At 50.1% G+C, this 71,562-nt stretch overlaps 1 protein-coding gene across 1 annotated transcript; it reads left to right on the top strand.

Annotated features, from left to right (window-relative positions):
* The first annotated feature begins 21,491 nt into the window (after positions 1-21,491).
* Positions 21,492-71,058, top strand: LOC141271988 (uncharacterized). Its single transcript, XM_073682250.1, has 7 exons — positions 21,492-21,567; positions 26,846-26,994; positions 27,124-27,303; positions 27,387-27,510; positions 27,594-27,691; positions 42,252-42,342; positions 68,483-71,058. The coding sequence occupies exons 2-7, from the start codon at positions 26,917-26,919 to the stop codon at positions 69,688-69,690; spliced, it is 1,779 nt and encodes a 592-aa protein (XP_073538351.1). The 5' UTR covers positions 21,492-21,567; positions 26,846-26,916; the 3' UTR covers positions 69,691-71,058.
* The last annotated feature ends 504 nt before the right edge of the window (positions 71,059-71,562 follow it).

The raw sequence follows: 71,562 nt of genomic DNA, 5'->3' as shown, positions 1-71,562 counted from the left end.
TCTCTGATTTCATTATGTTGGTGGTTGTAAGTTGTGATGAACTTTAAGTCATGTTCAAAAGCCTCATTGTCTTTTTTAGCAGTGCCTATAAGAAGAGAGCTCTGATTGCTGCTCTCTTTGACACTCAAAAGTGATTTATGTACCAAACAACCTGGGTATTTTTGTTTTAAAAACCTCTGTTTCAGAATGTTAGCTTGTTCTATAAAATCTGTTTTCGTAGTACAATTTCTTCTGATTCTCTGGAACTGATTATGAGGAATATTATTAAGCCATTTTCTATAATGACCACGGCTATAGTGAATATAACTATTAGCATCCACCTCCTTGAAGAAGGTCTTAGTATAAATTTGTTCATCTTTTACTAACAGAGTTAGGTTCCAAAAAGTACATTTTCTCTTCGTTGATATCTGAATTAAAAGTTATGCCCCAATTGTTGGTGTTTAAAAATCTGATAAAAGATGTAGGGTCAACGATGTCCCTATCTATAATAAAAAAAAATAGGTCATCAATATATCGGTTATAAAAAATGATGCCCCTATTAAAAGCCCAATCTTGTATAAATATTTTTTCAAACACCCCCATAAAAATATTTGCAAACATAGGTGCTACCTACGAGCCCATTGCTGTGCCCTAAACCTGACGGTACGTTTTATTTATAAAATTAAAAATTTTTTTTTTGAAAACAAAGGATAACCCAGCTAAAACAAAAGATTTATGTTTGGAAGACAAACGTTCGTCCCTGGATATAACATACTCAATGCACAGCAAGCCAATGTCCAGTTCTATATTAGTATAGAGAGAAGTCACATCTAAACTTAAGAAAACATACTGTTTTTTTCCATTTAATGTTATATATTAGCTTAATAAGATGGCTGGAGTCACGAAGGTAACTACTAAGATTTTTCACATGTGGTTGCAAGAGTACGTCCAAGTATTCCGCTAAATTGCTGGTGAGAGAACCGATCCCTGATATTATTGGTCTCCCTGGAGGATTTAGGGGATCTTTATGAATTTTCGGCAAATGATAAAAAAAATGGCATACTAGGACTATGTGTAGTAAGAAACTTCTTTTCATGCTCATTTAGTACATTATCTTCTACTCCCTGTGTAATAAGTTTCTTGTATGCAATTTTTAGTTCTGGAAGAGGATTGAAAAAGATCTCCCTGTAGTAGTTGACATCACTTAATATTCGGTAGGCTTCACCCACATAGTCACAATAATTCTGAATGACTATGCCCCCTCCTTTGTCAGCCGACCTAATAACGATGTTTCTGTTCTTTTTAAGATTATTTAGTGCTAAACTTTCTTTTTTACTCAAATTCTTATTTTTATGGAGTATGAATCTACACAATTTTTTTCAGATCCTGCAGTGTGATGTCACAGAATGTCTCGATCTGGTGACTCTTACTCTCGATCAGATAGAAGTTTGACTTTCTCCTCAGGTCTAAATGTAGTGTTGGGTCGGAAGACGTTGTGTATCTTCCACAACGGGACATTTATCAGATTTTAACAAAAAATGTCTTTTTAAAGTTAATTTTCTGATATAGGACAGTAGGTCCAAAAAAAATGTCAAAATCATTACTCTTATATGTTGGGCAAAAAGACAAACCCTTTGAGAGTAATTTTGTTTCATCATCACTCAAAGAATATGATGAGAGATTGAACACATTGGTCCTCTCATCATTTCTATTGTCTAAACGTCTAATAGCCTTCTTTAGCTTGCTTCCTCCCCTACATCCTCTGTGTGTTTTTTTCTTTTTCCGAATTTGTGAAAATAGCGGTCTAGAGACTCCTGCCCCGGAATCTTGGCTTGGGGTAAAAAATTAGTGATACAGGTAGCATTGCTGGTCCCCATATTTGCAATTACAATTTTTTGATTTACATTCAGACCAGGATTGCCCTTACTTTCTGGTGGTGAGGATGTTATATTTTCAGGAGTTTGTTATCCCTTAATATCTGGAGCACCTGCTTAACATGCCCCCGATGAGACTCAAAATCAGGTGAGTAAACCAAAATATCGTCCAGATAGACCACCACAAACCTCCCCACCAAATGATGGAAAATATCATTTATGAAATGCTGCAATACCGCAGGTGCATTGGTCAAACCAAAAAACTATAACCAGACTCTCAGAATGTCCTTCGGGGCTATTGAATGCTGTTTTCCATTTGTCCCCTTCTCTTATTCTAACCAGGTTGTAGGCTTCCCTTAAATCCAACTTGAAGAATACTTTAGCTCCCACAACCCTCCTGAACAAATCAGAAATCAGAGGAAGAGGGTATGGATCACGGATGGTAATTTGATTTAATTCCCAGAAATCTAGAGGGACGTAGACCGCCATCTTTTTTCTTCACAAAGAAGAACCCTGTCGCCATTTTGAAGTGTGTGGCAAAGTCCTCAGCAGCGATGAGGGAGGTCGGAGGGGGCACTGGAGGGCGGAGCAGGGAGTTAAAAGTGTTGAATATTTGTTTGGGGTTGTAGGATAAGGAGGATATGAGGGTTGTGAAGTAGGCCTGTTTAACGGAGGTGAGGACTGATTTGAATGCGAGTGTTGCTTGTTTGAATGCAGTGAAATGATCTTGCAAATGTATTTTCTTCCAACGATGCTCTGCAACCCTGGATGCTTGCCGAAGCTTTTTAGTGAGGTTATTGTGCCAGGGTTGCCTATTGATTCGTCACACTCTGCCATGCACAAGAGGGGCGACTGAGTCAATAGCTGATGTGAGAGTGGCATTATAGAAAGCAGTGGCACTGTCTGTGTCCTAGAGTGACGATATGGATGTCAGTGGTAGAATAGAGTCAGATAGCTTGTGAGTGTCTAGATGTGCAAGGTTTCTACGGGGGTGTGCTAGTTGCTGAACACGGGTGACAGGTGAGGAAGACAAGGAAGTGAAAGTGAGTAGATGATGGTCAGATAGGATGAGAGGGGAGATCAAGAGGTTAGATAGGGAGCAGAGTCGGGTAAAGATAAGGTCCAGTGTATGTCCGTCTGTGTGGGAGGCTGAGGAGGACCACTGAGTAAGTCCAAAAGATGAAATGAGCGACAGAAATTTGGAGGCTGCTGACTGTTGTGTTTCAGTGGGGATGTTGAAATCGCCCATGATGATAATGGGAATGTAAGCAGACAGAAAGTGGAGAAGCCAGGTGGAGAATTGGTCAATAAAGGGAGTGACCGGGCCCGGAGGTCTGTATATGACAGCCACTTGGAGGTTGGAGGGAGAGCAGATGCGGACAGAGTGGACTTCAAAAGAAGGGAGGATGAGGGAAGGTAGAGGTGGGATTGGGTTAAAGGTGCAGTTGGCAGAAAGGAGAAGACTCACTCCTCCACCATGTCTGTTACCAGGTAGAGGAGTGTGGGTGAGGTGCAAGCCACCATAACACAGCGCAGCAGGGGAGGCAGTGCCGGAGGGTGTCAGCCATGTTTCGGTGATGTCCAGGAAGGAGAGATTACGAGAGGTAAAGAGGTTGTGAATAAAATGTACTTTATTGCAGACAGAGCGGGCGTTCCAGAGTGCCCCAGAGAGAGTGAGCAGGGGGGTGGGCATCAAGGGCACAGGTTTAACGTAGGAGTAGTTTGTATTTGGTTGGGAGCGATAGGAGAGAGAGTTAGTGGAGGTCCTAAGCTGTGGGGGTCCAGGATTGGTAGATATGTCGCCAGCAGTAAGAAGAAGCAAAGAGAGGGAGAGCAGGTGGGAGGAGAATGGCCAGCTTGTTTTACATTCTCTATGGAGCATTATATAGGGTCCATTCTATATGAATTATTATATGGGGCCCATTTTTTATGGAACATAATATGGGGCCCATTCTGTATGGAAAATTATATGGGGCCCATTCTATATAGAGCATTATATGGGGCCCATTCTATATGGAGCATTATATGGGGTCCAATATTCTATATGGAGGATTATGTGGGGTCCATTATTCTGTATGTAGATTTATATAGGGGCCATTATTCTGTGTGGAGCGCTATATGGGGCTTATTATTCTGTATGGAGCAATATATGGGGCCCATTATTATGTCTGGAGCAACATATGGGGTCCATTATTCTATATGGAGCATTATATGGGATACATTCTGTATGGAGCGCTATATGGGGCCATTTATTCTGTATGGAGCAATATACAGTGGGTACGGAAAGTATTCAGACCCCTTTAAATTTTTCACTCTTTGTTTCATTGCAGCCATTTGGTAAATTCTAAAAAGTTCATTTTTTTTCTCGTTAAAGTACACTCTGCACCCCATCTTGACTGAAAAAAAACAGAAATATAGAAATTTTTGCAAATTTATTAAAAAAGAAAAACTGAAATATGGTCATAAGTATTCAGACCCTTTGCTCAGTATTGAGTTGAAGCACCCTTTTGAGCTAGCACATTTAATGAAGTGAACCTGTCATATGGGGAATCGCTATTACCTGCAGATTTGGGGTTAATCTGCAGGTTAATAGTGTTCTGAACCTACACTAAGAGCCCCACTGCCAGGAGAAAATTAACTTTATGCCTCCCGGCAGTGTACGACTTCCAGTCACGGGACAGCACCGGTTCAGTCACTGCTCTGTGTATAGAGAATGGCGGCTGTAACTGAGCCCCCCGCACTGACTGACAGCCAGATCTCGTGCAGGTTAAGAGTGGTTTTTTACGTGACAGGTTCCCTTTCATGTGAGTAAAATAAATAAATAAATAATGGGAGTGCTTCATTAAATATCTAATCATTCCCCTACCATCTACATATATTCCAAGTCACAAAAGGAATAAACATCATTAATAATTTCTATGTTCCCAGAACCTTCTATTAAAAAACGACCCATAAATAACCCCCATACGACGACATCAGAGGGAAATAACAGAAGTTCTGGCTCCAGAGAAAGAGAAGAAACGTCTGTCAGTAAGTTATATGGGAACGAGAATAGAAATGCCACCAGCACTCAGGGGGTTAATAGTAATGGGGGATCTCCACATACCTCCACCTGCAGAGCCGCCACCACATATATGGCTGTTCTGTGCGCACAGGAGCTGTGATGAGGTCATATATGTACGGCGCGGAGCCATATGCGCTTACGACGTGTGTAAAGAGCTGAGCCATATGTGCGTATGACGTGTGCAGAGCTGAGCTGTGCGGATAATGTGCATGTTCAGACCTGTAATCTTGTAATACACTTGTGATGCGCCCCCTGGGCCGTGGGGTACCCGGTGCCGGGCCAGTGGATGCTGGGGAATGTCACAGTGACGGTGACCCGGTCCGTGACCCAGGGCGGTCAATAAAAGGGGTTATGGATAGGGGATTTATAGTGTTTTTATAGAGTTCGTGACGCCACCTGTGGAATGCGGCTAAAGGGAGCCGCCGCTGAGGAGCAGTCCTCTGAAGCTGATGCTACTGCAGCAGGGATGGTGTGGCTCTCCACAGGAAGAGCTAGCTCCAGGGCAGTGTAGATGTCGCAGGTTGTGCTGGGCATTGTAGTGCAGGGGTTGATGGCGCAGCAAGGAACACAGAGACAAGGAAGTGCAGTCCCAGGGTCTTTACTGGTGCTGATTAAACAAGCCGGGACAAGAGTACTGGCTAGAAGTGGAAGTCCGGGCAGCCTGGAAGCAAGTAAAGAATCCTGCTTGCCAGGTGAAGTTGGAGGCCTTCCCTTTCCACTAAACTCTTTGGCCCTGCTGCTTGTAGCTGTGCGGTGGCCCTCGTCCCTGAGTGCGGCTTTTCTGTGCTCACCCGTATGGCAGGCAGCTCGGGCCTTGCTGGCGTGTCGCTCCCTCGTGGCGGTGCTGGACCCTGCGGTGCTGCTGAGCCTCCGGGCGTCTGATGTGGCCAGGAGACCTGCAATCTCCTGCCCTCTGGTTTCTGCGGCTGGGCCTTCAGTGCCCCACAGCCTCGGACTCCGGTGTCCGGTTCTCCTGTGTTTGCTCCTTCTGATTTGAGCTGCCGCGCAGCTCCAGTCCCCAGCTCCTCTCTCCTCGACGTCCTCTCTTCAACTCTTCACACTAAGTCTCACTAACCCCGCTCCCAGATCCCAGTTGCTAAGGGGAGGGTGCTCCCCTTGCTGGTCTGGAGACAGGAAAGTGTTGCATGTTTAGTATAACCTGATTAGGGGACCCCTGCTTGCTTCCAGGCATGGCATTACCTCTTTTGAGGGAGGCAATGCCACTGTGGCAACCGGACCCCTGGGGTGCCACATTCTCCCCTAGCTAATTTCAGTACTCCCGGACTGAGGATACTTTTCAAAATTAACAAATAACAATAACAATTTGACATTACAAGATTATAAATATAACATTCTGCAACAGGTTACAGCATGATCTGCAACCAGGTGTCCATTTTCTTTAGTTAGGTGCTATCCAGTGAACATGAGGGACCCGCCCGAAAACCCTCAACATAGGCCCTGGGCGTGGCTGCAGGGCATAGATGATCCAGGTGTTGGACCACGTCTTTGGCCACGCCAAACGGGTTTTTGTTCTGAGGTCATTTGCTGTAATCATAAAACTAATAGGGGGCACTCTAATAAGTGCAGCTATTTACAATGGAAAGTTCTTTGGTTATTCACTGTCCATAAACTACAAGTCTTTATACCCTTACCAGGTAACTTAATGCACACATGACCAACTTTTGCAATTCACTTTGAAAACACAACTTTTCTGCTTTACCCTTACGGGTAATTATATACAGCATACATTTTAGTTCTCTTATACTTTAATTCTTTACATTTTAGTTTCTCCAACGGGCAGGGAGCTGACCTTTTGTACTCCTGGTCGATCTACGTAGTACATTGGTAGTCACTGCTCTACCCTGGTCCCTTGTGTCTACCCCTGGTCTGGTGGGTTCAGTGAGAACTACTCTACGGGTAGTCTGAGGTAACACTGGTAGGCTGGGTAATCTCCAACGAATTCTTTGGCTCACCATGGGTATGACAGGTTCACCGCTAGCAGAGGGTAGATTCTCATGGTCTGCTGATGATGAAACCTCTGTCTCTGGGGCCGACTTGTCTTCCAGCTGTTCTGGGACTTCTGCAGCTTCCGGTGAGGCCGCTTGGAGAAAGGTTAGGACAGGGGCTTTGTTCACCTGCGTCCAAGACCGGGGAAATTCTCCGAGTACTGTTTGGACCACTTCCTCCACTCCTTCTGTGGGCTGAGAGTTGTCTTGATCTTCTTCTGTGTGTTTCAACTGTTCAGGACAGATCTTCAAGTGGTCTCTTGAGACTGCCGCTGAAGTATCCCCTCCATCTTTGCTGATGAGGCACACTTTGGTGTTGTCGTAATTCGAGGGTAGGACGGTGTATGGCTCAACCTCCCACTGGTCATCTAATTTGTGGAGTTGTCTCTTTCACTTAAGGACCTGTTCTCCAGCTGACAAGGGAACGGCAGGTGCGTGCTGATTATAAGTTTTCTCTTGCTTCTGTCTTGCCTGGGACAAACTTCTTTCAACACACTCTTGCACCTTGCGGTATTGTTGCTGCCGCTCGGTATCCCAATCCGCATCTGGTGAAGTTGTCTCTGGTGTTAGGACTCCCATGTCCAAGTCAATGGGTAGCTTACCAAGTCTTGCTCTCATCAGGTAAGTGGGTGTACAGTTGGTGGAGTTCACCGGGATATGGTTATACAGGTCCACCAAATCTGGTAACTTCTCTGGTCTCAGGCTACGTTCTTCAAGGGGCAACATGTGGCGCCCCTGAGGGTTCAGTCGCCACAGGGGTACTGCACCTCAGACCGAGGTGTGGTATCTCCTCTCCGAGGTAAGGGTGGAGCACCTCTCAGGACTCAGCCATCCATTCAACACTACACCACTCCTGTCCTGAGGGGGGCTTTAAGGTACCATAGTGCTGCCCCAGCCGGGATAGAGGAGATGGGGGGAACCAAAAGATAGGGGGAACCATGTAGTGGGTGAGGGTGGAGGACACACTTTAGGTTACACTCATTATATCATATTTCATCAACGGCCATCTTAGGTTCAAGGTCCTTTGATTGTGGTCTTCATCACTGAACGTGGCTTTCCGGTGGAACCTGCAGCTGATTGAAGATACACGTTCTTCGTTCTCTGGCCTTGAGGCGAGGAGCGGGCTAAGAGTTAACGGCAGTCTCTACCGGGTCAAGGTCCCTACCTAAGAAGGCCTGGAGGGGAGCAGAGGAGACAAGCTCCACAGGCAAAAGGATCCCAGGGGGATGCAGATGGAGCGGCATACGCCACCTGTCCTCACTATTCTGGCCTAGTCAGAGGGACTCCTGCTGCAAAAGGGGTACCGGCCCCCGATATCTGGCTTTGCTACTTTATGTCCTAGTCAGAAAAGCCTGGAGGCTTAGAGGATCCCACCGGGTAACGGACGGAGCGGAGTCGCCACCCATACCCTTGTTCTGTGTATAGCCAGAGGGAGACCCAGCCTTGTAACACGCACCACATACGGACAGGAGAGGACCTAGTGGGAAAGTCTAGGAACACTCTGGTGCAGGGGGTCCTGATTGATGCACCCGAACTACCCGGAGTGTGTTGAACCCCTTCCTGGTGGCCGCAGCACACCGTGAGGAGCAAGGAGAAGCCTTGCAGCTGACACCTAACAACGTGAGTAAAGCTTGGAAGACTGCATCCATTGCCTCCGGTTCCTCATTTCAGCGCGACACCACACCACACCACCCACTACGACCCCCCTGATCCATCTTCTCTGCCCTGAGGCCCTGCTCCGCCTGTGGGGAGTAGTACCATCTTCTGCTGCCACGTCATCCCGCCTCAGAGGACTGCCGCAGCGCTGGTGGCGAATCACCAGGCACCACAGGTGGCGTAGTCATTACATCCACTCGATTACCACCGTCCCTCCTGGCCCTTATTTTTACTGTGACGACCCTGGGCACGGGCCGGGCCTAGGCCACGACTGCATCCACCGTACACCAGGAGGCCTGGTTCCGAGTACCCCCATCTCTCAGGGTAGGGCCAGCGAGCGGGAGCGAGGTGTCACAAACGTCTTCAACAGGTCTATCACCACCTGGTTCATCTTTTCACACAACCCGTTGGTCTGGGGATGATACGGCGTCATCCTGATTTTCTTGTAGCCATACAAGTTACAGAATTCCTGGAACATCTCTGCTTCAAAGGCTGGACCTTGGTCGGTAAGCACCCATTCAGGGTAACCGTGCGGGCGACAAAAGTGCTGTTGGAACGCTTTGGCTGCCGTCTGAGCTGTCTGGTCTTTTACTGGCACTACTACCAGGAACCAGGAGTAGTTGTCTACTATAGTTAGAGCGTAGATATAGCCTGACCTGCTTGGGGCTACCTTCACGTGGTCCAAGGCTACCAGTTCTAGTGGCTGTTTGGTGATGATGGGCTGCAGGGGAGCCCTCTGGCTGCCACGGTTTTTTCGTCTCAGGTTGCATGGACCACATTCTCGACACCATCTCTCGATTGCTTTCCTCATGCCAGCCCAGTAGAATCGCTCACATTGCAGGACTTCCAATTTCTTCCACCCGAAGTGTCCTGCTCCATCGTGGTACGCTTCTAAGACCATGGACGCATCCCGCCTCGGGACTACCACCTGCCAGACCAGTTCGTGTGTCCAGGAGTTGATGCTTCTTCGACACAGCTTTCCTTCGTAGATGAACAGTTTGCCCTTCTCCTTCCACAACTGTTGGGTCTCCTGTGGAGCATCTGGATCAGGGTGCGAGTCAGCTTGCATCAGCAACTCCTTGACTAGGCGGACAGCTGGGTCACTATCCTGCGTCTCTGCTCATCCATGGTGGGGCAATGGGTTGAACGTGGCCTCTCTGTTGGCGGAGCGCTAGTCCCTCACAAAGTGGGAGCATTGGGTCACCCCATGACGATGGAAAGCGGGTATCTCTATCTCCTCCAGCTCTTCCTTCTCCCCCATCTGGCAAGTTGGGCATCCTGGACAGCGCATCAGCATTTGCATTTTTATGCCCCGCCCGATACTTGATGGTGAACTCGTAGTTAGACAGTCGGGCCATCCATCGTTGCTCTAGGGCACCAAGCTTTGCAGTCTCCAGGTGCGTCAGCGGGTTGTTATCTGTGAAGACTGTAAATTTGGAGGAGGCGAGATAGTGCTTGAAGCGCTCTGTTACAGCCCAGACTATGGCGAGAAACTCCAACTTGAAGGAACTGTAGTTGTCGGGGTTCCTTTCCGTAGGCCGGATCTTCCTGCTGGCATAGGCAATCTCTCTCTCTCTGCCTTGCTGTACTTGGGACAGCACCGCTCCCAATCCCACGTTGCTGGCATCTGTATGAAGTATAAAGGGTTGGCCATAGTCGGGGTAGGCCAGGACTTCGTCTCCGGTGAGAGCCATTTTCAGTCGGGTGAAGGATTCGTCTTCTGGTTTACCCCATTTGAACGGAGGTTTCGGGTTCTTTGCCTTCTTGGACTGGCCTACCAAGATGTCCTGCATGGGTGCTGCTATCTTGGTGAAACCCTTGATAAATCTCCTGTAGTAGCCTACCAGCCCGAGGAACTGCCGCACTTCCTTGATAGTGGAGGGTCTTGGCCAGTTCTTGATCACGGTGACTTTTCCAGGGTCTGGCGCTACACCTTCGGCGCTTACCACATGACCTAGGTACTGCACCTTGGGCTTCAACAGGTGGCATTTGGACGGCTTTACCTTCAGGCCAAAACCGGATAGGGCTTCGAACACCTCGGCCAGGTGCTCCAGGTGGTCTTCATATGTCTTCGAGTAGACAATTACGTCGTCCAGGTACAGCAGGACAGTTTCGAAGTTCTTGTGTCCTATGCTGCACTCCATTAACCGTTGGAAGGTTCCTGGGACGTTGCAGAGCCCGAATGGCATGCAGTTGAACTCGCTGAGGCCCATTGGTGTTGTAAACGCGGTCTTTTCTTTCTCCGCCTCTGCCACAGGAACCTGCCAATACCCACTGGTGAGATCCAAAGTGGAGAAATAATTAGCAGATCTTAATGCAGCTAGTGACTCCTCAATCCTGGGTAATAGGTAGGCATCCTTATGTGTAATTTGGTTAATCTGCCTGTAGTCAACACACATCCTCATTGTACCATCCTTCTTTCTCACGAGAACTAATGGAGCTGCCCAGGGGCTACAACTATCTCTGATCACCCCAGCCTCCTTCATCTCCCGTAACATTCCTTTGGCACATTGATAGTGAGCTGGAGGTACAGGCCGGTACCTCTCTTTAATGGGTAGATGATCTCCCGTGGGGATATGATGTTGGATCCCTTTTACCGGCACAAAGTCTAATGGGTGTTTACTGAAGACCCGTTGATACTCTTTCACCACCCGGTATACTCCATGCTTTTGGTGCAAAGGGGTGGAGTCAGTGCCTACTTGTAGCTTCTGACACTAATCCTCCATCTGCCCCTTGGAGCCATTATCCTCCGCCGGTTTGGATGGAGGCAAGGGTTCCACTGTCTTTATTGAGTTGTTACTGACAGTAAATAACTTAGCAAAGGTAGCATACCGGGGTAAATGGACCTCTTTCTCCCTACAATTCAGGATGCGGATCGACACTCTCCCATTGCGGTCATCGACTACCCCCCTGGCTGTCAAGATGGTGGGCCTACTGTCAGAGTATACAGGTTCTACCAGGGCCTGATAATCTTGACCCCTGAGACCAATTGCTGCCCGACACCATATTAACATTTCTCTCCTAGGGGGCATTGCAATGGGGAATGGATCACTCATCCTGACACAACCAATTTCTCCACCAGACAGTTCTACCTGTTGTCTTTTCATCAGGGCTCTGATTTCTTTCTGTAGAACCCGCTGCTGACTGGAACTGGCAGTCTCTGCGACCTGTTGTAACAAAACAATAATTTCTCCAAGACAATTTTCTATCACATTAGTGCCTAAGGTTATCATGGGATGACTTTCTCGGCGATCAATATCAACAATAATCATTCCTTGTGATAGCAATTCTACTTTGCCAACTTTTATGGTCACCTCTTTATACCCCACCTGAGGCAAGGGCTGACCATTGCTGGCATAGATGTTAAGATGTTCATCTGGACTGTGGGTAATGTCTGAATCAGTCCAGTATTGTTTATAAAGGATATATGGCATCGTGGTCACCTGGGACCCAGTGTCCAGCAACGCGTTCATTGGGATGCCATCAAGCATGACAGGAAGGACCGGGCATCCTCCCACGTACTTGTCTCGCCAGCTTTGTGGGCCTGGTCGTCTTACTCCTGGGGGTTGGCCCTCTGCCCCAGGGGTTGCTTGTTTTAAACCGCAGAATCTTGCAAAGTGCCCCGCCTTTTAACAGCGGCGGCAGATGGGTTGTCCGTCCTGGTAGCGATCGCTGTTCCTCCCTCTGATCGGTGGAATTCTCTTCTGTCGTCGCCACGGGACGTCATCTGGACTGGAAGCCAGCTGGATCTTTTCCTTGGGGGACACTTGAATGGCCTGCACGGTTTTGGTTAACGCAGCCACACTTTTGGTCAGCTCCTGGACCTGAAGGCGTAGGTCGGCAGACGGGTCGTTGTCTAGAGTCTGCACGTCAGCCTCCACAGGTTCTGGGGAAAAGGATGCCATATGGTATATATGGCATTGATAACGGCATCACAGTGGCAGCGGCCGCGCCTACGGCTGAACCCTCCATGTTGAGCATCTTCCTCCCCCCTAGTGAACCTCAGCCAGGTCCTGGGCGCCTCCTGACGTACCAGTATGCTGCTCTGCAGGCGGAAGGATCTCTTACCTGGTGTCACGCTGTCTCTGTATACTGGAGGTAGGGGGCCTAAGCTGACCCTAAGCTGGGGCCCTGACTAATCCCTCAACCTGGAGGTACTGTTAAAGGTACAGAGGTCCAGGCCGCCAGCGTAACCCCTACCTCCTGAGGATCCCTGCACCTAAGTAATCTAGTCCTGAGAAGGACCCCGATCACAACAAAAGAGGACAAGTAATAATATGCCCACACACAGTACTTAGACGAACGAGACAGTACAAGGGAAAAACCAAAACCACCTTGCATACAAAAACTACACAACTACAACAGAGGGAACACCAACAGGAAAGGAGATAAATGATAAAGCGAGGAAGGGAAAAAGACTCCAAATACACTTATCTCAGAAACTCCAAATACCATGATCCGCTCTGTAAGTCTGTATGAAATGCTTTCACCGACACTTCCCAAACAGACCAGCAGGCATTTGAAGGAGACTCACTACAGCAGCACTGATTGCAGCTGGGCGAGGCTGGACCTCGTCTAGCACAGAGAGAGAGAGAATTAACTCCCTCACTGCCGAAAACACAAAGCACCAAAAAGTCAGCTGCGAGAAGTCAGGCTGTGTAATCGTGACGATCTTCGTGGCGACACACCCGTGACAGTACCCCCCCTTCTACGAGGGGCCTCCGGACCCTCAGGGCCAGGTTTATCCGGGTGAGTCGTGTGGAAGGCCCGAACTAATCGGTCTGCGTTAGTATCCGACGCAGGAACCCACATCCTCTCCTCAGGACCATACCCTTTCCAATGAACCAGGTACTGAAGGGACCGGCGATTAAAACGTGAATCGATGACCCTTGATACCTGGAACTCCAAGTTACCATTGACCACCACTGGAGGGGGAGGTAAAGGTGACGGTACCACCGGCGCCACATACCTCTTAAGCAACGATCTGTGGAACACGTTGTGAATTTTAAACGTAGGGGGGAGGTCAAGACGGAATGCCACCGGATTAATAATAGAACTGATTCTGTACGGCCCGATGAACCTGGGACCCAGTTTCCAGGAGGGAACCTTAAGTTTAATATTCCTGGTAGACAACCATACCCGATCGTTCACACTTAGGTCCGGACCAGACACTCTCCTCCTATCAGCCATACGTTTGTATCGGTTCCCCATAGTATTCAGATTCTTCAGCACCCCTCTCCATACTGAAGCGAGTGATGAGGAAAATCGTTCCTCCTCAGGAACCCCCGAAGAGCCCCCCCTACTGAAAGTACAAAACTGGGGGTGAAAACCATATGCCCCAAAAAACGGGGACTTACCAGTGGACTCGCTCCGCCTATTATTAAGAGCAAACTCTGCCAGAGGTAAGAAAGAAGCCCAGTCCTCCTGGTTCTCTGACACAAAACACCGGAGATATGTCTCCAAGCTCTGGTTCATACGTTCCGTCTGACCATTGGTCTGAGGATGAAAAGCCGATGAGAATGACAAATGCATCCCCCGCCGTGCACAAAACGCCTTCCAGAACTTGGACACAAACTGAGACCCCCGATCAGACACCACATCGGAGGGTACCCCGTGAAGCCTCACAATCTCCCCAATGAACACCTGCGCAAGAGTTTTAGCATTAGGGAGAGCCGGAAGAGCGATAAAATGTGCCATCTTGCTGAACCTGTCCACTACAACGAGTATGACCGTTTTACCCGAAGAGGGAGGGAGGTCCGTAATAAAGTCCATAGACAGATGAGTCCAAGGACGCTCCGGGATCTTCAAAGGTAAGAGGGCCCCAGACGGACGGGTATGTGAGGTCTTAGAGCGTGCACAAACCCCACAGGACGCGACAAAAGTTACCACCTCCTTATGTAAGTTAGGCCACCAAAACCGACGCGAGAGGAGATCCACAGTTGCTTTACTCCCCGGGTGTCCTGCCAAAACTGAGTTATGGTGTGCCTCGATCACCTTTTGTCGCAACTGATCTGGAACAAACAGTCTCCCCGGAGGTCCAACAGGGGCGTCCCCCTGAGCCTCCAATACCTCCTCCTCCAGCTCAGAGCATACTGCCGAAACCACCACCCCCTCCTGAAGGATAGGAATCGGGTCGTCCGTATTCCCGGCCCCAGGGAAACTGCGAGATAAGGCATCCGCCTTTACATTTTTTGACCCAGGACGATATGTAACGACAAAATTAAACCTGGTAAAAAACAATGACCACCTAGCTTGTCTGGGATTCAGACGTTTCGCGGACTCCAGATATAGCAGGTTCTTGTGATCAGTGATGACGGTGACCGGATGGACTGCCCCCTCCAAAAAATGGCGCCACTCCTCAAAAGCTAACTTAATGGCCAAGAGTTCCCTATTGCCGACATCGTAATTCCTCTCAGCGGACGACAATTTTTTAGAGAAAAAGGCGCACGGATGCCACTTACCAGGGGACGAACCTTGTGACAATACTGCTCCCACCCCTACCTCGGAAGCGTCTACCTCTACAATGAATGGCTGTGACGCATCAGGTTGAATGAGTATGGGTGCCGAGGCAAAACATTTTTTCAAGCAGGAGAATGCTTGACAAGCCTTGTCAGACCACCTAGAAAAATCCGTCCCCTTTTTAGTCATGTCTGTGAGAGGCTTAACCATGGACGAGAAATTACGAATGAACTTCCGGTAATAATTAGCAAACCCCAGGAAACGTTGTAGTGCCTTAAGATTCTCTGGCCGATCCCACTCAAGAACTGCCCGCACTTTCCCAGGGTCCATACGAAAACCGGACGCTGAAACCAGGAAGCCTAAAAACTGGAGTTCCTGTACGGCGAACACACACTTTTCCCATTTGGCATACAGTTTATTATCCCGCAAGATCTGTAACACCTGCCTAACGTGCTCCTGATGAGACACCAGATCCGGCGAGTAAATTAAGATATCATCCAGATATATGACAACAAACTGTCCCACCAGGCGGCGAAAAATGTCATTAACAAAGTGTTGGAACACCGCCAGGGCATTAGTCAGACCGAATGGCATGACAAGGTTCTCATAATGCCCCTCCGGAGTGTTAAACGCCGTCTTCCACTCATCCCCCTCCTTCATCCTAATCAGATTGTACGCCCCCCTGAGATCCAACTTAGAGAACCATTTGGCGCCCACGATCTGATTAAAGAGATCGGGAATAAGTGGGAGTGGATACGAATCTCGGACCGTAATCCGATTAAGTTCACGGAAATCCAGGCAAGGGCGTAGGCCTCCATCTTTCTTCTTAACAAAGAAGAACCCCGCAGCCACCGGTGAAGATGAAGGTCTAATATGCCCCTTAGCCAGACTTTCTGAAATATAATCCTTCATGGCCTGCCTCTCAGGACCAGAAAGGTTATACAACCTAGCTTTAGGTAACTTGGCCTCAGGGAGCAATTTTACAGAACAGTCATACTCGCGATGAGGAGGTAGTTCCTGACACCCTTTCTCCGAGAATACATCCTCAAAGTCCGCCAGAAATGGAGGTAAGACCCAAGGAGTAACCGCACCGATGACCGTGTTCATGCAGTTTTTATTACAGAATTTACTCCATTGGCTTATCTCTCTGGTTTGCCAATTGATAACCGGGTTATGCTTAGTTAACCAAGGAAGGCCCAACACTATAGGAGTGGGAAGACCCTCCAACACGTAGCAAGACAACAGTTCTTTATGTATCGCCCCCACTTGAAGTTTTACGTCATGCACAGCTTGCAAAAAACTTCCCTGACCGAGAGGCCTGGCATCGATCGAGAATATGGGGATGGGTTTAGCCAACTCACTCAATCGCATACCTTGAACCCGGGCAAACCGAGCATCAACCAGATTAGCCCCGGCCCCACTATCCAGAAGAACAGATATCCTCTCAGTTCTCGTACCCACCACCACCTCCGCCGGTACGAGAAACTGAGACGAACCTAGGGACGAAATACCTACTCCCAGATTGCCGTCCACCACACAACCTGGGATCAACAGTTTTCCGACGACTCTTCACTCTGCAAGGGACGGGATGGACACCCCCCAATAAAATGTCCCTTTCTCCCGCAGAAGAAACACCTTCCTGTCTTATGGCGCACCACCGGTCCCCTCCCCCGAAATGATGTCCCTCCTAATTGCATAGGCTCCTCTGGACTGACCAGGGGAACCACCATATGAGGGGACCTTGTAGGAGGTGGAGTCATCACAGGGGGTCGAGTTATCCCGCACCTCTCCCGAAGCCGTCTGTCAACGCGAATAGCCAGGGCCATAGCGGCTTCCAGTGACGCGGGAGAGTCATACTGTGCCAACACATCCTGTAATTTGTCGGATAAACCTTGACAAAACTGGCTCCTAAGAGCCGGGTCATTCCACTGGGTGTCCGTGGCCCACCTACGGAACTCCGAACAGAATTCCTCCGCCGGACGATCTCCCTGCTGGATCCTACGTAACTTAGACTCAGCAAGGGAGATCCGATCTGGGTCATCATATACGAATCCCAGAGCAGCGAAAAACCTATCCACTGACTGGAGAGCCGGGGAGCCCGGGGGAAGAGAGAACGCCCAAGATTGTGGGTCCCCTTGTAGGAGCGAGATGACAATTCCCACCCTTTGTTCTTCACTCCCCGATGACCGAGGCCGCAGCCGAAAGTACAATTTGCATGCCTCCCGGAAAACAAAAAACTTGTCCCGCCCCCCAGTGAACCTGTCAGGGAGAGCTACTTTAGGTTCTGGTCCGGCTTGCTCCTGAGGATGCAAAACCTTGGACCTAACGTCCGCCAGCTCCATGGACAAACTCTGCAACTGCCGAGCTAGACCGGCTACTGGATCCATGGTAGCTGGAGAAAAACTAAGTGGGTCGGTGAAAATGTCACGCTGTCTCTGTATACTGGAGGTAGGGGGCCTAAGCTGACCCTAAGCTGGGGCCCTGACTAATCCCTCAACCTGGAGGTACTGTTAAAGGTACAGAGGTCCAGGCCGCCAGCGTAACCCCTACCTCCTGAGGATCCCTGCACCTAAGTAATCTAGTCCTGAGAAGGACCCCGATCACAACAAAAGAGGACAAGTAATAATATGCCCACACACAGTACTTAGACGAACGAGACAGTACAAGGGAAAAACCAAAACCACCTTGCATACAAAAACTACACAACTACAACAGAGGGAACACCAACAGGAAAGGAGATAAATGATAAAGCGAGGAAGGGAAAAAGACTCCAAATACACTTATCTCAGAAACTCCAAATACCATGATCCGCTCTGTAAGTCTGTATGAAATGCTTTCACCGACACTTCCCAAACAGACCAGCAGGCATTTGAAGGAGACTCACTACAGCAGCATTGATTGCAGCTGGGCGAGGCTGGACCTCGTCTAGCACAGAGAGAGAGAGAATTAACTCCCTCACTGCCGAAAACACAAAGCACCAAAAAGTCAGCTGCGAGAAGTCAGGCTGTGTAATCGTGACGATCTTCGTGGCGACACACCCGTGACACCCGGTGGTTCCGGATCGGGGCTTCTTTCTTCCCCTCGGCGGGCGGCAAACCACGTGATAACACAGTTCAATAAAGTCTATGGCACACAGGACCCGGTTATACCGGGCTTCGTAAATCCTGTTCGTGACGCCAAGTTGACGCGCCCCCTGGGCCGTGGGGTACCCGGTGCCGGGCCGGTGGATGCTGGGGAATGTCACAGTGGCGGTGACCCGGTCCGTGAGCCAGGGTGGTCAATAAAAGGGGTTATGGATAGGGGATCTATAGTGTTTTTATAGAGTTCGTGACACCACCTGTGGAATGCAACTAAAGGGAGCCGCCGCTGCGGAGCAGTCCTATGGAGCTGATGTTACTGCAGCAGGGATGATGTGGCTCTCCACAGGAAGAGCTAGCTCCAGGGCAGTGTAGATGATGTTGCAGGTTGTGCTGGGCGTTGTAGTGCAGGGGTTGATGGCGCAGCAAGGAACACAGAGACAAGGAAGTGCAGTCCCGTTGGTCTTTACTGGTGCTGATTAGACAAGCCGGGACTAGGGTACTGGCTAGAAATGGAAGTCAGGGCAGCCTAGAAGCATGTAAAGAATCCTCCTTGCCAGGTGAAGTTGGAGGCCTTCACTTTCCACTAAACTCTTTGGCCCTGCTACTTGTAGCTGTGCGGTGGCCCTCGTCCCTGAGTGCGACGTTTCTGTGCTCACCCGTATGGCAGGCAGCTCGGGCCTTACTGGCGTGTCGCTCCCTCGTGGCGGTGCTGGACCCTGCGGTGCTGCTGAGCCTCCGGGCGTCTGATGGGGCCAGGAGACCTGCAATCTCCTGCCCTCTGGTTTCTGCGGCTGGGCCTTCAGTGCCCCACAGCCTCGGACTCCGGTGTCCGGTTCTCCTGTGTTTGCTCCTTCTGATTTGAGCTGCCGCGCAGCTCCAGTCCCCAGCTCCTCTCTCCTCGACGTCCTCTCTTCAACTCTTCACACCAAGTCTCACTAACCCCGCCCCCAGATCCCAGTTGCTAAGGGGAGGGGGCTCCCCTTGCTGGTCTGGAGACAGGAAAGTGTTTCATGTTTAGTATAACCTGCTTAGGGGACCCCTGCTTGCTTCCAGGCATGGCATTACCTCTTTTGAGGGAGGCAATGCCACTGTGGCAACCGGACCCCTGGGGTGCCACACTTGTATCCAGACTGTGTATGTAACAGAATTGTGTGTGACTTGCTGTGTGATCCAGTCAGTAGAGATGAGAGAATCTTCTGAAATTCGAATTCATCAGCTTTGCTGAATTTAGCCAGTGACAACAATAAGCAGAGAATTGATTCGCCAGGATCTGAAACTTCTTCAATCCTCCAATTGCCCTGAAAAGTTTAGTACGACACTGTCAGGTTTCCTAGGATGGAATCCAAACCCTTTAAGCATAAAGATACTGTTAGTAATGTTACAGTGACATCAACTTACATGGCTATAGGCCACACATGTCAAACTCTGGTCCGTGGGCTAAATCTGGCCCTCAGGATGATTAGATTTGGCCCACAATGCCAGGGACTATGTGGGGCCATTATACTTTATAGAGGACCATGTAGGACTCATTGTACTGTATGGAGGACTATGAGGTCGCTTATTATTATATATGGAGGACTTTATTCTAAGATCTAGTATGAGCGACATTGCTGAGATCTAGTAACTAAAATGTACTTTGTTTGTGGCACAACCCCTTTAAGTTTGTTTGCAAATGAAAAGAGTCATTCTTATATTTGATGAGGAAAAACTTCCTCAATTGTAGACTTTTTTAAATAAATATCAAGGTTGGTCCATGAATTTGTCTAAGCTTTTAATTTTGGCCCTTTGTGCATTTGAGTTTGATATCTCTGCTATAGGTGAACAGATAAGGAACTGGTGGTAATAAATAGTTTGATTGTCCCTAAATCAACCATTTATCAGATCACCAAGAACTTCAAATAAAGAGGTTCAATTTCAGGGTTTGCAATAAAATCCAGCAAGTGTCAGGGCCATCATTTTCTACAGAGGATTCAGCTACAGAATTGGTTGAACACCAGTGCAGAGCTTGCTCAGTAATGGCAGCAGGCAGGTATCAACGCATCTGCACACAGTGAGATGAAGGCTTTTAGGCGATGGACTGGTGTCAAGAAGGGCAGTAAAGAAGCCACTTCTCTACAAGAAAAACAAAAGAGACTAACTAAAAATTTGCAGTACAGGGATTGGCATACAGAGGACTGGGATGAAGTAATTTTCTTTCATTTAGCTCATTTCAGACTGTTTAGGTCATCCAGAAGAATGTTTGGCCAGAGAAGGAAAGGTGACCGCTGCCATGAGTCCTATATCATGCCAACAGATAAAATAACAGGGCTTTACACCCATGACTGAAAAAAGATAATTAGCTCATATCACCTGATACTCACAGGAATCCCAGGCTCACGGATTAGTGTCCAGCATACAATAGCAAGGATATATAAGGAAGGTAAAGTCCGGTGCCACATGCGATAAATCCTTTTATTCCAAAATTAAAAATCACAACATGTCCCTAGGAGGGGAAAAACTGGACACGTTTCGAGGACACAGCCCCTTATTCGTCAGTATACAAATGAATTAAAAAACAACACATTTATGATAAAAACTGTGACCACCCCTAAACATGCGTGATAGATTAATATACAAATTAGGATATTAACTCCTACTTAGACAAGATTTGTGTGCAACGAATTCTCATAGAATATTAAGATGTAAACTTAGGAGAAAAAAAAATTTTTCTTTACATCCATGGAGGGGGCTCACTCAGAATTTTGCCATGAATAAAGAATTGGATCTAAACATCCTACAAGAACAAATTCTCCCAACCATGCAGGAGCAATGTGGTGATGAACGATGCTTTTTCCAGCATGATGGAGACCAGGTCTCCATCCAAAAGTAATAACCAAGTGGATCAGTTAAAAAAAACATCTGTAAAAAGCAGGTGGACAAACAAAAACATGGAAATTATGATCAACATCAAGCACTGATTAGGCAAGAACGGGACATCAGCCAGGATTTGGCCCAGAAGCCGATATCCAGCTGCCGATGATTTTATTTCTTATTGTTTTCTAATTTTTTTTTTTCAACTAAACTGAAAATTCAACAAATAACGTGGTTGTTTGGACTGTATTCTCGGAGAGCCTGAAGCGTCTATCTGTCCCAGGAGGCGGCGATCCTATAAGATAATCCCTTACCCTGTAACACATGTATGGCGACACAGACGGGAACACGTTCTGTCTCCTGGAATGTGACCGCAGCACTGAGGGGGTTAATAGTAACGGGGTCTCCCCACATACCTCCACCTGCAGAGCCGCCACCACATATATGGCTGTTCTGTGCGCACAGGACCTGTGATGATGTCACAGTCTGAGACCCCTGACTCCTCCCCTCTATGTGACTGATCACATGACTGTGACATCACCACAGGTCCTGTGCGCACAGAACACCCATATATCCAGTGTGCAGCTCTGCAGGTGGAGGTATGTGGAGATCCCCCATTACTATTAACCCCCTCAGTGCTACGGTCACATTCCAGGAGACAGAACGTGTTCCCGTCTGTGTCTCTATATCAGGGTCTCTGTCTGTATTGGATTAGATTGGGTCACTTCCCTCCTGACGTCGCTCGCTGCTCTGTTACTGTACAGTCTCCATTATGGCCGTCGCCCGCTCCATGTTGTCACTATCAGGAGATATTAATGTTCTATCATTATCTGTTACTGACGTCCCCGGTTCTGCCGTCCTCATCTCTGTGGATGTTCCCGGCACTTTATAACTTTGTGTCTTGTTTTTATGGAATATTAATGACGCGCCCGCTGGGCCGTGGTGTACTCAGTAGCCGGGCCTGTCGGTCCTGGGGGATGTCACACTGGCGGTGACCCGGTCCGTGACCCAGGGCGGTCAATTAAAGGGGAAGTAAAAGGGGAATGAAGTTTTTATAGAAATAATGTTCGTGACGCCACCTGTGGTATGCGGCTATATGGAGCCGCCGCTGCAGTGCAGATCCACTGGAGCTGATGGTGACGCAGCTGAGTTGGTTCAGCTCTACACAGGCAGAGCTTAGCTCCAGGGTAGGATGTAGTGATGTTGTGAGGTAGATGTTGTCGGCTGGTTCAGTGTAGTGCAGGGCTGGTGATGGCGCAGCAATTATTCACAGACACAGTGGGGTGCAGTCTTCAAGGTTTACTCACAGTTGTTCAAGACTCCAGGTTACCAGCGCCAGTGTATAACCTCCCACGTCGTCCTGTGTCCTCCGGGGTAGGGGTTCAGCAATCTCTCAAGTATCTCAGGAGTATTTAAACGGGACCCCGTTCTATGTGCCTTCCTCGGTCGTCTTCCTGTGCTGGCTCTCACCCTCCTGCGCCTCACAATCAGTGTCCCAAGCCGATAGTCTCGGATCTTGTCGGGCGACCTGCAGTTCCCTGGACCCTATGCGGCCACCTTTTCGGCGATATAATTGTGGTAGTGAGCAGCTGCACCTTGAAAGTACAGTAGCCTCCGGTTTGCTAGCTGAGCCTTGTTGTTCTCCACTAGTTAGGGGCCAGTCCCCTCTGCGGCCTGATCCCTCCACGTCTGTGTAGATTCGGGCGCACGGGTGGCTTCCTGCACTTCCCGTGCCCCTGGGATCCCCTCTGTCTCTCTGGAGCCTTCCCTCTGCTCCCGTCCTCTCTTAGTCTGTCCTCCTGTGCCACTCAGTCTAGGCCCGCTCCTTCCTCCTCTCCTCCTGAGCAGAGCTCCTACAGAGCTCCTGCTCCCAACACTCTCTCTCTCTTCTGACTCTCTCCTCAGACTGACCTAATTCCTTCAAGATGGTTCCCTTCTTATACTCCTACTGAAGGTGCTCCCCTGATATACTTCCTCCACCCACACCCACTACATGGTTCCCCCTCTCTCGGTTCCCTCCACTTCCAACCAGGGACAAGGCTCAGCATTGTACCCTTGCATCTTGCCCCTGCCTGCTGGTCTGGAATGGTGTAGTGTTGGATGCAGGTGGGTGAGTCCCGGCAGTACTCTTTCCTTACCTGAGAGTGGGGTATCACACCTCTGGGTGAGATGCAGTACCTCTGTGGCAACTGAACCCGCAGGGGCGCCACATTAAGATTAATCTATAATATAACCGGGGATTAGTTTCTCTGTCTGAAGCGTCTATAGACTGCTCATGCGCGATGCGCAGTCTGGCTCCAGACAGAAGAACGCATGGAGCCATTACAGGTAAGAGGAGTGTATGGCACTGGAGATCGCGGTATGCGTAGACACTGAACGCATACCACGATCTCCAGCGCCATACTTACATACTTACCTGACCGGGAGGAGCATTGCCACGGCGCCTCTCTACTGGCCGGAGACCGGGGGCGGAGTGAAGGTGTCAGAATCGGCGCATGCGCATAGCGCTATCTGGCGTCATTTTACTGAAGACATATTTGCAGAACAGGACACAGCAGCGTTGGAGCACAGGGAAGAAAGGTGAGTATAAGTGTTTATTTTTTTGTATGTGTGCAGAGGAGTACCATGCATACCAGGATTGGGGGGTGAGGGGGGCACACATACCAGGATTCTGGGATGAGGGGTACCATGCATACCAGGATTGGGGGATGATGGGGCCACACATACCATGATTGGGAGATGAGGAGACCACACATACCAGGATTGGGAGATGAGGGGGCCACACATACCAGGATTGGGGGATGAGGGGTACCATACATACCAGGATTGAGGGATGAGGGGGCCACACATACCAGGATTGGGGGGATGAGGAGACCATGCATACCAGGATTGGGGGATGTGGGGACCATGCATACCAGGATTGGGGGTGAGTGGACCATGCATACCAGGATTGAGGGATGAGGGAGCCACGCATACCAGGATTGGGGGATGAGGGGTACCATACATACCAGGATTGGGGGTGAGGGGTGCTATGCATACCAGGATTGGGGGTGAGGGGTGCCATGCATACCAGGATAGGGATGAAGCGTGCCATGCATACCAGGATAGGGATGAGGGGTGCCATGCATACCAGGATTAGTGGTGAGAGGTGCCATGCATACCAGGATTGAGGGTGAGGGGTGCCATGCGTACCAGGATTGAGGGTGAGGGGTGCCATGCATACCAGGATTGGGGGTGAGGGGTGACCTGCGTACCAGGATAGGGATAAGGCGTGCCATGCATACCAGGATAGGGATGAGGGCAGCACATAACAGGATGGGGGAGCAGGATTGGGGAGCACAAATACCAGGATGGGTGCAGCACAAATACCAGGATGGGGGCAGCACAAATACCAGGATGGGGGCAGCACAAATACCAGGATGGGGGCAGCACATACCAGCATGGGACACCATATACCAATAAAAATGCTCGCCACCCGGGCGTAGAACGGGCTCAATAGCTAGTAATTAATAATCTTAATAAAGATTCAGATATTTTAGATTTTTCTGTTAGATTTGTTCTGTGTTTTGGTTCTGGATTGGAGATAATCTGTGATAAATCTCTGTATGTGACTATAATGTGACTAGATGGTGGCCCGATTCTAACGCATTGGGTTTTCTGGAATATGTATGCGTCCGACCGGGCGCGACTAATCAGCGAAGCAGTGTTTAAATGGGTTGTGCACTACTTTAAATTAACCCCCCAATATAACCCCCCGGGGCCACTAATGAATTTTGTAGGACCGGGGAGCGAGGCCGCCGGTCGGGGTACTTCTGCTGCGAGCAGCCGGGAGATGACCGGCTAGCAAAGGGTGAGTGTGTGAGGGAGATGACCGGCTAGCACAGGGTGAGTGTGTGAGGGTGAGCGTGGGAGCGAGTGAGCGTGGGAGGGTGAGAATGTGAGGGTGAGCGTGGGAGCGGGTGAGCGTGGGAGCGGGTGTGAGGGTGAGCGTGGGAGCGTGTGAGGGTGAGCGTGGGAGCGTGAGAAAGTGAGCGTGAGAATGTGAGTGTGTGAGGGTGAGCGTGTGAGGGTGAGCATGTGAGGGTGAGCGTGTGAGGGTGAGCATGTGAGGGTGAGCGTGTGAAGGTGAGCATGTGAGGGTGAGCGTCTGAGGGTGAGCGTCTGAGGGTGAGCGTCTGAGGGTGAGCGTCTGAGGGTGAGCGTCTGAGGGTGAGCGTCAGAGCGTGAGCGTGTGAGCGTCCGAGCGTGAGCATCCGAGCGTGAGCGTCAGAGCGTGAGCGTCCGAGCGTGAGCGTGAGAGTCTGAGCGTGAGAGTCTGAGCGTGAGAGTCTGAGCGTGAGAGTCTGAGCGTGAGAGTCTGAGCGTGAGAGTCTGAGCGTGAGTGTGAGCTTCAGAGCGTGAGCGTCAGAACGTGAGCGTGAGCGTCCGAGCGTTAGCGTCCGAGCGTGAGCGTCAGAGAGTGAGCGTCCGAGCGTGAGCGTCCGAGCGTGAGCGTCCGAGTGTGAGCGTCCGAGTGTGAGCGTCCGAGCGTGAGCGTCAGAGCGTGAGGGTGAGCGTCCGAGCGTGAGCGTCCGAGCGTGAGCGTCTGAGCGTGAGTATCAGAGCGTGAGCGTGAGTGTCCGAGCGTGAGCGTCAGAGCGTGTGAGCGTCTGAGCATGAGCGTCTGAGCGTGAGTGTCCGAGCGTGAGCGTTAGAGCGTGACCGTGAGCGTCAGAGCGTGAGCGTCAGAGCGTGAGCATCAGAGCGTGAGCGTCCGAGCGTGAGCGTAAGAGCGTGAGCGTCCGAGCGTGAGCATCAGAGCGTGAGCGTCAGAGCGTGAGCGTCAGAGCATGAGCTTCCGAGCGAGAGCATGAGCATCAGTGCGTGAGCGTCAGAGCGTGAGCGTCAGTGCGTGAGCGTGAGCGTCAGAGCGTGAGCTTCTGAGCGTGAGCCTCAGAGCGTGAGTGTCCGAGCGTGAGCGTCAGAGCGTGAGCGTGAGTGTCTGAGCATGAGCGTCCGAGCGTGAGCGTCCGAGCGAGAGCATGAGCATCAGTGCGTGAGCGTCTGAGCATGAGCCTCAGAGCGTGAGTGTCCGAGCGTGAGTGTCTGAGCGTGAGCGTCAGAGCGTGAGCGTCTGAGCGTAAGCATGAGCATCAGAGCGTGAGCGTGAGTGTCTGAGCGTGAGCGCCCGAGCGTGAGTGCCCGAGCGTGAGCGTCAGAGTGTGAGCGTCAGAGCGTGAGCGTCTGAGCGTAAGCATGAGCATCAGAGCGTGAGCGTGAGTGTCTGAGCGTGAGCGCCCGAGCGTGAGTGCCCGAGCGTGAGCGTCAGAGCGTGAGCGTCAGAGCGTGAGCGTGAGCATCCGAGTGTGAGCATCAGAGCGTGAGTGTGAGCGTCAGAGCGTGAGCGTCCGAGCGTCAGAGCGTGAGCGTGAGCATCTGAGCGTGAGCATCAGAGCGTGAGTGTGAGCGTCAGAGCGTGAGCGTCTGAGCGTAAGCATGAGCAACCGAGCGTGAGCGTCCGAGCATGAGAGTGTGAGCGTCAGAGCGTGAGCGTCAGAGCGTGAGCGTGAGCATCTGAGCGTGAGCGTCTGAGGGTGAGCATCTGTGAGGGTGAGTGTGTGAGCGTGTGAGGGTGAGCCGCTAGCGGCCGCCATCTTTTTCTGAAATCCCGCGTCGCTGATTGGCCGCGGCCTGACCAATCAGCGATGTGGGATTTCCTGGACAGACAGAAAGACAGACAGACAGGATAAGACAATTATATATATTAGATTGTGTGTTATACCGGGGGCAGGACGGGGCCATGACTGGATGTAGTGATCATGTGAAGCCGGTAACAGCTCCGGAGATTTCTCACATGGGATCTTTATGATGTTACATCGTCATCTTCTCCCCATTCAGGTCCCTACAATATCGGATCCTCTCAGTGGAGATCTTCTATATAAGAGAATTCTCCTGATTGACCATCAAGGATGGATAGAGACAGGGACAAGATGGTGGAGAGGATATTACACCTCACCCTAGAGATCCTCTTCCGGCTTACTGGAGAGGTGAGAGATTCTGATGACGTCACATTACATCATTCTTATCTATGGGAATAACAGATGGACAGAACTGGAGAGGTGAGGACTCTGGAAATGTCTGTAGTGAGATTTATTAATGTGTCTCTCCATAACCAGGATTACACAGTAGTGAAGAAGACCTCTAGTGAACGCTGTCAGGACCCTGTGTCTGAGGGATGGGGAAGATCCCTGAGCCCAATCACGGGGCCTCCACCTCCCCCCCTAATACATGAGGACATCAATGACCAGAAGATCCTAGAACTCACCTACAAGATGATTGAGCTGCTGACTGGAGAGGTGACACTGCTGGGAATGCTGGGACATTATACAGTAACGCTATGAAGCGATCGGGGGGATGACGGTATCATTGTATGTGTCAGGTTCCTATAAGGTGTCAGGATGTCACCGTCTATTTCTCCATGGAGGAGTGGGAGTATTTAGAAGGACACAAAGATCTGTACAAGGATGTCATGATGGAGGTTCCCCAGCCCCTCACATCACCAGGTAATAGACAGGACTAAATACACACGACCTATAATTATCTGTATGTAAAGAATGAATTCAGTCCCTGTATGTGTTTCCTCCAGTTCTATCCAGTAAGAAGACAACACCAGAGAGATGTCACCGTCCTCTTCTTCTACTAGACTGTAAACAAGAAAATCCCAATGTTCCTCAGGATCATGAGGTAGATGGAGAGAAGAGGTCATGAGATCCGCCCTATGATGTGTACACGGCTGTGAAGGTCTTGTGTTCAGTATTGTTTTATTCACCAGTATTATACACTGAATGCCCAATTTATTAGATACCCATTTACACTCCCATCTGAAACCAATTAGACATGTGACCATGTAGTGCAACATATAATGAAGTGATCAGTTTTCAGAATATGAAGATTGGGTGAGCTGAATGACTTCGAACAAGGTCGCTGGTGATAGATTAACCTGGACCAGTATTTCAAAAATTGCCAACCTCATGATTTAGGTATCTGCAGCAGAATACAATGATGATGTTCATCTAGTATATTAGAATGCATTCATAGTTTCTTAGGGAATGTTTTTCGGGTACCTGTGCATGGATGTTTGGACACTAGAGCTTACCTAAGCATTGTGACAGACCAAGGTCATCCCTTCATAGCAGCTGTTTACTGTTTGGTAGAAGGACAATGACCCATAAGGGTCATGTAGTCATGGATTGTTTCCAGTTTAAGGGTCACTCAGAGATGTGTTATTATGATTCTAGAGACCAGTCTAATGGGTTTCATGGTGTGCATATTGTTAACTTCTATAGATGTTTACCCTTCACCATGACAGCACCGTACAGAGAGAGAGCATCCGCCCCAGGAAGAGGAAACCTACCAAAATAAAAGGGGCGGCACCTCTGTACCTCCCCAGTATGGTTTCCTGTTCCTGAAAGAGGATACATACGGACGGAGGATGACCTACCTGGAGAGATTTCTCCTGGTGTGGTGCGGACCCTGTAACCCTGGCGGCCGGAGAGCTGTACCGAGAGGTGGGGGAACCCTTCTTGAAAGGATCGCTCCAACCGAAGCGTGGGACGTCACCGGGCCACCTCCGGATTCGGAGGATGGTGCCGAGAGGAGCGCAGAGCACTAACTGCGCATGGCAAAGATGGCGCATGTGTGGGGCCAGCTACTTCCTGGGATACTGAAGCCGGAAGTGATGTCAGTGTGGCTATAGAGCTGTCTACTTCCGGGTTCGGAGGAGGAGACCGTCGTAGTATATAGAGTATTGCGCAGGCACCGCAGTAGAAAAAAAAAAAACACAACCCCAGCCCCCCCGTACAGCCATAGCTCCTCCCACACCGAATATAAAGTGAGCACGTGGTGTGGGTCCCTGAGCAGGTGAGGTGTGCTTGGAAACAAAATGGAGAATCCAAACGGAGATGAGCCGAAACCTGCTCCTGGCGCGGTAGTTCCGGGGTCCTAGGACGGTGTGGGTGTTTTCCTGCACACACACACACACATACTGACTGGTGTCATTACCTGTTTTAGGATAGACCCAGGAAAACGGTGACCAAGACAAAAAATAAAGAATGTGCATTTTGCATTGAAGCATTGCTGAAATCGTATGCTAAAAAGCTTTGCCGTGCCTGTATAGAGAAAACTATAATGGAGGAATCCCCGTCTCTATTTCAGGAGATAAAAACCTTAATCAAAAACGAGGTTAAAAATACTGTAAAAAAGGAAATACGGCAGACCCGAGGCCCTTCCACCTCCTCAGGCATACAGCATACTCCCTCAGAGGTTAACTCAGATGAGGAACAGGAGGAATCGGGAGAATTGATTGACTCTGATAGCTCAGATCCATCTTCATCTGATGGGGAATGTGGCCAACCATGCTTTCCGGTGGAGGAAATAACAAAGCTACTAAAAAGTGTAGCGTCGGCGTCCCTGCCTCCTGCTAGGCAGGGACGCTGTTCCCCTCACCTCTCCGCTCCGTGCCCGGCGTCTTCCTCCCGCTCTGCTGGCAGCGCGCGCTGCTTCCCGGCCACTGTGCTTAGGGCGCGTGCGCGCTCCCCCTCTCTTAAAGGGGCCGCTCGCGCCGTCCTAAGGAGTCCCCGGCCAATGGCCGGAGGACCTCACCATATATAAGGCACCTTCTCCAAAATGGAGGTGCCCGAGCAATGTTGTTGCATAGCCTATCACTCTGCTCCAGCCCTCAGGTCCCGTTACCAGATACCTGCCAGTTACCTGCCAGATTCCTGCTTGATACCTGCCTGATACTTGTCTATCTACTTGCATTCCTGCGGTCCGACAGTCTGCCTACCAGCCCTGCCAGTCTGTCTATGGATCTGATTGCACGCTCACCTGGGAGCGCTCATCTGCTACCTGCCTGCTAGCCTACCTGGAGGCTCTGCCGTCACGTGCTGTGACCACCTGCCTGTCCAGAGACTCTTACCCACTCACCTGGGAGCGTCCGCCTGCTACCTGCCTGCTAGCCTACCTGGAGGCTCTGCCGTCACCTGCTGTGACCACCTGCCTGTCCAGTGACTCTTACCCGCTCACCTGGGAGCGTCCGCCTGCTACCTGCCTGCTAGCCTACCTGGAGGCTCTGCTGTCACCTGCTGTGACCACCTGCCTGTCCAGAGACTCTTGCCCGCTCACCTGGGAGCGTCCACCTGCTACCTGCCTGCTAGTCTACCTGGAGGCTCTGCCGTCACCTGCTGTGACCACCTGCCTGTCCAGAGACTCTTGCCCACTCACCTGGGAGCATCCACCTGCTACCTGCCTGCTAATCTACCTGGAGGCTTAGCCATCACTTGCTGTGACCACCTGCCTGTCCGGAGACTCTTGCCCGCTCACCTGGGAGCGTCCACCTGCTACCCGCCTGCTAGCCTATCTGGAGGCTTAGCCATCACTTGCCGTGACCACCCGCCTGTCAAGAGACTGTCCCCGTCACTTGCCGTGACCTCCTGCCCTTCTACCCAGAGACTGTCCCCGTCACTTGCCGTGACCTCCTGCCCTTCTACCCAGAGACTGTCCCCCGTCACTTGCCGTGACTACCTGCCTGCCTACCCTGGGAGCCACCCGCTTCCTTACAAGGACTGCCCCTTTGTATCGTTGCTCAGAGGTTCCACCTCCCAGACCCGTTACAGTTTGCTCGGGCCATGGAACCCGGTGGCATCCAAGCTCCCTCGCTCTCGGACATGTGTCATGAACTTTCCCGTCAGAGGTCCCAACAGGAGTCCATCCTGAGTCATCTGCATAGTGTTAACTCCCGCCTGGACACATTGTCTACCTCTTCGGGAGCTGCCTCCACACGCACACTTACTACCCCGGCACCGCCGCAGCCCATCAACACCATGGCATCTTTTCCCGGTCCCTGCCTCTGCTCCTCCTCGTTTTGGCAGAGATCCCAGCCAGGCACGGGGCTTCATTAACCAGTGCACTCTGCACTTCGAACTGTTGGCACACCAGTTTTCCACCGACCGAGCCAAAGTAGCCTTCATCATGTCCCATCTCACGGGAGAGGCACTGGCTTGGCTAAATCCTCTATGGGAGAGAGGAGACCCCTGGTGTCCAACCTGCCAGCCTTTCTCACGGCTTTCCGGAAAGTCTTCTACGAAACAGGATGGAAGACCTCATCCGCATCATCTCTGCTACGCCTCCGTCAAGGAAATCTCACCGTGGGCCAATATGCCATACGGTTCCGTACCCTTGCTTCGGAGCTGGCCTGGGATAACGACGCCCTGGTGTCTGTCTTTTGGGAGGGTCTGTCCGGCCGTATTAAAGATGAACTCGCCGGTCGGGACATTCCTACCACTCTCGACGACTTAATAACTCTTGCCACCCGGATAGACATCCGGTTCCAGGAGCGCGCCAAAGAGGTCACCCGTGAGAGGAGGTTTCCACGTCTAGCCCCTACCTTCCAGAAACCCGTCACTTCTCCCGTTACTCCCCAGGCGCACTCACCCGAGCCTATGCAGGTCGACCAGACCAAGATGGTCAAGACCCGTCAAGAGTTACGCCGAGCCGAGGGGAGCTGCTTCTACTGTGGCAGTAAGGAGCACCGGATCCGTTCCTGCCCGGAGAGGTCGGGAAATGCCTGTGTCTAGGATCGCTCAGAGAGGTCGTCCTAGAAAAGAGTAAACCCTCTCCATCTCTGTTGCTGTCGGTCTCTATCATCTGCGGGGAGAACCGTTATTTTGAACTAGCCCAACTTGACTCTGGAGCTGCCGGAAATCTCATTTCTCAGTCCCTGGTAGAGAAATACCGCATTCCCACCAAACCTCTAGCTGTACCCTTATCTGTCGCTGCCGTAGATGGGGGCCTCTTACCACATCCCATCCAACTCATCACCGAATCCATAACCCTGCAGGTGGGAATGCTGCACTCAGAGAGCATCTTCTTTCATGTTCTGCCTGGACTCTCTCACGCCCTCTTGCTAGGCCTACCTTGGCTTCAGAAACATGCACCCGTGCTTGATTGGCAGACCGGAGAAGTCCTTCGCTGGGGACAGGACTGCCATAAGACTTGTTTAGTTCCCGTCCATCCTGTCCGTCCTTCTCCTACCCCAGCCAATCTACCTGGTCTTCCGGTTCCCTATTGGTCTTATGCGGACATCTTCAATAAAAAGGAGGCAGAGACATTACCCCCTCATAGACCATACGACTGCCCAATCGACCTGATGCCCGGCGCTACTCCTCCCCGTGGGCGTATTTACCCTTTGTCCGCTGCTGAGACCCGGTCCATGTCTGAATATATTGAGGAGAATCTGGCCCGGGGATTTATCCGGAAATCGACCTCCCCGGCGGGAGCAGGCTACTTCTTCGTCAAAAAGAAGGACGGCTCACTCCGTCCCTGTATAGACTATAGAGGCCTTAACCAGATCACGGTGAAGAATAAATACCCCCTTCCGCTCATTCCGGAATTATTTGACCGTCTGAGGGGGGCTAGAATCTTCACCAAGCTGGACCTCCGTGGGGCGTATAACCTGGTCCGTATCCATCAGGGGGATGAATGGAAGACGGCATTCAACACCCGGGACGGCCACTATGAATACCTGGTAATGCCCTTCGGTCTCTGTAACGCTCCCGCCGTCTTTCAAGAGTTGGTCAATGACATCTTCCGGGACCTTCTCTACTCCTGCGTAGTGGTGTACCTGGACGACATCTTGGTCTTCTCTCCGGATCTTCTCACTCACCGGAGGGATGTTCGTCAGGTCCTGCTCAGGCTCAGGCAGAACCACCTCTACGCTGAATATGAGAAGTGCCTCTTTGAGCAGACCTCGCTTCCGTTCTTGGGCTAAATAATCTCTCAGACCGGCCTACGAATGGATCCTGAGAAACTGTCTGCCATACAGAAGTGGTCCCGACCAGGGGGGTTGAAGGCTATTCAGCGGTTCCTGGGCTTCGCCAACTACTACCGCCTCTTCATACCGCACTTCTCTTCCCGGACTGCCCCAATCTCTGCGCTCACCCGTAAGGGCACTAATCCCAGAGAATGGCCGCCCGAAGCAGAGGAAGCCTTTCTTTCCTTAAAACAGGCTTTCTCTTCCGCCCCGGTGCTGCATCGTCTGGACGGCAACAAACAATTCTTCCTGGAAGTGGATGCCTCCTCCTCTGGAGCCGGAGCGGTACTTACCCAAAAGTTGTCTTCCGGAAGAATGGTAACTTGCGGCTTCTTCTCCAAACTCTTCTCCCCTTCTGAGCAAAAATTATTCTATAGGAGACCGAGAGTTATTGGCCATTAAGCTGGCACTGGAGGAGTGGCGTTACCTGCTCGAGGGGGCTCTTCACCCGGTAATTATTTACACTGACCACAAGAACTTGGCTTACCTCCAGAGCGCCCAGAGACTTAACCCGCGCCAAGCCCGGTGGTCCTTGTTTTTTGCCCGCTTTGATTTCGTTCTTCATTTTCGCCCGGCAGACAAAAACATCAAAGCTGACGCCTTGTCCAGATCCTTCCTGGTGTCTGATCTAGAGGAGGAGCCTAAGCACATCATTTATCCCGCCAGAGTAATGCAGGTGGCCCCCGTGAATCTAAATCGTCTCCCTCCCGGTAAGACGTTCGTAACAGTACCTGATCGGAAGAAGATCCTACACTGGGGTCACTCGTCTAAGCTAGCTGGCCACGCCGGTCAGAAAAAGACCCTCCAGCTTATTACCCGGCATTACTGGTGGCCTACCTTGCACAAGGACGTAATAGACTTTGTTTCAGCCTGTGTGTCCTGCGCCCACAACAAGGTTCCGAGACATCTGCCAGCCGGTATCCTCCTTTCTCTTCCAGTACCTGCTGCCCCGTGGCAGCATATAGCTATGGACTTTATAATGGATCTCCCTGTCTCTGCCGGTTGTACGGTCATTTGGGTGGTCGCTGACCGCTTTTCCAAGATGGCTCACTTCATTCCCCGGCCGGGCCTCCCGTCTGCACCCGAGCTGGCTAAAGACTTTATCCGCCACATCTTCTGTCTCCATGGCCTGCCCCTCCACATCGTGTCGGATCGTGGGGTTCAGTTCACCTCACGCTTCTGGAGAGCCACATGTAAGCTGCTGGGCGTCACCCTGGACTTCTCCTCCGCTTACCACCCACAGTCCAATGGTCAAGTGGAGCGGATCAATCAGATCCTGACCAGTTACCTCCGGCACTTCGTTAATGCCCACCATTCGGACTGGGTGGATCTCCTACCATGGGCCGAGTTCTCTTACAATAATCAAGAGAGCGAATCTTCCTCCAAATCCCCGTTTTTTGTAGTCTTCGGTCAGCATCCTCGGATCCCATTTCCCGTCTCCACCTCGGTGGACAATCCGGCTGCGGAATCTCTCGTTAGCGAATACTCCTCCATTTGGGAGAGTACCCGATCCGCACTCCTTCAGTCGTCCAAGCGGATGAAAAGACACGCTGACAAAAAACGCCTGGATCCTCCACAATTCCGTCCTGGAGATAAAGTCTGGCTCTCGTCCAAGTATGTCCAGCTCAAGATTCCTTCCTACAAGTTAGGGCCTCGGTTCATCGGCCCACTGGAAGTTATCAAACAAATCAACCCAGTGGCCTTTAAATTGAAACTCCCGGCTAACTTGCAGATCCCTAACTCCTTCCATGTATCTCTCCTCAAACCCGTGGTACTTAACTCTTTTTCCAAGTCTACAGGTACGCCTCCTGCTCCGGTTTCCGCTGAAAACGAGTTTGAGGTAGAGAACATTCTGGCCACCAAAAGGGTAAAAGGAAAGACCTTTTTTCTAGTGGATTGGAAGGGGTTTGGTCCTGAGGAGAGAACTTGGGAGCCCCGGGAGAACATCCATGCCCCTCTCATCCTTGATAAATTTCTGTCTGGCCTAAAAAAGGGGGGGCCTAAAGGGGGGGGTACTGTAGCGTCGGCGTCCCTGCCTCCTGCTAGGCAGGGACGCTGTTCCCCTCACCTCTCCGCTCTGTGCCCGGCGTCTTCCTCCCGCTCTGCTGGCAGCGCGCGCTGCTTCCCGGACACTGTGCTTAGGGCGCGCGCGCGCTTCCCCTCTTTTAAAGGGGCCGCTCGCGCCGTCCTAAGGAGTCCCCGGCCAATGGCCGGAGGACCTCACCATATATAAGGCACCTCCTCCAAAATGGAGGTGCCCGAGCAATGTTGTTGCATAGCCTATCACTCTGCTTCAGCCCTCAGGTCCCGTTACCAGATACCTGCCAGTTACCTGCCAGATTCCTGCTTGATACCTGCCTGATACTTGTCTATCTACTTGCATTCCTGCGGTCCGACAGTCTGCCTACCAGCCCTGCCAGTCTGTCTATGGATCTGATTGCCCGCTCACCTGGGAGCGCTCATCTGCTACCTGCCTGCTAGCCTACCTGGAGGCTCTGCCGTCACGTGCTGTGACCACCTGCTTGTCCAGAGACTCTTACCCACTCACCTGGGAGCGTCCGCCTGCTACCTGCCTGCTAGCCTACCTGGAGGCTCTGCCGTCACCTGCTGTGACCACCTGCCTGTCCAGTGACTCTTACCCGCTCACCTGGGAGCGTCCGCCTGCTACCTGCCTGCTAGCCTACCTGGAGGCTCTGCCGTCACCTGCTGTGACCACCTGCCTGTCCAGAGACTCTTGCCCGCTCACCTGGGAGCGTCCACCTGCTACCTGCCTGCTAGTCTACCTGGAGGCTCTGCCGTCACCTGCTGTGACCACCTGCCTGTCCAGAGACTCTTGCCCGCTCACCTGGGAGCGTCCACCTGCTACCTGCCTGCTAGTCTACCTGGAGGCTTAGCCATCACTTGCTGTGACCACCTGCCTGTCCAGAGACTCTTGCCCGCTCACCTGGGAGTGTCCACCTGCTACCCGCCTGCTAGCCTATCTGGAGGCTTAGCCGTCACTTGCCGTGACCACCCGCCTGTCAAGAGACTGTCCCCGTCACTTGCCGTGACCTCCTGCCCTTCTACCCAGAGACTGTCCCCGTCACTTGCCGTGACCTCCTGCCCTTCTACCCAGAGGCTGTCCCCGTCACTTGCCGTGACCTCCTGCCCTTCTACCCAGAGACTGTCCCCGTCACTTGCCGTGACCTCCTGCCCTTCTACCCAGAGACTGTCCCCGTCACTTGCCGTGACTACCTGCCCGCCTACCCTGGGAGCCACCCGCTTCCTTACAAGGACTGCCCCTTTGTATCGTTGCTCAGAGGTTCCACCTCCCAGACCCGTTACAAAAAGCATTAGGTCTACTATGGGGGTAGAGACCCTGAAGGTGCATAGATCAATGCAGGATTCCATGTTCAGTAACCTGGAGGAGCGCAAACATCAGGAGTTCCCGGTCCATAAAAACTTCCTTTCTTTGATAAAAAAAGAGTGGAAAAGACCAGTTAAAAAGGTGGCGATCCCAAATACTCTTAAATGCAAATATCCTTTTGAAGATGAGTTGGAAAATATGTGGGGAAAATCCCAGAGGATTGATGTGGCTATTGCTAGAGTTTCTAAAGAAGTAGCCCTTCCTTTTGAGGATTCAGGTTCTCTAAAGGATCCTTTAGATAGGAAGTCTGACACATTCCTCAGGAGCACATGGGAAGCCGCAGACGGTTCATTTAAACCATGCATCGCAGCCACAGGTACTGCCAAGTCTCTAGTGAAGTGTCTACACAAACTGAAGTCCCAGATAAGGAATAAATGTCCTAGAGAACAACTCCTGGGAGCACTCCCCATTATCCGGGAAGCAGCCGACTTCATGGCCGATGCTTCAGTAGACAGTGTTAGGTATGTGGTCTCTCAAACTTGGCACGCAGAGTCCTTTGGCTTAAAAATTGGTCAGCCGATTTCCGTTCAAAAATGAAACTGTGCCATTCCCTGTCAAGGTGACTATTTGTTTGGGACAGTCCTTGACGACATATTAGAGAAGGCAGCCGATAAAAAAACAGAATTTTCCCTCTTCCCCTCAGAGATATAGAAAATCCTTTTGAGGTTCAACAACCAGGGGAAGACGAAGAAGCCAGAGAGAGGATAGTGGAAGAGGGGGTCGAGTCAGGAGAAAGGACAGGGGTCAGTCTGGGGGATTCCTGTTTAATAAGGGCGCCACCTACAAAGGGGGGCCCCAACATCAATGACGCCAGTTTACCAGTGGGGGGGAGATTTAAAAACTTTTATCATCAGTGAGCTTTGCTGCCTGCTACCCAATGGGTTATGGATACTCTTTCCAGAGGCCTAAAAATAAGTTTCTCTTCCATTCCCCCGCTTCGGATGATAGAGACCCAGGTAGGCAAGACAAAGCAAATGGCATTAGAAGAAGAAATCAGGCAATTACTAGACAAATGGGTGTTAGTCAGAGTGCCCGAACTGGAAAAAGGAAGAGGGTTTTACAGCAATTTATTTCTAATAAAGAAAACCTGATGGTTCCTACAGAACAATAATAAATCTAAAAGCCTTAAATGCATGTATAAAGACAGAAAAAGTCAATTGGAAACTTTAAGATCGAGAGTAAAGCTTTTGTACCCCTTTTGTTTCATGGCAGTGATAGACTTAAAGGATGCGTACAATAACGTCCCAATCCAACCAGACCATCAACAATATCTCAGGGTGGCAGTGGAATTCCAAGGCAACCTTTTGCATCTACAATATTAGTGCCTGCCATTTGGGGTATCACTAGCACCCAGAATTTTTACCAAAATAGTGGCAGAGATGACATCCTATATAAGAAAAAAAAAGACATATTAATAGTTCCATACCTAGACAATTTTTTAATAGTCGGTGTGAAGAAACAGCAACAGGGGGACCCCGCAGAATCTCGCTGTTGCCGCCGCTTGTGATGGATCCACACCTCGCCTGGCGTCACAATTACAATCAGTCGGAGCACGTGGTACGGACCTGCCCTCTGCACCTACGTGATGTTCCGAACCCGAGGGACGCGTAAGGTCAGGTTGGCACGTTATGCACAGACACCCCCTGTCCACACGGGACAGGAATACACCAAGGAGTGGGTAGAGGTGGCCCACCCAGTCACTAACGTGGCACCACACTCGCCCACAACTCTGACAGGCTGAGAGGCTCCGCTCACTAGCTCCAGTGAAGCAGAGCCTAGTCGGCCAGGGAGAGCGGCCACCAGTTTCTGTTTGATGTAAACGGACTATATCGGGCTAGAAACCAGCCCAGTAGCATGTTCGTTGGACCGAACAACAGGCGTAAAGTTCGTGGATCAAGATAAAAGAATAGCCCAAGGTTAAATTATATATTTAATCTCCATAAGGGCACACTAAACAGTACACTATATACATAAGGGTTATACATACACAGTGGTCAGAGTTACAAATACAAACGCATGGGTATAAAGCAGTTATTACAAGTCAGTTACCTATTTAGATGGATGATCTGGCTTTCGGGGGAAGGGCTGCCATATGGGAGATTTGTGGGCCTTCTCTTGGTTGATGGACTTGTCCCACATGTCTTGATGTCACGACCTCCCCAGGAACAAAGACACTGGCTCGGGGCTGCTAGAATTGTTAAACTCTCTGGATCCTGCCCACTCCTGCCTCCAAGCTGGACTCAACACTCCTCCTGGTCTCTCTCAGCTACAAATCTAAAATCTAAAACGGGCTATACGTCCTTACTGGACTCTTCTATGGAGCTGGTTCTGGTGTCATCGGACCCAGCCGGGACCCCGGTTACGCGTGGAGACCAAACACAGCGGCCCTAGGGGCTTCTGAAAGGCTGTGCTGCATATCTCCCTATCGTTGCTTGCTGGGCGGTGGAGAAAGGGCTGGTGAGAGTCTCCATTCCTTTCAGTTTCCAAAAATCTGGTTGGTTTATCACTCGGGTGTATCGTTTTCCCATAACTATTGTTGAATTATAGAAAAAAAGAAAAATCCAAAAGCAGCACTAGCAAACAAAAAATATATATGACTGCGGGTGCTCGTCCCTCAGGCAAAAACCAAACCTGCTGTATAGAGATCCAAAAAATAAGGACAGTACTCCCAATAAAGTCCAGTGATTTATTAGCTCAAAACAGCTGAGACAACGTTTTGGCTCTGTGTTTGAGCCTTTCTCAAGCAATATGACATGTGAACAGTAAGAGTATTTAACATACAAGAATAAATAATTGAATTATAGAAATAAAGTGTAATTGTGCTTTGCAAAAATGTAAAACAGAGACACCATATACATAATCACATATAACAGTTAATGAAGCTTCCAATGCTTTTCATAAATAATCATATATACAATTTGCAAGCACATTATAGTATCATATCAAGTTAATTGTTTAAACAGTACAGGTGCCATTAGTCATGTAGATGAAACTCAACTCATTATCATCATAGGAAACCGCCGAATATCGGCATTGTACTAAGTTTATTGCGCATGTCAGTAAGGCAAAGCACACATAATAGATCCGGTCAAACCGGAAATAGCGGCCGCTCCATCTTGAAAGAGGTATTCAGTGTGGGCATTCACTGCGCAGGCGTCGCTGACGTCACAGGTACTCGGCGCCATCTTAGCTGTGGTACAACCAGCTCTTGTAGTGCGCATGATTATGAGGAATCAAGAACTTACACTAATAACCGGCTGCCAATTCTATCTTGTACTCAGCATTAAGACCATTAGGTCGCAACGTATCTAATCTATTAATCCATTGTAATTCTTTTATTTTCAACATCTTAACACGAACACCTCCTGTCCTAATAACAGGCACATGGTCAATAATTCTAAATTTAAGTTGTTTTTCATGATGACCGGCTTCAACAAAGTGTTTTGAAACCAGTAGATCCATCTTCTTTTTCCATATAGTGTATCTATGATGGTTAAACCTAGTTTTTAAATCCCAAGTGGTCTCATCCACATATAATAAGTTGCAAGGGCAATAGAGTAAGTAAATTACAAATTCCGAGTCACAGGTCAAAAAATGTTTTATCATAAATTTTTTGACCTGTGACTCAGAATTTAATTCAACCTTAATTTAGTTCTGGATGGCCTTACAAAGGCTCCCTTTGAACCCATCTCATTCACTGCTATTAAAGTGCTTACACTAAAAAGAGTACTACTGGTAGCGCTAACCTCTGCTAGGCGGGTGAGTGAGGCTATCTCGATCAATCCCCCTTTTACAAACATTTTACAAGATAGGGTGATATTGAGGCCAGATCCAGCTTTCTTCCCAAAAGTAAGTTCCAGATTTCACAGAGGTCAGGAAAATAGTGCTCCCTTTGTTTTGTGATGAACCAAAAACCCAAGGGGAAATAACGTTTCACTCCCTAGATGTGAGAACGTGTATCCTTATATATCTTGAGGTAACAAGTCAGTGGAGGAAGTCCTCGGCCATGTTTGTTTTTTTTTTTAGGGGGCAAACAGAGGTAAAGCAGCTACTAAATCCATAATTGCCAGATGGGTTCGAATGACCATAATTTTAGCCTACTCTGCCTCTGGCCGTGATCCCCCTCAGGGTATAAAAGAACACTCTACTAGGGCCATAGCTACCTCTTGGGCAGAAAGAGCTAATGCCTCAGCAGACCAGATCTGCAAAGTGGCAATCAGGTCGTCTCCGACCACCTTCAGAAACTACAGGTTGGATCTAGGGCTGTCTGATCTTTCCTTTGGGAGAAAGGTTCTTTCAGCGGTGGTCCCGCCCTAGGGATTTCATCTATTTTAGCCTCTCTGTACGGTGCTGTAATGGTGAAGGGTAAACATGATAATTGCTTACAGGTAATTTGATTTTCCTGAACCATGACAGCACTGTACTACTTCCCTCCCTTCTCTTTTACATTTTTTGGGTGGTGGAAGACTTCCTGTTTCTCAAAAATAAAAAAAAATCACTTGTTTGTGCAACACTATAGGATGAATGTTGATAACTATTTTGGTATGCATATATGTCCTAACAAGGCGGTTACCTCTTATTCTCTGTAAACACACTGGGGAGGTAGAGAGGTGCCGCCCCTTTTATTTTGGTAGGTTTCCTGTTCCTGGGGGTGGATGCTCTCTCTGTAAGGTGCTGTCATGGTTCTGGAAAATCAAATTAACAGTAAGCAATTATCATGTTTCCCTCTATGACCGTATATAATCAGATAACACAGGAACCCCAGATGTAATGTATTGACAAGGAAGGATTCAGGCCACGATATGAAAATAAACAGAATTTTATTGATTGATGTACCATAGATAGAGAACAGCAGGTAGGTGGGTGTCTCTAATAATGTGGCCATTCAGTGTATGTTTTATACTTGGTGGAGATGACAGGATAAAGCTGATCATAGACATTAGATGTTGTCTGGATCTTCTCACAATGTGGCCATTCAGTGTATGTTTTATACTTGGTGGGGATGACAGGATAAAGCTGATCATAGACATTAGATGTTGTCTGGATCTTCTCACAATGTGGCCATTCAGTGTATGTTTTATACTTGGTGGAGATGACAGGATAAAGCTGATCATAGACATTAGATATTGTCTGGATCTTCTCACAATGTGGCCATTCAGTGTGTTTTATACCTGGTGAAGATGACAGGATAAAGCTGATCATAGACATTAGATGTTGTCTGGATCTTCTCACAATGTGGCCATTCAGTGTATGTTTTATACTTGGTGGAGATGACAGGATAAAGCTGATCATAGACATTAGATGTTGTCTGGATCTTCTCACAATGTGGCCATTCAGTGTATGCTTTATACTTGGTGGAGATGACAGGATAAAGCTGATCATAGACATTAGATGTTGTCTGGATCTTCTCACAATGTGGCCATTCAGTGTATGTTTTATACTTGGTGGAGATGACAGGATCCCAAGTCTTGCCTGTGATCGTTATGCCCCTGCCTATTGCGTATCATTAGGATGAGGTAGAATTGGCAGTTCAATGCTTGGCAGCACATGCAAAAAGCTATCGTGTCCTCATGGGCCTATAATCCTGCAGAAATATTTTATCACCTAAAATGTTTGACACAGTAAATTGCTGAGGATCTAAAGGTCCAACATGACTAGATGGGTGTCTCTAATAATGTGGCCATTCAGTGTATGTTTTATATCTGGTGGAGATGACAGGATAAAGCTGATCATAGACATTAGATGTTGTCTGGATCTTCTCACAATGTGGCCATTCAGTGTATGTTTTATACTTGGTGGAGATGACAGGATAAAGCTGATCATAGACATTAGATGTTGTCTTCTCACAATTTTCTGGTTATGGAGGCTGCTGGTTAGAATTAGGAGTCGACAGATTAGATTTATACAGGAGATCTGCAGCTATGTGCTATGTTCTGCTGTCAGTTTTGATAGTCATGTTCATTAATGAGCTTTTTTGTTTTTCTCACAACTGCTCTATCTTTATGTTACTTTTACAATATTTCTTTCAGGGTAAAGATCTGACCCATATTAATACTACAGAGACATATGTGAGAGGTGATGAGCAGTGTAAAGAGGAGATTCCTACAGATAACCGCACAGGTGAGTAGTGACCACTAAATGCAGAGAAGTCACAGATTTTACTCTCACTTCTATAATAAATTGATATGTTGAAATTTTTTTAGTGTGTTCACATGGAATGTGAACTCTCCCTTGCCCAGGTGCAGGATTGACCCTCTGTAACTCTCCCCTGCCCAGGTGCAGGATTGACCCTCTGTAACTCTCCCCTGCCCAGGTGCAGGATTGACCCTCTGTAACTCTCCCTTGCCCAGCTGCAGGGCTGACCCTCTGTAACTCTCCCTTGCCCAGCTGCAGGATTAACCCTCTGTAATTCTCCCCTGCCCAGCTGCAGGGCTGACCCTCTGTATCTCTCCCCTGCCCAGCTGCAGAGCTGACCCTCTGTAACTCTCACTTGCCCAGTTGCAGGCTGACCCTCTGTAACTTTCTCCTGCCCAGCTGCAGGGCTGACCCTCTGTAACTCTCCACTGCCCAGCTGCAGGGCTGACCCTCTGTAACTCTCCACTGCCCAGCTGCAGGGCTGACCCTCTGTAACTCTCCCCTGCCCAGCTACAGGATTGATCCTCTGTAACTCTCCCTTGCCCAGCTGCAGGGCTGACCCTCTGTAACTCTCCCCTGCCCAGCTGCAGGGCTGACCCTCTGTAACTCTCCCCTGTCCAGCTGCAGGGCTGACCCTCTGTAACTCTCCCTTGCCCAGCTGAAGGACTGACCCTCTGTAATCTCCACTGTCCAGCTGCATGGCTGACACTCTGTAACTCTCTCCTGCCCATCTGCAGGGTTGACCCTCTGTAACTCTCTCCTGCCTAGCTGCAGGGCTGACCCTCTGTAATGCTCTCCTGCCTGGCTGCAGGGCTGACCCTCTGTAACTTTCCCCTGTCCAGCTTCAGGGCTGACCCTCTGTAACTCTCTCCTGCGTGGCTGCAGGGCTGACCCTCTGTAATGCTCTCCTGCCCGGCTGCAGGACTGACCCTATGTAGCTCTCCCCTGCCCAGCTGCAGGGCTGACCCTCTGTAATCTCCACTGCCCAGCTGCATGGCTGACCCTCTGTAACTCTCTCCTACCCAGCTGCAGGTCTGACTCTCTGTAACTCTCTCCTGCCCAGCTGCAGGTCTGACTCTATGTAACTCTCTCCTTGCCTAGCTGCAGGGCTGACCCTCTGTAACTCTCCCTTGACCAGCTGCAGGGCTGACCCTCTGTAACTTTCCCCTGTCCAGCTTCAGGGCTGACCCTCTGTAACTCTCCCCTGCCTAGCTGCAGGGCTGACCCTCTGTAATGCTCTCCTGCCTGGCTGCAGGGCTGACCCTCTGTAACTCTCCCTTGACCAGCTGCAGGGCTGACCCTCTGTAACTCTCCACTGCCCAGCTGCATGGCTGACCCTCTGTAACTGTCTCCTGCCCAGCTGCAGGGTTGACCCTCTATAACTCTCTCCTACCCAGCTGCAGGGCTGACCCTCTGTAACTCTCTCCTGCGTGGCTGCAGGGCTGACCCTCTGTAACTCTCCCCTGCCCAGCTACAGAGCTGACCCTCTGTAACTCTCCCCTGCCCAGCTGCAGAGCTGACCCTCTGTAACTCTCCCCTGCCCAGCTGCAGAGCTGACCCTCTGTAACTCTTTACTGCCCAGCTGCATTGCTGACCCTCTGTAACTCTCCCTGCTCAGCTGCAGGGCTGACACTCTGTAACTCTCTCCTGCCCAGCTGCAGGGCTGACCCTCTGTAACTCTTCCCTGCCCAGCTGCAGGGCTGACCCTCTGTAACTCTCCCCTGCCCGGCTGCAGGGCTGATCCTCTGAAACTCTCCCCTGCCCGGCTGCATTGCTGACCCTCTGTAACTCTCTCCTGCCCAGCTGTAGGACTCACCCTCTGTACATCAACCCTGCCCAGCTGCAGGGCTGACCCTCTGTAACCCTGCCCAGCTGCATAGCTGACCCTCTGTAACTCTCCCCTGCTTACCTGCAGGGCTGACACTCTGTAACTCTCTCTTGCCCAGCTGCAGGGCAGACCCTTTGTAACCCTCCCCTGCCCAGCTGCAGGGCAGACCCTCTGTAACTCTCTCCTGCCCAGCTGCAGGGCTGACCCTCTGTAACTTTCCCCTGTCCAGCTTCAGGGCTGACCCTCTGTAACTTTCCCCTGTCCAGCTGCAGGGGTGAACCTCTGTAACTCTCCGTTGCCCAGCTGTAGGACTGACCCTCTGTAATCTCCACTGCCCAGCTGCATGGCTGACCCTCTGTAACTCTCTCCTGCTCAGCTGCAGGTCTGACTCTCTGTAACTCTCTCCTGCCTAGCTGCAGGGCTGACCCTCAGTAATGCTCTCCTGCCTGGCTGCAGGGCTGACCCTCTGTAATTCTCCCTTGCCCAGCTGCAGGGCTGACCCTCTGTAACTCTCTGTTGCCCAGTTGCAGGACTGACCCTCTGTAATCTCCACTGCCCAGCTGCATGGCTGACCCTCTGTAACTCTCTCCAGCCCAGCTGCAGGCCTGACTCTCTGTAACTCTCTCCTGCCCAGCTGCAGGTCTGACTCTCTGTAACTCTCTCCTGCCTAGCTGCAGGGCTGACCCTCTGTAATGCTCTCCTGCCTGGCTGCAGGGCTGACCCTCTGTAACTCTCCCTTGCCCAGCTGCAGGGCTGACCCTCTGTAACTCTCCACTGCCCAGCTGCATGGCTGACCCTCTGTAACTCTCTCCAGCCCAGCTGCAGGCCTGACTCTCTGTAACTCTCTCCTGCCCAGCTGCAGGTCTGACTCTCTGTAACTCTCTCCTGCCTAGCTGCAGGGCTGACCCTCTGTAATGCTCTCCTGCCTGGCTGCAGGGCTGACCCTCTGTAACTCTCCCTTGCCCAGCTGCAGGGCTGACCCTCTGTAACTCTCCACTGCCCAGCTGCATGGCTGACCCTCTGTAACTCTCTCCTGCCCAGCTGCAGGGTTGACCCTCTGTAACTCTCTCCTACCCAGCTGCAGGGCTGACCCTCTGTAACTCTCTCCTGCGTGGCTGCAGGGCTGACCCTCTGTAATGCTCTCCTGCCCGGCTGCAGGGCTGACCCTCTGTAGCTCTCCCCTTCCCAGCTGCAGGGCTGACCCTTTGTAACCCTCCCCTGCCCAGCTGCAGGGCAGTCCCTCTGTAACTCTATTCTGCCCAGCTGCAGGACTGACCCTCTGTAACTCTCCCTTACCCAGCTGCAGGGTTGACCCTCTGTAACTCTCCCCTGCACAGCTGCAGGGCAGACCCTTTGTAACCCTCCCCTGCCCAGCTGCAGGGCAGACCCTCTGTAACTCTCTCCTGCCCAGCTGCAGGGCTGACCCTCTGTAACTTTCCCCTGTCCAGCTTCAGGGCTGACCCTCTGTAACTTTCCCCTGTCCAGCTGCAGGGGTGAACCTCTGTAACTCTCCGTTGCCCAGCTGTAGGACTGACCCTCTGTAATCTCCACTGCCCAGCTGCATGGCTGACCCTCTGTAACTCTCTCCTGCTCAGCTGCAGGTCTGACTCTCTGTAACTCTCTCCTGCCTAGCTGCAGGGCTGACCCTCAGTAATGCTCTCCTGCCTGGCTGCAGGGCTGACCCTCTGTAATTCTCCCTTGCCCAGCTGCAGGGCTGACCCTCTGTAACTCTCTGTTGCCCAGATGCAGGACTGACCCTCTGTAATCTCCACTGCCCAGCTGCATGGCTGACCCTCTGTAACTCTCTCCAGCCCAGCTGCAGGCCTGACTCTCTGTAACTCTCTCCTGCCCAGCTGCAGGTCTGACTCTCTGTAACTCTCTCCTGCCTAGCTACAGGGCTGACCCTCTGTAATGCTCTCCTGCCTGGCTGCAGGGCTGACCCTCTGTAACTCTCCCTTGCCCAGCTGCAGGGCTGACCCTCTGTAACTCTCCCCTGCCCAGCTGCAGGGTTGACCCTCTGTAACTCTCCACTGCCCAGCTGCATGGCTGACCCTCTGTAACTCTCTCCTGCCCAGCTGCAGGGTTGACCCTCTGTAACTCTCTCCTACCCAGCTGCAGGGCTGACCCTCTGTAACTCTCTCCTGCGTGGCTGCAGGGCTGACCCTCTGTAATGCTCTCCTGCCCGGCTGCAGGGCTGACCCTCTGTAGCTCTCCCCTTCCCAGCTGCAGGGCTGACCCTTTGTAACCCTCCCCTGCCCAGCTGCAGGGCAGACCCTCTGTAACTCTATTCTGCCCAGCTGCAGGACTGACCCTCTGTAACTCTCCCTTACCCAGCTGCAGGGTTGACCCTCTGTAACTCTCCCCTGCACAGCTGCAGGGCTGACCCTCTGTAACTCTCCCCTGCCCAGCTGCAGAGCTGACCCTCTGTAACTCTCCCCTGCCCAGCTGCAGAGCTGACCCTCTGTAACTCTCCCCTGCCCAGCTGCAGAGCTGACCCTCTGTAACTCTCCCTGCTCAGCTGCAGGGCTGACACTCTATAACTCTCTCCTGGCCAGCTGCGGGCTGGCCCTCTGTAATGCTCTCCTGCCCAGCTGCAGGGCTGACCCTCTGTAACTCTCTCCTGCCTGGCTGCAGGGCTGACCCTCTGTAATGCTCTCCTGCCCAGCTGCAGGGCTGACCCTCTGTATATCTACCCTGCCCAGCTGCAGGGCTGACCCTCTGTAACCCTGTCCAGCTGCATAGCTGACCCTCTGTAACTCTCCCCTGCTCAGCTGCAGGGCTGACCCTCTGTAACTCTCCCCTGTCCAGCTGCAGGGCTGACCCTCTGTAACTCTCTCCTGCCCAGCTGCAGGGCTGACCCTCTGTAACTCTCCCCTGCTCAGCTGCAGGACAGACCCTTTGTAACCCTCCCCTGCCCAGCTGCAGGGCAGACCCTCTGTAACTCTCTCCTGCCCAGCTGCAGGGCTGACCCTCTGTAACCTTCCCCTGTCCAGCTTCAGGGCTGACCCTCTGTGACTCTCCCCTGCCCAGCTGCAGCGCTGACCCTCTATAACTCTCCCCTGCCCAGCTGCAGGGCTGACCCTCTGTAACTCTCCCCTGTCCAGCTGCAGGGCTGACCCTCTGTAACTCTCCCCTGTCCAGCTGCAGGGGTGAACCTCTGTAACTCTCCATTGCCCAGCTGTAGGACTGACACTCTGTAATCTCCACTGCCCAGCTGCATGGCTGACCCTCTGTAACTCTCCCCTGCCCAGCTGCAGGGCTGACCCTCTGTAACTCTCCCCTGTCCAGCTGCAGGGGTGAACCTCTGTAACTCTCCGTTGCCCAGCTGTAGGACTGACACTCTGTAATCTCCACTGCCCAGCTGCATGGCTGACCCTCTGTAACTCTCTCCTGCTCAGCTGCAGGGCTGACCCTCTGTAATGCTCTCCTGCCTGGCTGCAGGGCTGACCCTCTGTAACTCTCCCTTGCCCAGCTGCAGGGCTGACCCTCTGTAACTCTCCGCTGCCCAGCTGCATGGCTGACCCTCTGTAACTCTCTCCTGCCCAGCTGCAGGGCTGACCCTCTATAACTCTCTCCTGCCCAGCTGCAGGGCTGACCCTCTGTAACTCTCTCCTGCGTGGCTGCAGGGCTGACCCTCTATAATGCTCTCCTGCCCAGCTGCAGGGCTGACCCTCTGTAGCTCTCTCCTGCCCAGTTGCAGGGCTGACCCTCTGTAACTCTCTCCTGCCTAGCTGCCTGGCTGACCCTCTGTAACTCTCCCCTGCCCAGCTGCAGGGCTGACCCTCTGTAACTTTCCCCTGTCCAGCTGCACGGTTGACCCTTTGTAACCATGTCCTGCCCAGCTGCAGGGCAGACCCTCTGTAACTCTCTTCTGCCCAGCTGCAGGACTGACCCTCTGTAACTCTCCCTTACCCAGCTGCAGGGTTGACCCTCTGTAACTCTCCCCTGCCCAGCTGCAGGGCTGACCCTCTGTAACTCTCCCCTGTCCAGCTGCAGGGCTGACCCTCTGTAACTCTCCCCTGCCCAGTTGCAGAGCTGACCCTCTGAAACTCTTTACTGCCCAGCTGCATTGCTGGCCCTCTGTAACTCTCCCTGCTCAGCTGCAGGGCTGACCCTCTGTAACTCTCTCCTGCCAGCTGCAGGCCTGACTCTCTGTAACTCTCCCCTGCCCAGCTGCAGGGCTGACCCTCTGTAACTCTCCCCTGCCCAGCTGCAGGGCTGACCCTCTGTAACTCTCCCCTGCCCAGCTGCAGGGCTGACCCTCTGTAACTCTCCTTCCCAGCTGCAGGGCTGACCCTCTGTAACTCTCCTTCCCAGCCTCAGGGCTGACCCTCTGTAACTCTTCCCTGCGCAGCTGCAGGGCTGACCCTCTGTAACTCTCCTTCCCAGCTGCAGGGCTGACCATCTGTAACTCTCTCCTGCCTACCTGCAGGGCTGACCCTCTGTAATGCTCTCCTGCCTGGCTGCAGGACTTACCCTCTGTAACTCTCACTTGCCCAGGTGCAGGATTGACCCTCTGTAACTCTCCCCTGCCCAGCTGCAGGGCTGACCCTCTGTAACTCTCCCCTGTCCAGCTGCAGGGCTGACCCTCTGTAACTAGCTGCAGGGCTGACCCTCTGTAACTCTACCCTGCCCAGCTGCAGGGCTGACCCTCTGTAACTCTCCCTTGTCCAGCTGCAGGGCTGACCCTCTGTAACTCTCCCCTGCCCAGCTGCAGGGCTGACCCTCTGTAACTCTCCCCTGTCCAGCTGCACGGTTGACCCTTTGTAACCATGTCCTGCCCAGCTGCAGGGCAGACCCTCTGTAACTCTCTTCTGCCCAGCTGCAGGACTGACCCTCTGTAACTCTCCCTTACCCAGCTGCAGGGTTGACCCTCTGTAACTCTCCCCTGCCCAGCTGCAGGGCTGACCCTCTGTAACTCTCCCCTGTCCAGCTGCAGGGCTGACCCTCTGTAACTCTCCCCTGCCCAGTTGCAGAGCTGACCCTCTGAAACTCTTTACTGCCCAGCTGCATTGCTGGCCCTCTGTAACTCTCCCTGCTCAGCTGCAGGGCTGACACTCTGTAACTCTCTCCTGCCAGCTGCAGGCCTGACTCTCTGTAACTCTCCCCTGCCCAGCTGCAGGGCTGACCCTCTGTAACTCTCCCCTGCCCAGCTGCAGGGCTGACCCTCTGTAACTCTCCCCTGCCCAGCTGCAGGGCTGACCCTCTGTAACTCTCCTTCCCAGCTGCAGGGCTGACCCTCTGTAACTCTCCTTCCCAGCCTCAGGGCTGACCCTCTGTAACTCTTCCCTGCGCAGCTGCAGGGCTGACCCTCTGTAACTCTCCTTCCCAGCTGCAGGGCTGACCCTCTGTAACTCTCTCCTGCCTACCTGCAGGGCTGACCCTCTGTAATGCTCTCCTGCCTGGCTGCAGGACTTACCCTCTGTAACTCTCACTTGCCCAGGTGCAGGATTGACCCTCTGTAACTCTCCCCTGCCCAGCTGCAGGGCTGACCCTCTGTAACTCTCCCCTGTCCAGCTGCAGGGCTGACCCTCTGTAACTAGCTGCAGGGCTGACCCTCTGTAACTCTACCCTGCCCAGCTGCAGGGCTGACCCTCTGTAACTCTCCCTTGTCCAGCTGCAGGGCTGACCCTTTGTAACTCTCCCCTGCCCAGCTGCAGGGCTGACCCTCTGTAACCCTGTCCAGCAGCATAGCTGACCCTTTGTAACTCTCCCCTGCCCAGCTACACAGCTGACCCTCTGTAACTCTTTACTGCCCAGCTGCATTGCTGACCCTCTGTAACTCTCCCCTGCTCAGCTGCAGGGCAGACCCTCTGTAACTCTCCCCTGCCCTGCTGCAGGGCTGACCCTCTGTATCTCTCCCCTGCCCAGCTGCACGGCTGACCCTCTGTAACTCTCCCCTGCCCAGCTGCATGGCTGACCCTCTGTAACTCTCTCCTACCCAGCTGCTGGGCTGACCCTCTGTAACTCTCTCCTGCCCAGCTGCAGGACTGACCCTCTGTAACTCTCCCTTACCCAGCTGCAGGGTTGACCCTCTGTAACTCTCCCCTGCCCAGCTGCAGGGCTGACCCTCTGTAACTCTCCCCTGTCCAGCTGCAGGGCTGACCCTCTGTAACTCTCCCCTGCCCAGTTGCAGAGCTGACCCTCTGAAACTCTTTACTGCCCAGCTGCATTGCTGGCCCTCTGTAACTCTCCCTGCTCAGCTGCAGGGCTGACCCTCTGTAACTCTCTCCTGCCAGCTGCAGGCCTGACTCTCTGTAACTCTCCCCTGCCCAGCTGCAGGGCTGACCCTCTGTAACTCTCCCCTGCCCAGCTGCAGGGCTGACCCTCTGTAACTCTCCCCTGCCCAGCTGCAGGGCTGACCCTCTGTAACTCTCCTTCCCAGCTGCAGGGCTGACCCTCTGTAACTCTCCTTCCCAGCCTCAGGGCTGACCCTCTGTAACTCTTCCCTGCGCAGCTGCAGGGCTGACCCTCTGTAACTCTCCTTCCCAGCTGCAGGGCTGACCATCTGTAACTCTCTCCTGCCTACCTGCAGGGCTGACCCTCTGTAATGCTCTCCTGCCTGGCTGCAGGACTTACCCTCTGTAACTCTCACTTGCCCAGGTGCAGGATTGACCCTCTGTAACTCTCCCCTGCCCAGCTGCAGGGCTGACCCTCTGTAACTCTCCCCTGTCCAGCTGCAGGGCTGACCCTCTGTAACTAGCTGCAGGGCTGACCCTCTGTAACTCTACCCTGCCCAGCTGCAGGGCTGACCCTCTGTAACTCTCCCTTGTCCAGCTGCAGGGCTGACCCTCTGTAACTCTCCCCTGCCCAGCTGCAGGGCTGACCCTCTGTAACTCTCCCCTGTCCAGCTGCACGGTTGACCCTTTGTAACCATGTCCTGCCCAGCTGCAGGGCAGACCCTCTGTAACTCTCTTCTGCCCAGCTGCAGGACTGACCCTCTGTAACTCTCCCTTACCCAGCTGCAGGGTTGACCCTCTGTAACTCTCCCCTGCCCAGCTGCAGGGCTGACCCTCTGTAACTCTCCCCTGTCCAGCTGCAGGGCTGACCCTCTGTAACTCTCCCCTGCCCAGTTGCAGAGCTGACCCTCTGAAACTCTTTACTGCCCAGCTGCATTGCTGGCCCTCTGTAACTCTCCCTGCTCAGCTGCAGGGCTGACACTCTGTAACTCTCTCCTGCCAGCTGCAGGCCTGACTCTCTGTAACTCTCCCCTGCCCAGCTGCAGGGCTGACCCTCTGTAACTCTCCCCTGCCCAGCTGCAGGGCTGACCCTCTGTAACTCTCCCCTGCCCAGCTGCAGGGCTGACCCTCTGTAACTCTCCTTCCCAGCTGCAGGGCTGACCCTCTGTAACTCTCCTTCCCAGCCTCAGGGCTGACCCTCTGTAACTCTTCCCTGCGCAGCTGCAGGGCTGACCCTCTGTAACTCTCCTTCCCAGCTGCAGGGCTGACCCTCTGTAACTCTCTCCTGCCTACCTGCAGGGCTGACCCTCTGTAATGCTCTCCTGCCTGGCTGCAGGACTTACCCTCTGTAACTCTCACTTGCCCAGGTGCAGGATTGACCCTCTGTAACTCTCCCCTGCCCAGCTGCAGGGCTGACCCTCTGTAACTCTCCCCTGTCCAGCTGCAGGGCTGACCCTCTGTAACTAGCTGCAGGGCTGACCCTCTGTAACTCTACCCTGCCCAGCTGCAGGGCTGACCCTCTGTAACTCTCCCTTGTCCAGCTGCAGGGCTGACCCTTTGTAACTCTCCCCTGCCCAGCTGCAGGGCTGACCCTCTGTAACCCTGTCCAGCAGCATAGCTGACCCTTTGTAACTCTCCCCTGCCCAGCTACACAGCTGACCCTCTGTAACTCTTTACTGCCCAGCTGCATTGCTGACCCTCTGTAACTCTCCCCTGCTCAGCTGCAGGGCAGACCCTCTGTAACTCTCCCCTGCCCTGCTGCAGGGCTGACCCTCTGTATCTCTCCCCTGCCCAGCTGCACGGCTGACCCTCTGTAACTCTCCCCTGCCCAGCTGCATGGCTGACCCTCTGTAACTCTCTCCTACCCAGCTGCTGGGCTGACCCTCTGTAACTCTCTCCTGCCCAGCTGCAGGCTGACCCTCTGTAATGTTCTCCTGCCCAGCTACAGGGCTGACCCTCTGTAACTCTCCCCTGCCCAGCTGCAGGGCTGACCCTCTGTAACATACAAAATTGATTCATCAAAGTGTTTTCTTTTAATGAGGCAAACATACGTGTACGCACTAGGTCAGAGGAAGGTGATTCTGCATTTCTATATGCGCTCTTGGCTCTGCTTGAGACTCCTGCTAGAATTTTAATAAAATGCCTTTCAGACATCTTCTTGCTGTAGGCATTAAGCTTGATAAGGCTGGATGCAGATGGCCATGTCAAAAATCGTGACAGTCATTTTTGCAAAGTCCAGATTTGTTTGTGTCCATGGGTAGCTCTAGATTTGCACTGTTGATGGGTGCAGGAGCTGCCTTTTATTGCATGAAATATCTTGGTACGTTAATTTGACTAGAATAACGCATAGATTAGCGATTTTACTTTGCAGATAAATGCATAGATGCAGCCACATGTGCTTATCCAACCCGTGGCAAAAATTATGGAATCACCTTGCTCGGAGGATGTTCATTCAGTTGTTTAATGTTGTTGAAAAAAAGCAGATCACATACATGGCACAAAACTAAAGTAATTTCAAATGGCAACTTTAGGGCTTTAAGAAACACTAAAAGAAATCAAGATTAAAAATGTGGTACTCAGTAAGGGTAATTTTTTTCAGACCAAGCAGAGGAAAAAATTATGGAATCACCCTGTAAGTTTTCATTTCCAAAACTAACACCTGCATCAGATTAGATCTGCTCGTTAGTCTGCATCTAAAAAGGAGTGATCACACCTTGGAGAGCTGTTGCACCAAGTGGACTGACATGAATCATGGCTCCAACACGAGAGATGTCAGTTGAAACAAAGCTGAGGATTATCAAACTCTTAAAAGAAGTTAAATCATCATGCAATGTTGCAAAAGATATTGGTTGTTCACAGTCAGCTGTGTCTAAAATCTGGACCAAATACAAACAACATGGGAAGGCTGTTAAAGGCAAACATACTGGTAGACCAAGGAAGACATCAAAGCGTCAAGACTGGAAACTTAAAGCAATATGTCTCCAAAACAGGAAACGCACAACAAAACAAATGAGGAACGAATGGGAGGAAACTGGAGTCAATGTCTGTGACCGAACTGTAAGAAACCGCCTAAAGGAAATGGGATTTACATACAGAAAAGCTAAACATAAGCCATCATTAACACCTGAACAGAAAAAAACAAGGTTACAATGGGCTAAGGAAAAGCAATTGTGGACTGTGGATGACTGGATGAAGTGATGAATTCAGTGATGAATCGCGAATCTGCATTGGGCAAGGTGATGATGCTGGAACTTTTGTTTGGTGCCGTTCCAATAAGATTTATAAAGATGACTGCATGAAGAGAACATGCAAATTTCACAGTCATTGATGATATGGGGCTGCATGTCAGGTAAAGGCACTGGGGAGATGGCTGTCATTATATCTTCAATAAATGCCCAAGTTTACATTGATATTTTAGGCAGTTTTCTTATCCCATCAATTGAAAAGATGTTTGGGGACGATTACATCATTTTTTTCAAGATGATAATGCATCCTGCCATAGAGCAAAAACTGTGAAAACATTCCTTGAAAGAAGACACATAAGGTCAATGTCATGGCCTGCAAATAGTCCGGATCTCAATCCAATTGAAAATCTTTGGTGGAAGTTGAAGAAAATGGTCCATGACAAGGCTCCAACCTGCAAAGCTGATCTGGCAACAGCAATCAGAGAAAGTTGGAGCCAATTAAGTCCATGCCTCAGAGACTGCAAGCTGTTATTAAAGCCAGAGGTGGTGCAACAAAATACTAGTGATGTATTGGAGTGTTCTTATGTGTGTTTGTTTTTCATGATACCATAATTTTTTCCTCAGAATTGAGTGATTCCATAATTTTTTCCCTCTGCTTGGTCTGAAAAAAATTACCCTTACTGAGTACCACATTTTTTATCTTGATTTCTTTTAGTGTTTCTTTTAGTGTTTCTTAAAGCCCTAAAGTTGCCGTTTGAAATGACTTTAGTTTTGTGCCACGTCTGTGATCTGCTTTTTTTCAACAACATTAAACAACTGAATGAACATCCTCCAAGCCCGGTGATTCCATAATTTCTGCCAGGGGTTGTATAATATTTTTTCATTCTACACGCCTTCATATTCTTCAGAACTTTACAATTTAGAGGGTGCTTGTACAAAAAAAGATAAAACATAACAAAGCAACACATAGTTCAACACATACCAAGAGGATTGAAGGGCAGGGACGTACAGAGACATCATGAGGCCCCATAGCAGAAGTCCTAATTGGGCACCTTGACAAAAAAAATATAATATTCAGCTGTGTCACAGAAGAGGATATCTCACAACTTTATAGCCCTTACAAATTAATTTTGCCCCTTTCATGGCCCCTTAAAAAGTGCCTGGAGGGCCTTCCCACTCCAATTGTACTGGGTTAACCCTGGTTAATGAAGCATAATCCGATAGTGGATTTTTCAATCCAAAGAGATTGTTGAATGGGGAGATTACTGCCATGAGAACTGCTTAAACATTTCCCTTTCTGCAGTCTCTACAGAGGCCTTACCTGCGTTTTTGTCTGGTTTTGAGGACGTAATTTCTGAGAGGGGTTGTCAGGATTTACCTCCTCATCATGCATATGACTGTCCTATTAACCTGACCCCTGGAGCTAAACTACCAAAGTCCAGACTGTACAGTCTTTCTGGCCCTGAGAAACAAGCTATGAAGGATTTTATTGCTGAGAGTCTGGAGAAGGGACATATCAGACTCTCATCTTAGGCCGTGGCGGCAGGGCTCTTCTTCGTGAAGAAGAAAGATGGCAGTCTCCGTCCCTGTTTAGATTTCCAGGTATTGAATCAAATTACCATCTGAGATCCATACCCTCTTCCTATGATTCCAGATTTATTCAACCAGGTTGTGGGAGCTGAAGTGTTCTCTAAGTTGGATTTAAGGGGGCCTACAACCTGGTTAGAATCAGAGAGCGGAATGAATGGAAAACGGCATTCAATACCCCTGAGGGACATTTCGAGAGCCTGGTTATGCCTTTCGGGTTAACCAATGCACCTGAGGTGTTCCAGCATGTCATAAATTATATTTTTAATCATTTGATGGGCAGGTTTGTGTTAGTGTATCTGGATGATATTTTAGTTTACTCACCTGATTTTGAGACACATCGGGGGCATGTTAAACAGGTGTTTCACATATTAGGGTATAACAAACTATATTCCAAACTAGAGAAATATGTTTTCGACTTCCAGGAGGTGCAGTTTTTGGGGTACCTGTTGTCATCTTCGGGTTTTTGGATGGATCCGGAGAAGGTTTGTGCTGTACTTCGTTGGAACCGTCCCGAGAACCTGAAGGCATTACAGCTCTTTCTGGGGTTTACAAATTTTTACCAGAAATGTATTCAAAATTATTCGGTAATTGTGAAACCCCTTACTGACATGACAAGGAAGGAGTCTAATTTTTCTAAATGGTCGAACGCCTCTCAGCAGCCTTTTTTTCCCCTAAAGAGTTGTTTTGCCACTGCACCTAAACTCAGTTAACCCAATGTTTCCAATCTTTTATCGTAGAAGTTGATGTGTCAGAGGTGGGGGTTGGGGCTGTGTTGTCTCAGGGTTCGTCCCCTTGTAAATGGCATCCATACGTTTTCTTTTCCAAAAAATTATCTTCGACTGAGAGAAATTATGACGTGGGTAATAGGGAGCTTTTGGCGACTAAATTGGCGTTCGAAGAATGGCGACATTGGTTGGAGGGGGCAGTCCATCCTATTACTGTTTTCACAGACCATAACTGTCATATCTTCAGTCTACTAAACGTCTCAACCCTAGGTAACTTAGGTGGTTCCTGTTTTTTACTAGGTTCAATTTTGTTGTCACTTTCCATCCTGGGGTTAAAAACATCAAGGCTGATGCTTGGTCCTGGAGCTTCCCTGGTGGTAGTGACCGTGAGAACCCTGCCCCAATTTTGCAGAAGGGGGTAGTCATTTCAGCGTTGTACCCTTACCTGAAGGGTGAGGTGTTGGAGGCTCAGTGGGACGCCCCTGCCTCCTGCCCTTTGGGGAGGTTATTTGTACCATCTAATTTGTGCTGTAAAGTAATTAGGAAACATCATAACTTGGTGCTTTCTGGTCATCCAGGTGGTAAGGCAACCGTGGACCTCCTTTCTCGTCGTTTTTGGTAGCCAGGGTTTCTTCGGGATGTTGTTGAACAGGTGTTTGCTTGCAGTATTTGCACGCATTCTAAAGTATCACATGTTCGTCCGTCTGGTCCTCTTCTTCCACTGCCTATTCCTAGCAGGCCTTGGACACACTTGTCCATGGATTTTATTACTGACCTACCGGTATCTGCAGGCAAGATTGTAGTGCTGGTGGTTCTAGATAGGTTCAGTAAAATGGTTTATTTTATCACATTACCGGCACTTCCGAATGCCAAGACTCTCACTCAGGTTTTTATTAATGAGATTGTGAAGCTTCACCGGGTTCCCTCTGATGTGGTGTCAGATTGGGGGACCCAGTTTGTTTCTAAGTTCTGGAAAGCTTTCTGTACTTGACTGGGGGTGCAGCTGTCCTTTTCCTCTGCCTTCCATCCTCAGTTGAATGGACAGACCGAGCACATTAATCAAAATTTAGAGACTTACCTCAGCTGTTTTGTCTCCGAATACCAGGAGGATTGGGCATCTTACTTACCGTTGGCCGAGTTTGCAATTAATAATCATCGCCAAGAATCTACCGGCATGTCACTGTTCTTTGGTGCATACGGTTTTCGTCCACAGTTTGGTACTTTTAGTGGGGGAGGGGCTTCGGGAGTTCCTGAGGAGGAATGTTTTGCTTCGTCACTCTCTTCTGTGTGGTGGGGGGGTTCAGAGTAATTTGAAGATCATGGGAGACAGGTACAAACATATGGCTGAAGGGAAACGCTTGCCAGGTCCGGACCTAAGTGTGTAATACTTTGTGTGGCTGTCTACCAGGAATATCAAGTTGAAGATTTCTTCCTGGAAGCTGGGACCTAGGTTTATTGGCCCCTATAAAATAACTGCAGTTATTAACCCTGCAGCATCTCGTCTTGAGTTACCACGGGTTCTTAAAATCCACAATGTGTTCCACAGGTCTCTGCTCAAGAAGTATGTAGAACCTCTTGAGTCCTCTCCCCTGTCGCTGCCCCCAATCAAGATTGATGGTAATTTGGAGTTTCAAATTTCGAGGATTGTTGATTCCCATCTCCAGCATCGTTCCCTACAGTACTTGGTGCACTGGAAGGGTTATGGTCCCAAGGAAAGGATGTGGGTTTCAACATCTGAGGTGAATGCCCCTAGGCTGGTTCGTTCGTTCCATGTCTCTAATCCAGGGAAACCTGTTTCTGATTGTCCGGAGGCCAGTCGTAGAAGGGGTACTGTCACGGGTGTGTCAGACAGTCGTCCTGCATCCAGCTGTAGAAGGTCATTGCATTTGGCTCTGCAGGCACCTTCTTGATCTTTTCATCTCTGTAGTGTAGTGATATCCTTCTCCCTCTAGGACCTAGCAGTGACCTCAACTTCAGCTGCGAATTGACACACCCTTGCTGGATGTTTAAATACCTTCAGTTTCTCCAGAGAGTCACCGGTGATAGCTCTAATTTCCTCTGTCCTGAAGTACTAGTAGTCGGATAGTGTCTTCTTGGAGTCCCCTTGGCGTGATCTTTCTAGTGTCTTCTCAAGCTAAGTGTATTCCCTTGTCTGTTTACCAGTTTGTCTTTACTTGCAGTGGGGGCTGACTAGTGGGACATATGCACACAGATAATTTTGCCCCAAATAAAAAAATGGCAATGCAATGTTTCAGATGAAACATTAGGAATTTTTTGGTGCAGTTTTTAAGAGTATTTAATAAATTTGCATATTTTAAAGGGTTCTATTTACACTTTTTGCTATTTCCCTTTAATTGGTTTATTTGACCGAATGTCTGCACCCGAACAAAAAAATAAATAAATGAATAAGAAAACGTCCCTATTCCCTATTGATACCTAGCACCTGTCCCTATACTATAAATATCAGCCAACAGCGGTATTATCTGCTGAAAATGAGTGTTCATTGTCGTCACATACATCTCTTCCACTGTCTATAACTTGATTGTTTTTTTTCAAAAAAATCATTGACAGATTCTAACAGTCCAGACTGATCTGTGACTCTCACCACTGAACCTACAGCCAGGCATGGCCTTGTGTGACAATGGCCAGAACCTGGTGGCAGCTCTGAAGCTTGGCAACCTCACACAGGTACCATGCCTGGCCCACGTGCTCAACTTAGTTGTTCAGCAGTTTTTCAAAATCTACCAAGGGCTTGTGTGCCCATTTCCGCAAGTCAGCTACAGCTTCTGCCACCCTGGCAGTGCTTCAGCAGCGTTTGGAACTTCCAGGTCACCGACTGGTATGCGATGTCACCACTCACCACGCGTTGGAACTCAACATTACGTACCTTGGCAAGGCTTTGAGAGCAGCAGAGGGTAGTAGTTGAATACCAGCTACAACATGCCCATCGGTATTCCAGTCAGCCTCCACGCATAAGAGCTAATGAGTGGGCATGGATATCTGACATCTGGTTCGTTCTCCAAAACTTTGAGGACTCGATGGTGAGCGACGATGACTCCATAATCAGCATAACTATTCCCCTTCTCTGTCTACTGAAATGCTCGCAGCTCACAATTAAAGAGGAGCCTTTAATTGATCCGAACTGCAGCTGAAAAAAATAAATACATTCTATTCCCTATTGTAACGGGTCTGGGAGGTGGAACCACAGAGCAACTATACAAAGGAGCAGACCTTGTAAGGAAGCGGGTGACACCCAGGGAAGGCAGGCAGGCAGTCACAGCTAGTGACGGGGACAGTCTCTGGGTAAGAGGGCAGGAGGTCACGGCAAGTGACGGGGACAGTCTCTGGGTAAGAGGGCAGGAGGTCACGGCAAGTGATGGCTAAGCCTCCAGGTAGGCCAGCAGGCAGGTAACGGGTGGACGCTCCCAGGTGAGCGGACGAGAGTCTCTGGACAAGCGGGTGGTCACAGCAAGTGACGGCAGAGCCTCCAGGTAGGCTAACAGGCAGGTAACAGGTGGACGCTCCCAGGTGAGCGGGTAAGAGTCTCTGGACGGGCAGGTGGTCACAGCACGTGATGGCAGAGCCTCCAGGTAGGCTAGCAGGCAGGTAGCAGGTGGACGCTCCCAGGTGAGCGGGCAAGATTCTCTGGACGGGCAGGTGGTCACAGCACGTGACAGCAGAGCCTCCAGGTAGGCTAGCAGGCAGGTAGCAGGTGAGCGCTCCCAGGTGAGCGGGCAGACGGATCCATAGACAGACTGGCAGGGCTGGTAGGCAGACTGTCGGACCGCAGGAATAACAGCAGATAGACACGAGTCAGGCAGGTATCAGACAGGAAACTGGCAGGTAACTGGAAACGGGACCTGAGGGCTGAAGCAGAGTGAAGAACTATGCTACAACATTGCTCGGGCACCTCCATCTTGGAGGAGGTGCTTTATATATGGAGAGGTCCTCCGGAGAGGTCCTCCCTGCCTCCTGCTGCCTCCGGCTAGCAGGAGGCAGGGACGCCGACGCTACAGTACCCCCCCTTTAGGCCCCCCCTTTTTTAGGCCAGACAGAAATTTACCAAGGATGAGAGGGGCATGGATGTTCTCCCGGGGCTCCCACGTTCTCTCCTCAGGACCAAACCCCTTCCAATCTACTAGAAAAAAGGTCTTTCCTCTTACCCTTTTGGTGGCCAGAATGTTCTCTACCTCAAACTCGTTTTCAGCGGAAACCGGAGCAGGAGGCGTACCTGTAGACTTGGAAAAAGAGTTAAGTACCACGGGTTTGAGGAGAGATACATGGAAGGAGTTAGGGATCCGCAAGTTGGCCGGGAGTTTCAATTTATAGGCCACCGGGTTGATCTGTTTGATAACCTCCAGTGGGCCGATGAACCAAGGCCCTAACTTGTAGGAAGGAATCTTGAGCAGGACATACTAAGACGAGAGCCAGACTTTATCTCCAGGACGGAATTGTGGAGGATCCAGGCGTTTTTTGTCAGCGTGTTTTTTCATCCGCTCGGACGACTGAAGGAGTGCGGATCGGGTACTCTCCCAAATGGAGGAAAATTTGCTAACGAGAGATTCCGCAGCCGGATTGTCCACCGAGATGGAGACGGGAAATGGGATCCGAGGATGCTGACCGAAGACTACAAAAAACGGGGATTTGGAGGAAGATTCGCTCTCGTGATTATTGTAAGAGAATTCGGCCCATGGTATGAGATCCACCCAGTCTGAATGGTGGGCATTAACGAAGTGCCGGCGGTAACTGGTCAGGATCTGATTGATCCGCTCCACTTGACCATTGGACTGTGGGTGGTAAGCGGAGGAGAAGTCCAGGGTGACGTCTAGCAGCTTACATGTGACTCTCCAGAAGCGTGAGGTGAACTGAACCCCACGATCCGACACGATGTGGAGGGGCAGGCCATGGAGACGGAAGATGTGGCGGATAAAGTCTTTAGCCAGCTCGGGTGCATACAGGAGGCCTGGCAGGGGAATGAAATGAGCCATTTTGGAAAATCGGTCAGCGACCACCCAAATGACCGTACAACCGGCAGAGACAGGGAGATCTGTTATGAAGTCCATAGCCATATGCTGCCAGGGGGCAGCAGGTACTGGAAGAGGAAGGAGGCGACCGGCTGGCAGGTGTCTCGGAACCTTGTTGCGGGCGCAGGACACACAGGCAGAAACAAAGTCTATTACGTCCTTGTGCAGGGTAGGCCACCAGTAGTGCTGGGTTATAAGCTGGAGGGTATTTTTCTGACCGGCGTGGCCAGCTACCTTAGACGAGTGACCCCAGTGTAGGATCTTCTCCCGATCAGGTACCGATACGAACGTCTTACCGGGAGGGAGACGATTTAGACTCACGGGGGCCACCTGCATTACTCTGACGGGATCGATAATGTGTTTAGGCTCCTCCTCAAGATCAGACACCAGGAAGGATCGGGACAAGGCGTCAGCTTTGATGTTTTTGTCAGCCGGGCGAAAATGAAGAACGAAATCAAAGCGGGCAAAAAACAAGGACCACCGGGCTTGGCGCGGGTTAAGTCTCTGGGCGTTCTGGAGATAGGCCAAGTTCTTGTGGTCTGTGTAAATTATTACTGGGTGAAGAGCCCCCTCGAGCAGGTAACGCCACTCCTCCAGTGCCAGCTTAATGGCCAATAATTCTCGGTCTCCTATAGAATAATTGCGCTCAGAAGAGGAGAAGAGTTTGGAGAAAAAGCCGCAGGTTACCATTCTTCCGGAAGATGATTTTTGGGTAAGTACCGCCCCGGCTCCGGAGGAGGAAGCGTCAACTTCTAGGAAGAATTGTTTGTTGCCGTCCGGACGATGCAGCACCGGGGCAGAGGAGAAAGCCTGTTTTAAGGAAAGAAAGGCTTCCTCTGCTTCGGGCGGCCATTCTCTGGGATTAGTACCCTTACGGGTGAGCGCAGAGATAGGGGCAGTCCGGGAAGAGAAGTGCGGTATGAAGAGGCGGTAATAGTTGGCGAAGCCCAGGAACAGCTGAATAGCCTTCAACCCCTCTGGTCGGGGCCACTTCTGGATGGCAGACAGTTTCTCAGGATCCATTTGTAGGCTGGTCTGAGAGATTATGTAGCCCAGAAATGGAAGAGAGGTCTGCTCAAAGATGCACTTCTCATATTTAGCGTAGAGGTGGTTCTGCCTCAGCAGGACCTGACGAACATCCCTCCGGTGAGTAGGAAGGTCCGGAGAGAAGACCAAGATGTCGTCCAAGTACACCACCACGCAGGAGTAGAGAAGGTCACGGAAGATGTCATTGACCAACTCTTGAAAGACGGCAGGAGCGTTACAGAGACCGAAGGGCATTACAAGGTACTCATAGTGGCCGTCCCGAGTGTTGAATGCCGTCTTCCACTCATACCCCTGACGGATACGGACCAGGTTATACGCCCCACGGAGATCCAGTTTGGTGAAGATTCTAGCCCCCCTCAGAAGGTCAAATAATTCAGGAATGAGCGGGAGGGGGTATTTTATTCTTCACTGTAATCTGGTTAAGGCCTCTATAATCTATACATGGACGGAGTGAGCCGTCCTTCTTTCTGACGAAGAAGAAGCCTGCTCCCGCCGGGGAGGTAGATTTCCGGATAAATCCCCGGGCCAGATTCTCCTCAATATATTCTGACATGGACCGGGTCTCTGCAGCGGACAAAGGGTAGATACGCCCACGGGGAGGAGTAGAGCCGGGTATCAGGTCGATTGGGCAGTCGTATGGTCTATGAGAGGGTAATGTCTCTGCTTCTCTTTTATTGAAGACATCCGCATAAGACCAATAGGGAACCGGTAGACCGGGTAGATTGACTGGGGTAGGAGAAGGACGAGCAGGATGAACGGGAACTAGACAAGTCTTATGGCAGTCCTGTCCCCAGCGAAGGACTTCTCCGGTCTGCCAGTCAAGCACGGGTGCATGTTTCTGGAGCCAAGGTAGGCCTAGCAAGAGTGCGTGAGAGAGTCCAGGCAGAACATGAAAGGAGATGCTCTCAGAATGCAGCATTCCCACCTGTAGAGTTAGAGATTCGGTGATGAGTTGGATGGGATGTGGTAAGAGGCCCCCATCCACGGCGGCGACAGATAAAGGTACGGCCAGAGGTTTGGTGGGAATGCGGTATTTTTCTACCAGGGATTGAGAGATGAGATTTCCAGCAGCTCCTGAGTCAAGTTGAGGCAGTTCAAAATAGCGGTTCTCTCCGCAGATGATAGAGACTGACAGCATCCGGGATGGAGAGGGTTTACTTTTCTCTAGGGCGACCTCTCTGAGTGATCCTAGACACAAGCGTTTCCTGACCTCTCTGGGCAGGAACGGATCCGGTGCTCCTTACTGCCACAGTAGAAGCAACTCCCCTCGGCACGGCGTAAGTCTTGACGGGTATTGACCATCTTGGTCTGGTCGACCTGCATAGGCTCAGGTGAGTTTGCCTGGGGAGTAACGGAGGGAGAGACGGGTTTCTGGAAGGTAGGGGCTAGACGTGGAAACCTCCTCTCACGGGTGACCTCTTTGGCGCGCTCCTGGAACCGGATGTCAATCCGGGTGGCAAGTGTTATTAAGTCATCGAGAGTGGTAGGAATGTCCCGACCGGCGAGTTCATCTTTAATACGGCCGGACAGACCCTCCCAGAAGACAGACACCAGGGCGTCGTTATCCCAGGCCAGCTCCGAAGCAAGGGTACGGAACCGTATGGCATATTGACCCACGGAGAAATTTCCTTGATGGAGGCGTAGCAGAGATGATGCGGATGAGGTCTTCCGTCTGGGTTCGTCGAAGACTTTCCGGAAAGCCGTGAGAAAGGCTGGCAGGTCGGACACCAGGGGGTCTCCTCTCTCCCATAGAGGATTTAGCCAAGCCAGTGCCTCCCCCGTGAGATGGGACATAAAGAAGGCTACTTTGGCCCGGTCGGAGATAAACTGGTGGGACAGGAGTTCAAAGTGCAGGGTGCACTGGTTTATGAAGCCCCGAGCTTGAGCGGGATCGCCTCCAAAGCGAGGAGGTACAGAAAGCCGGGGTCCGGGGCAGGATACCATGGTGTTGGTGGGCAGCGGCGCTGCCGGGTTGCGAGTCTTGACACTAGCGGTGGTTGCTGGTGGAGCAGTCAGAGTGTCCAGGCGAGAGTTGACATTCCGCAGGTGACTCAGGATGGACTCCTGTTGGGACCTCTGCCGGGACAGTTCATGACATAGGTCCGAGAGCGAGGGAGCTTGGGTGCCACCGGGTTCCATGGCCCGAGCAAACTGTAACGGGTCTGGGAGGTGGAACCACAGAGCAACTATACAAAGGGGCAGTCCTTGTAAGGAAGCGGGTGACACCCAGGGAAGGCAGGCAGGCAGTCACGGCTAGTGACGGGGACAGTCTCTGGGTAAGAGGGCAGGAGGTCACGGCAAGTGACGGGGACAGTCTCTGGGTAAGAGGGCAGGAGGTCACGGCAAGTGATGGCTAAGCCTCCAGATAGGCCAGCAGGCAGGTAACGGGTGGACGCTCCCAGGTGAGCGGGCGAGAGTCTCTGGACAAGCGGGTGATCACAGCAAGTGATGGCTGAGCCTCCAGGTAGGCAAGCAGGCAGGTAGCAGGTAGACGCTCCCAGGTGAGCGGACGAGAGTCTCTGGACAAGCGGGTGGTCACAGCAAGTGACGGCAGAGCCTCCAGGTAGGCTAACAGGCAGGTAACAGGTGGACGCTCCCAGGTGAGCGGGTAAGAGTCTCTGGACGGGCAGGTGGTCACAGCACATGACGGCAGAGCCTCCAGGTAGGCTAGCAGGCAGGTAGCAGGTGGACGCTCCCAGGTGAGCGGGCAAGATTCTCTGGACGGGCAGGTGGTCACAGCACGCGACGGCAGAGCCTCCAGGTAGGCTAGCAGGCAGGTAGCAGGTGAGCGCTCCCAGGTGAGCGGGCAAGAGACACTGGACGGGCAGGTGGTCACAGCTCGTGACGGCAGAGCCTCCAGGTAGGCTAGCAGGCAGGTGGCAGGTGAGCGCTCCCAGGTGAGCGGGCAGACGGATCCATAGACAGACTGGCAGGGCTGGTAGGTAGACTGTCGGACCACAGGAATAACAGCAGATAGACACGAGTCAGGCAGGTATCAGACAGGAAACTGGCAGGTAGCTGGCAGGTAACTGGCAGGTAACTGGAAACGGGACCTGAGGGCTGAAGCAGAGTGAAGAACTATGCTACAACATTGCTCGGGCACCTCCATCTTGGAGGAGGTGCCTTATATATGGAGAGGTCCTCCGGCCATTGGCCGGGGACTCCTTAGGGCGGCGCGCGTGGCCCCTTTAAGAGAGGGGGAGAACGCGCGCCCTAAGCACGGTGACCGGGGAGGAGCGCGCGCTGCCAGCAGAGCGGGAAGAAGACGCCGGGCACGGAGCAGAGAGGTGAGGGGAACAGCGTCCCTGCCTAGCAGGAGGCAGGGACGCCGGCGCTACACCTATTAATACCGTTGTTTAGCTGAATTCAGTATATGAACAGGTGCTAGGTATCCTCTGCTGTAAATGAGTGTTGATTGTGGTCACATACATCTGTTCCACTGAATGTAACTTGATTGCTTTTTTACAAAATCTCATTGACAGATACGTGTTTTTACTGTGATCTGCGCTCAGAAATTCATCAAAGCAGGGAGGGTTGCTTGCGTACCTACACTGTTTGGTGCTGCCACATACAAAAAAAAAGCTCTTTTCAGGGCCGATTCAAATATATCTTATATTCTTCAATATTACCTCTCTTATCTGCAATTCGGGTATGGGGAGCTATCGCACAAAGGATAGCATATTGCAGGCATCTAGTCAGGGATTATTGCCTTATAGTCCGTGTTGCTGCGACCAAAATAAAATAAAGGAAAAAAATTATATTCTATTGCCTATAAGGCTATGTGCCCACAATGCAGAAATGCTGCATATTTTTTCCGCTTCTCCCTGGCAGGAAAAATGCATGCAGTTTTTACATGCGTTTTTCCCGCCAGGTAGAAGCGTTTGTCAAGCGTTTTTGCATGCATTTCTGCATGTGGGTTATCAAGCGCTTTTGCAAGCGATTTTAGCATCACTTGGAAAGTGCTTGACAACATGGTCACAATATATAAATTCATGCAGCCGGCATAGATTTATATAGTGTGACCAAATAATAGTTAAAAAAAAAGAATAAGAATGGTAAAAAATAAAGATTATACTTCCCTTCTGATGGCCCCCGGTCTCCATAGCGATGCATCCGGTGTGTTGTATCGGTCGCGGTAGTGTGAAGGACCTGCGATGACGTCATTGAGTTATGTGACAGGTCACGCGACCTCCGACGTCAGTGGCCGCGTGACCTGTCACATGACTAAATGACGTCATGGCAGGTCCTCACACCACCGCAAGCCGTACAAGAGACCTCACGCATCTCTGAGGAGGCCGGGGGACATCGGAAGGTAAGTATAATCTTTATTTTTTATTTTAAATTCTTTTTTTTACTATGGTACCTGGATCTGGAGGAGAGTCTCTTCTTCTCCAAACCCAGGTATCATCCGCACATAGAAACGCTTAATATCCATGTGTGCAAATGTGCTGACACGAATATTAAGCGTTTCAATGCAAGTCAGTGGCGGCAATTACGCTGCGTGTCCGCAAAATTAATGGACATGCTGCGTATTTTTCCGCAATGATAATCCGCAGCGGAAATTTCCGCAGCATGTGCACAGCACATGCGGATTATCATTGGGGACCATGGGGCACGTATTACCAAGCGTTTTTTAAGCGTTTTTGCTGCGGAAATTCCGTGGCAAAAACGCTTGAAAAACGCATAGTGGGCACGCAGCCTTAATACTGCTGTTAGGTGCATTTAGTATATGGATAGGTCCTAGGTATCATCTGCTGGAAATGAGTCTTCATTCTGGTCACATACATCTGTATATAACTTGATTGCTTTTTTCAAAAAACTCATTGACAGATTTTCACAGAGATCTGTACTCAGAAATTCATCAAAGCAGGCAAAATTGACTGATTTAATGTGTCCATTCGCAGTTTGTCTGTAGCTTCTGTATGTAAGGGGTAGTGGTGGGAGACTTTACGCTACTGTAGCTGGAATTACAACTTCATAACTCTCCAGTACTTTGTTTCTATCCATTTCTGGGTGCTTCTTGAAGTATGTTTGGGGTCATTGTCATGCATGCAAACCCAGCTTTCTAACACTTGGCACTACATTGCGACCCAAAATCTTCACATTTCATTATGCTTTGCACACAGTCAAGGCACGAAGTGCCTTTATTTATAGGCCTCATTCCATTTACAGTGAACAGTTGAATGATGTGTTTTAACAAAAAGCTCTATCTTGGTCTCATCTGTCCACAAAACACCTGCTGGCCGTCTAAAAATAGTGGAGGCCACCTACTTTACTGGCACTTTATAAATTGTGAGGGCAGCCTGCTGGCCCTCCAAGTTTAAAACTTTACAGAATATATATACAGAAAAGAAAATGTGACCACCTCAGATGGATACATTATATTGCATAGCCGGCTGCTGGCACTCCAAAAATGCTTAGTGAGGGCTGGCTTCTGGCCCTCAAAAAATGTAAATCTAAAATTTGAGTGAGGGCCTCCGAATGGCCCTCTGATAATAGTCAGGATCACCTGCTGGCTCGCTAACAATAGTGAGGGCCGACTGCTGGCCCTCTATAAATAGTGAGGGCCACCTGATTGATGGCCCTGAAGAAAAAAAAATGGGACTTTCAGGGTCCCTCCTTCATAAATTTAACAGGATGTGTCTGATCATATCTCATACATCACATGGCCAGATAAGGTGTTAAAATTACATTTACTGGTGAATGTATTTTTCACCGTTGAAAGCAATGCGAACGTGCAAAACGCAGCAAAAACACTATGTGGGAACATAGCCCAAGTTGTGGAGGAGCATTTGTTTTCTGTTGTTTATTTTGCCTTATATACAATTCATTATCCTGAAAAGAATGTTTCTTACCATTTTTTTACAGGAAAATCCATTTTATCTTCGTTTTTGTATGTTTTATTGTCAGTCTGTAAAAATGGCGCAATACTCTAACAACATTGTTCACAGCAACGACCTTCAATTCGGAAATGCTTCCAGGGGTCTTCCCTATGCTATTCCCATGCTATTTCAGCACTGTTTACATCGATTTGACCAGTTTTTAGACCCCTAACTGACCTCTGGGGGGAGTAGCCACCAGAAAAATGCTCGAGTTTCCCGAGCATTACAATTTGCTCGACCCGATTAATGAGTACCCAAGCATTTTAGTGCTCGCCTATCACTACTTATGAGTTAATGACAAATGTGCTTTGCTCCGTACTAGAGTACTCATACCTGCCAAAGAATGTATGTCATGAGCTGGAGTCCCTTAATAAAACTAATTGCAAGCCCCTTTCTGCGTTTTCTCTGAACATGTAACTTAAAACGATTGGTGAAAGGTACAGTGGAACATGAACTTACACAGAAGGAGGCTACAATAGAGAAGTGAAAATTTGAAAAAGCAATCTTTTCATCCCTGTTTTTTGGTCTACTGTCTTAGTCTGTTAATGATTGAATTGCATTACAGTTTATATAAAAATGTTCTAAAGTATATAATAATATAAATATTAATATAATTCCAATGCAGTGTTATTGAAAAATAATAAAATCAGTTTTATTCTTGGCAGATGACTGTACCAGGAGCTCAGAAGGACATCTGATAGGCTCAGATTTTGCAACAGATACATGTGAAGAACATGACATTATACCCAATACACCTCAAGCCAAGGTCCTTTCTTCTGCTTCATCAAAGACAAATATGCAAAACAAAAGTCACAGAAGAGCTGCTGTACATAAAAATGCTTTAATAGGGGAGAAACCATTTTTATGTTCAGAATGTGGAAAATATTTTAATCAGAAATCAAAACTTGTTCAACATCAGAGAATTCACACAGGGGAGAAACCATTTTTATGTTTAGAATGTGGGAAATGTTTTAATCAGAAAGTAAAACTTGTTCAACATCAGAGAATTCACACGGGGGAGAAGCCGTTTTCATGTTCAGAATGTGGGAAATGTTGTTGTACGAAATCTGAAATTGTTCAACATCAGAGAATTCACACAGGAGAGAAACCATTTTCATGTTCAGAATGTGGGAAATGCTTTTCTAGGAAATCACATCTTGTTACACATCAGAGAATTCACACAGGGGAAAAGCCATTTTGGTGTTCAAAATGTGGGAAATGTTTTACTGAAAAATCGCATCTTGCTACACATCAGATAAGTCATGAAAGAAACAAAGCGTTTTCATGCTCCCAATGTGGAAAATGTTTTAAACAAAAATCAGTTTTAATGATGCATCAGAGAATTCACACAGGGCAGAAACTATTTTCATGTTCAGAATGTGGTAAACAATATAGTATGAAATACAAACTTGTAGCACATCAGATAATTCACACAGGAGAGAAGCCGTTTTTATGTTCAGAATGTGGGAAATGTTTTAATCGGAAACAAAATCTTGTTAGACATCATAAAATTCACACAGGGGAGAAGCCATTTTCGTGTTCAGAATGTGGGAAATGTTTTTCTACGAAAGGTGAAATTGTTCAGCATCAGAGAGTTCACACAGGGGAGAAGCCATTTTCGTGTTCAGAATGTGGGAAATGTTTTTCTAGGAAATCTGAACTTGTTGCACATCTGAAAATTCACACAGGGGAGAAATCATTTTCATGCTCAGAATGTGGGAAATATTACAATACAAAATCAAAACTTGTTACACATCAGAGAAGTCACACAGGGGAGAAGCCATTTTCATGTTCAGAATGTGTGAAATGTTTTACAGACAAATCATATCTTGTTAAACATCAGAGAACTCACACAGGGAAGAAGCCATTTTAATGTTTTAGGTGTGGAAACTGTTTTGTAGAGGAAGGCTACTTTCACAATTTCAGTATTTGTAAGTCAAAATCAGGAGTGGAACAATAAGAGGAAAAATATAATAGAAACAAGTGCACCACTTCTGCATTTCTGACCCACTCCTGATTTTAGCTTACAAATACTGATGTAAAATACTGACCAAATACTGAACATGTAAACATGGCCTTAGTCATAGTCTTGTTAGATATCATTTAACTTATAAAGGGCAGAAACCAGGGGACACGCATTACTATTGAGAAATCAGGGTGAATGTCTAAGCCAAGGGTGCACAACTTTTTTTGGTCCAAGGGCTACATTGTCATAATGAACTAATCCGGGGAGCCGGACTAAAAATTAAGGTAGTATTACCTTCTGTAGCATTGACGGCATATCGAAAGTATAAATTCTACTTACAGGACTCTTCCAAAAATCAGCACTGTAGTGGTACGTTCACACTGAGCTTTTTTACAAGGATTTAGATTGCTTTCACATTGCGCTTATCTTCACATTCGTGGGTTCTGTCAGAACCCATGAATGAACCCCCCTGCAAAACGGGATTTGGATGTACAGTATGCGCCGACAGGACCATAGACTATAATGGTGCCGGCAGAGCGAACATACGCTCTTGACATTCATCATTTTCAGACGTATACGCCTACTGGAGGTGGACACCCAGACATAGTAGACTGCACCCTAGGGAAGACCTTCCTCTGTTCAAAGCAGGGGTCCCAGACTTTTTGGAATCAGTGATGAATATTGTGGTTTGCATCGATCTGATTTTTATGGGAGGTATACTTTCAGCATTGTAGCAAAGGGATGAACATAACGCATTCACTCACATTACCGTAGGGCCAGCAGAAAACCTCCAACTTAATATTGGTCCAATGGATGATGCTATCATGCCATGTTTCATATCTAGAAAGGTAAAATCGTGATAGGAAACATGACAATATTTACCGTCTGGGACCTCCAGGGGCAAAGATATCCTGGAAGTTTTGGATCTCATAATCTAACAGACTTAACAAACCTCGCAACCAGCCCCATATGAGCTCATCAAGGGTAGGTATGTTGTGGGCATAACCTTGAGCTAATAAGAATCAGAGTTTAGGTTTCTTTTTTTGTTCATTTTTGAAAGACACAATTCTCTGTGAAAGTGTTCCATTTCCTAATCGGTTTCTCTCCATAAAGATAAAATCCATTCCTGCAACATCAGGTTTAGTACTCCTATTTTGTTATTCCTTATTATTTTATGTAATTGTATATACCGTATTTTTTGTTCCCATTTTGTAACACCTTTGTATATTTTTATAAACGCTGCCTACCTTTTTTGATTAAATATATAAAATTGAATAGCTCTTTTCCTCTTGCTGTGTAAACCGGACCCCTGAAGCCATATGCTACAAGTAATGGGTGTCCAATCGGCCTATATAAACGATTGGTGCTGGCAGCTAGTAGTTCTTTTTTTAATGTGGAGTTGGCAGTGACCATACCACTGTCAATAGACATATTCCATGCGCTGAAATCGGAGGTGTATATACCATACGCTCACTTTGAGTTCCCCATTAACTGGCCTTGTAATGGAAATAGCCTCGGTCTCGTCCATCGCTCGTCACTCATGTGCGTAATTTTCCTCGCGATTGATTGCAGCAGAGTTGTTTTCCCTGACAAATTGGTGGCAGCGGCGGAATCTGCATGGTCTCTCTGGTGTTCTTTTTGACAAACTGGTGGCAGCGAAATCAGAGGTAATCTGTGCAATTCCCCCTGATATTATCCATGACATGCACCAACTAGAGTGCTAAAGTGTTTCTTCAGGGTGTTCTCCTTTCTGTTGACAACTTTTATCTGAGGCTCTTC

Source organism: Phyllobates terribilis, unplaced genomic scaffold, assembly GCF_046119375.1.
Source record: "Phyllobates terribilis strain yellow unplaced genomic scaffold, ASM4611937v1 Scaffold_5__5_contigs__length_657084704, whole genome shotgun sequence".
Taxonomy (NCBI): domain Eukaryota; kingdom Metazoa; phylum Chordata; class Amphibia; order Anura; family Dendrobatidae; genus Phyllobates; species Phyllobates terribilis.
This window is presented reverse-complemented; position numbering and strand designations above follow the sequence as displayed.

Bases quoted from the DNA above. Each gene is read 5' to 3' on its own strand.
- LOC141271988 (XM_073682250.1), top strand. From the start codon at position 26,917: ATGGATAGAGACAGGGACAAGATGGTGGAGAGGATATTACACCTCACC. The intron at 27,304-27,386 runs GTGACACTGCTG...TGTATGTGTCAG, and splicing joins TTGAGCTGCTGACTGGAGAG to GTTCCTATAAGGTGTCAGGA. The intron at 27,511-27,593 runs GTAATAGACAGG...TGTTTCCTCCAG, and splicing joins CCAGCCCCTCACATCACCAG to TTCTATCCAGTAAGAAGACA.